Genomic DNA, 72,089 nt, shown 5'->3' with positions numbered 1-72,089 from the left:
ACTAATTGCAGGCACTATACAATGAGCAAAAGGAAACAAGACACCTCAAACACGGTGGTTAAGAAAGGCCAACAATTATGCTTTCAAGGTCACATAGTCAGCAAATGTTAATAGCTGCATGATGCCTCTATACATATTATTAAGGAGAGTCTGATTCCCCCTTGGACATAGGTTTCCTTACTCTACCAGACTAGCAGAGCAAGCTTTGTTTGAAATAACATTTAACACCTGAATGGGTTAAGGGTCTATTTGCCCATCTATGAGCAAATTACCATGTCAAGAATTTGCAGATCACCTGAGATGCAGTATCAAGCCACTTGTGCTCATCAAATACAGATTTATGCATCTTAACCACGGAAGGCTGACATAGCGCTATGCTGTACCCCATTTGCTAAGAAAATGCACAAATCCTGAAGTGGGTATTCAGACGTCAAGAGGTAACTTGTAAAGAAAAAATAATAGAACCCATGTTTAAATCTTAAGAAAATCTTGTAGGGAAGGTACAGTAGAAGCAGCGATATGAACAGTCTGGTGAAAAAGGATTGTGAAGATATTCTGTTTATAAGGGAGAAGGCTCCTAGATCGAAGGAAATTGGTGTTATTGATGGAGTAGTGATTGCACATAGTAAAAGCTAAGGTGCTTAGGAGACCTGGACATGCTGAATATAATAATGATAACTACTCACTTAGGACAGGGAGAGGTAATAAAAGAATTCAAAGAACTTAGTACTGGTCTCCATGGACTTCTTACGGAGTTTTGAAGTTATCAAGAGCTACACAAAACCAATAGAAATTATTGTCCAAAGAATCATAGTAGTATGTTTTATACATTTTTATACTAATATCAATTACCTCCCAGGAATAGTAATGAGGAATCAGGCTTAGTGTTTATAAAAAGTTTGAGATCTTCAGATGAAAAGCACTGCAAAAGCCACACATTTTATAGTAAAAATAAGGTGAGTCTCAGGTTTTTTCCTTCTCTCCAGAGTTAATACCAGTAGGATAAAATTAGAGGCAAAATGCTAGTCTGTGCCTTTGATTTTTAAGTGCAACCTAACCCTGCTATCTCTTTTCAGCTGGAATTCACATATGAGCTCAAGAATAATAATTTTGTTTGGCATGTGTGATATTGCCCAGCTATTTTTACAAGAATGCTGAACACAGCTGTATGTTTCAGTCTCATAATAAACTTCTTGCTTGGTTACATGATACAGTTATTTCATACCCAGTGCTGTTAAAAGCAACTAGGGTCACTAGCTTCCCATCTAACATTTCTGGCTCATGGAATTTTTCAAATTGACAAATAGGTTCAGTGTGGGTTCAACACAGTTTTCAAACCTTACTTTTTGCTGATACATCTTAAAATTCCAGCTCCTTCTCCCCAGGCATTGAAGATTAGACATAAATTGGCACCATTCTCATTCATGTCACTCATGGTTATGATTGCCTTATGTCTCCTGGACTGCTGGGAAAGTATACATTTTCCATAAACTTTTGCCTTCAGTATTTACCTGTCTGTCAATTTAGCATTCATTTTTCTGATGCCAAGATACATTGTATATAATTTCATTCAGATTCTAGCTTGCATTTTTCTTCCAGTGGTTCAGAAAATGTAAGTAAAAGGAAACTTAACAGAACAGAAACATGTATTTTTTTTTTCCTTTTTATGATCTTCAATTTTATTTCTCTACTTTTCTCCTCACTATTAATATATGTCACCATGTGAAACCTTCATCAGGTGCAAACGAGTACAACCCTGTTTAGCTGAATAAAAGATGCTAATTTACAACAGCTGAGAGTATGATCCCAAGGTTAGGACATAATATTGCTTTAGCATGCATTTTTCTCTATTGCAGTTCTGACTGCTTCGTTACTATGTAAGTTTTTACTGCAAAGGATAATATATGCCTTTGCTTTACTACAGGACAGGATGAATCATATGATTACATACTTTTTATCTTTGTTTACTATAGCATGCCTGAGTGGGTAAAGAGCAACCCCATGGTAACAACCCCTGGCCTGACAAGTAACAGGTGTATTGTGCAGATAGCTGAAATTCTTTAATCAAAATTAATAATTTAGCAAAACTGATTTCCCAACTTGCAGTCATGTTAGAATGAGGTTTTTCAGGGAGAAATATTTTCTACTAATTTCTAGTGGCTACAAAAAATTTGACACCATCCTCCTTTATCTTGCATTTCCTTTACAAGAGTAATAACACAGATCACCTTTGTCTGACCTTTGTCATGCACAACATTCATTATTTCAGTGTGATGTTCTGCCTTCTTTTGGATTTAGTCTCTTTGAGTTGTGTTACTGAAGATATTCTCCCAGATCTAATGGCAAAGTCAGATCAGTCACATCAGTCTTAAGACTTATCTTGATTATTTTTATGGAGATGTTGCACATGTAATCATTTAATCTTGCATATCTAAATGGTTCTGCTAAAATGTGCAAGCTGAATTTATTCCACTAAAGAGAATGCATTGTGCTCACATTTGGCTTTTATTTAAGATGTAACAGTACCTATTAATTGTGCAGGTAGTTAATACTATCCAAAACTTTCCAGTATGAGGTGTGGTTTTATGATTCTTAAAGCTCTGAAAAATACTCATTATGTGGTAGAAACTTTGTAGTCAGACTGAAAATTTTTATCATTCCCACCTAAATCACCTCTACTCTTTCTGAAAATTCATTATCTTTCCCACCTAAAGATAACCTTACTGCTGGTTATCTGTGAAGTTCTACCACCTTAATGAGTGATTACACAGGGACTTGGAATCTGTCTGGTGGGGAGGAAGGACATAACCAACCTAATTTCAGAAATTTTCCTTCTGCCGTGTCTTGAAAATTACTTAGATAAGACCAACTGGTCAGACTTTTAAAAATTGCCGTTCACATACTTTCAGGAGTGAAGGCCTAAAACTTGCTAACTTATTTCCTTGAGGATATCATTGCCTCCAAAGGTGGGCACAGCATTTTGAAAGAGAAGAGAGACTAGGGAAGACAGAGATGAGTGTTAGAAGAGTGACGATATGGCGGAAGGGGTATAGTCAAGGGAATGGATGAAAAGCAGAGAGAAACAGAGCGAATAAGCTTACCTCTATTGGAATAAATGCCTTCCACAGCCCAGGATGGTACTTCACATTCTTTTTTGTCTAGCAAGTATCTGTAATATGTATAGGAAATGGAGCGTTATTTCCCCTATGGAGACTGGGGCACATACAAAAAACAGGTGTCTACGTGATTTTTTTCCTCCACAGGCCTTGTGCTCTAATCTCCACAGAGCAGATACCTACTGCAAGGTATTTTTTATCCTCATCACTGAGTTCTTAATTAACATAATTAACACTAATAATGTTAGGATTCAGAGAAGTGATGATGATTTCTTTCCCTATTACACTGCAATATCCAAAAACTTTCAATGCTGTGGAAAAAGAAAACAATTCCTTCCCTTCCCATCACCTGCCCCTCCAGCCTGAAATTCAGGCTCACTCCAGAATAGTCCAGAGATTATAATTTAGGGCAATCACCCAGGGGGTGAGACATCATATTGTAAATTTCTTCTTGAAACCAAGATGAACAGGACTTGAACCTTTGCCTTCCATATTATTGCCTGGGCTTCAGAGTGTTACAAACAAAATTCCTCACTAACTGACCAGTACAAGTTTCACTGAAATCAGTATGTTTCTGTGGAGGTGTTTCAATGGCACTGAACACAAAAAAAGCCATTAAACTGCGAAACTGTTGCTGAGATCTGCTTTGGAAAGCCACTAGAAATGACAGTGGAGGGAAGCAGAGAGTGTAAGTCACCTTTTAAATAGTTTGGAGGGTGATGGAACTTGGAAAAGGTGATGAAAAATGTGATGCTTTTATCACTTTTCAGAAAGCAGTACAGGAGAGGATTTCAATTAAAGCTGTTTCTCATATTAATATTATCTTATTTATTACTTTTTGTTTTTATCTTAGAACTACACAGAAGCCTCGTTGTACAAGCACTGTATAAACAATAACCTAAAAAAAGTGCTTTCTAAGTTCAGACAAGACAAAATTAAATATAGGTTGTGATCAAGGGATCAAAGCTGTAATTGTAGGGTAGTGCTGTCGTATCACATGGGGAAGAAAATGTGGTTGCCTATGTGAGTAATCAGCTCAGTTAATGGCCTTCAAACCAATTAATGACATCAGGTTCCTTTATGGACTTCTGCGCCTAGGCTTTGCAGAACTTGCTATGTAAAACCCAAATAGATTCAATATAAAGAACAACAGGTGAATTTCCTCCCATGATACTGCTAATGCTAGGTATCTTATTACATATTCACTCTGCAGAATAGGGAAATGCCTTTTTTTCCTTTTTTTGATTTTGCTTTATTAATTTTAACTGGAAAATGTTAAAGATAAAATTAACAAGAAAATGTTAAAGAGTTATTTAAGAACTGGAAATGTTCAAGTTATGAAGCATAGACTTTACAAGACAAATGATCTATATTTTTTCTTGTGAAAGCAAAAAAATATGGAGAAATGAGCAGTAAGATGGATAGAAAATAGTTGTGGTGGGTTGACCCTGGCTGGACACCAGGTGCCCACCAAAGCCGCCCTGTCCCTCCCCTCCTCAGCTGGACAGGGGAGAGAAAACACAACGAAAGGCTGGTGGGTCGAGATCAGGGCAGGGAGAGATCAGTCACCAGTTACCATCACGGGCAAAACGGACTCGACTTGGGGAAATTAGTTTAATTTATTGCCAATCACATCAGAGTAGGGTAATGAGAACCAAAACCAAATCTTAAAACACCTTCCCCCCACCTCTTCCTTCTTCCCGGGCTCAACTTCGCTCCCGATTTCTCTCCCTCCTCCCCCCGAGTGGCGCAGGGGGACGGGGAATGGGGGTTGTGGTCAGTTCATCACACCTGGTCTCTGCTGCTCCTTCCTCCTCGGGGGGAGGACTCCTTACCCTCTGCCCTGCTCCAGCCTGGGGTCCCTCCCACGGGAGACAGTCCTCCATGGACTTCTCCAGCATGAGTCCTTCCCACGGGCTGCAGTTCTTCACCAACGGCTCCAGCCTGGGTCCCCCCACGGGTGCTGTCCTTCAGGGACAGACGGCTCCAGCCTGGGCCCCTCCATGGGGTCACAAGTGCTGCCAGCAACCCTGCTCCAGCCGGGGCTCCTCTCTCTCCCCACGGGGCCACAGGCCCTGCCAGCAGCCGGCCCCAGCGTGGGCTGCCCACGGGGTCACGGCCTCCTTCGGGCATCCCCCTGCTCCGGCGTGGGGCCCTCCCCGGCTGCGGGTGCAGATCTGCTCCCCCGGGGAGCTCCATGGCCGCAGGGGCACAGCCGGCCTCCCCGGGAGCTTCCCCAGGGGCTGCCGGGGACCCTCTGCCCCGGCGCCTGGAGCCCCTCCTGCCCCTCCTGCTGCTCTGGGCTGGGGGCTGCAGGGCTGTTCTCCCCCATGGTCTCACTCCTCTCTCCGGCTGCAGTTGCTGTTGCTGGTTTTCCCCCTTCTTAACTCCGTTCCCCAGAGGTGCTGCCACTGTGGCTGATGGGCTCAGCCTTGGCCGGCGGCGGGTCCCTCTTGGAGCTGCTGGCGTTGGCTCCGTCGGACATGGGGGAAGCTTCTGGCAGCTTCTCTCAGAAGCCGCCCCTGCAGCCCCCGCTACCAAAACCTTGCCACGCAAACCCAGTACAATAGTGTATTCCTTAAAGGAAAAAAAGATCTAGAAATGTAAGGGGTTTTTTCTGTTCATTTAAAGTAAGTAGGGTTGCAGTATTTTTTATGACATTTTATTGATTTTTCAATTATGAACTGGATCACCAGCTACTGTTAAGTATAGAATCATAGAATCACACAATAGTTTGGGTTAGAAGGGACTTTCAAAGGTCATCTAGTCCAACTGCCCTGCAACAAGCAGGGACATCTTCAACTAGATCAGGTTGCTCAGAGGCCCGTCCAACCTGACCTGGAATGTCTTCAGGGATGGGACATCTACCACCTCTCTGGGCAACCTGGGCCGGTGTTTCACCACTCTCATGGTGAAAATTTTCTTCCTTAGATGTCATCTAAATCTGCTGTCTTTTAGTTTAAAACCATTACCCTCTGGCTGATAGCTACAGGCCCTACTAAAAAGTCCGTCCCCATCTTCTAAGCCCCCTTGAAGTACTGGAAGGCTGCAATAAGGCCTCTCCAGAGCCTCCTCTTCTCCAGGCTGAACAACCCCAACTGTCTCAGCCTGTCCTCACAGCAGAGCTGTTCCAGCCCTCCGATCATTGTTGTGGCCTCCTCTGGACCCACTCCAAAGGAGAGCCACAAAAATGATCATACTTATCTAAATGATGCAGATTTACATGACATAAAAGTATAGTTTATTAATCTTATGTTTCCTCAGAAGTAAAATTCATGGCAACTGATTTAAGTTTAGGATTCTTGGATCTCCGGTCCGTCAAAAGTAATGGAAATATGCTTCTCAGCCTAGGACTTTTACACTGGTTTACAGGGCACAGACTTTCTATACAAGCCATGCAAATGTATTGAGGAAAAAACAGCCTACTTTATACTATGCCATTAACTTGACATAAATTTGGTGTATTTTCTTCATGGAAGAATGGTAGACTAGATTTTACCGCCTGTTTATAGCTGTGGAAATGAGGAAGCTAGCTCAGAAGGTACTCTAGGAATCTTTCAGATGCTCATGAAGTATAGATGGCTTGTGCATTTCCATAATTCACTGGAAAAAGATGATTTTCTTTTTTTTTATGTAGTTGCCAGGGAACAAAATGATGAAATAAAATTAAACACCTGATATCCCTTCATGTCATAAAACATATTTCCTACAATATACCATATGGTCTACCTGCCACCAATGCGAATATATAATAAACAACAGAGGTGTATCTGCAGTAAAACTGGGTTAGAATGAGCAGAACTTATTTTCTGCATTTCCAGTGAAAAGGATGGGAGTTATTTCATACACACAGCAGCATTTCCCTGCTCTCCTGAGTTTTCAAGTTACTCTGAGTTACTCAGACAGATATGTTTCTGATCTTAAAACACAGTCACATCTACTTTGCAGCAAAGAATAAATCATTAATACATTTGTCTTTCTAAAAAATAGAATTCTTACTGAATCCTCTGGATTTATGACAGGATAGTGAACAATTTTATCCAAAATCAACTAGGCATTTGTTTTATAAATTGCCTTCCAATGATGACAGTTATCTACAAATAGAAGTTAATTCATGTGAAGGTACAGTGTCATCTTAAGTGTCATTGCCCTTCTTACTGTAAAAGAACAGATGAAACTGAATGGAGTAAAAGGCTCTTACCCTATGTAAAAAGTTGTAGAGTTATTAAAGAAGAGCTGTTACAGAACAACTATCCTTGTTATCCATGACAACATGGGTAGATAAATTCTTCTCTTTTCATATATTACCAGCTACCACTGAAAAGTTCATAAGAACCATGATTCTTTCATACTGCAAATATGGAAAAAAACACCCCACATTATATCTCAGATACCACTGAATGAATATTTGACAATGACTAGCCACTTGAAGATGACACCCAAGAGTGATCTCAGAATGATGTTTGTAACGATCTTGGATTTTTCTTCTATTGTAGTAATTATTATAAAATAAAATTGACTTTTTGTGGAATGCACAATAGACAACAAATCAAATTTACATACAGTTGTAGGTATTTCTGAGTATTTATTATGAAAACACCTTTCATTTCATAGTTTTCTTCCAACATGGGGATGTAACTTCCCTTTGAATTACCATCAGGCTTTCCAAATTGTAGCTTGTAGGAGAAAGAAAACAGGAAAACTTCCTGTAACCATTTTTCATCTGTGACCTTATGCTGCTCGAGACCTAAAACGTTACTGTTGGTTATACAGTGGCAAATGTTTTTGCCATTATTTTATTAAATTTCATAGCAAAGGAAAGGAATAGTGCATCAATTCTTTATATTTTCTTTAAGGAAAAAGTTGACCTGGGTCACAGACGGCCAATGGGAATATATACTATAGGCATCATATTTATTCTGCCTGCAAATGCCAAGCCATTGAACATCTGCGAATCCATATTTAAAGATAAATTTTCCCAGACCATTTGATAGCTTTTACATCTGTAGCAATGTACTGTGGATCACATTAATAATTCTCCCTAAGTTGGACAATAAACATTTCTGTTAGGATTTCTTTCCACAGTTAATCTCTAAGAGAAGAATATTCTGAATTTCTGAAATAATAATTATAATCCAAAGCTTAAGATCACTCTTATTTTTATGCTTCTAGAAAAGTCCAGATTTATGCACAAAATATTGTTTCAAGGTATTGGCTAGTTCAGAGGACATTTGAAAACAAGTTAGAAAACCACAACATCTTTGTTCAACCTCATTTTTGTAGAACACATTTCTCAATTACTTAATATCTATGCAACACTGTCACAAAAGGCAGTAATATGGTAGATTTTTTGAGTGGAATCTTCAGTATTGCAAGTGAAAGTTAAATCTTGATAAACTTTTACTCCTTTTGAGGACAGCTACTGAACATTATGTGGCTATGTTCCACATTTTGCATTTCCTTGCTGCATCCTCTGTGTGCTGTGATTTGAGACAGACTCCAGTGGGAGTTCAGAATGCACTGGGTGCTTTTGTAAGATACAGAAAAGGTTAGCAAACTTTTTCCAGCATTAGACAGTAATGCTTCTGTTGAAGTCATCACAGAAGTTCTTGTTTAACTTGACTAATTAAATTGTTTTGCTTAATGCATATAGTTGCTTTCTAAAATAGAGGAGCCTATTCACCTTTCACTTGGAAGAAGTTTCTATTGTAAATATATTGTAGCAACTCTATTGTTTTTTGTCTTATATAAAAGCATGATTCTTTCTCACTTCTGATTTTCTAACTAATTACGCAAAAAAAGATGGGAATACAAATGTAAAGAATGGATTCCTTCTGGGTGGTTCCATCCTGTATAGCTGGAGATGGGAAGGGGGAATCCTAAAGAAATGATTACATCTACAAGGCATTGCCAGCGTGAATGACTACTTGAGCCACACAAGGCACTGACTATGACTGGGTAGAACAGGAAAGCTCTTTTGCTTTGTTTTTAAACTCTGCTCTGCACATCTGCTTATCCTTGACACACAGGACAGCTTGTGCAGTGTCTGGACTACTTATTTTTCAGGTCATAAAGCTTTATGCAGAGATTTCATCATCAAACTCAATGATCTGTGAAGGAGCTTGAACTTACCGATTCATCCAGGCTTGATTTCAGGACTGATGCAACTGCTGCTGCCTTTTCTTATCTTTTTCCTTCATTTTCGATTCATACTTTTCAATAAGAAAATCCTTAATGATAATTACAATTTATTTTTAAAAAAAAATGCGTTAACTCCAGTTAAAGAAATAAGAGTGTCTTGACTTGATAAATTGGCAAGGATTTTTTTCTTGGAGACAAAAGACCAGATGAATATAGCAGAGTGTATTCTCCTCATGATGCTCTCTTTCAGATGCCTGCTGGAACCTCTATTTTTGCCAAAGACAAAGTATGTTCTTCAAATTCAACCTGAAAGTATAGAATAATACAATCCAAACACCCCTTTCCTCTAGAAAGTATATTTCTTTATTGGAAGTGAAATGTGATTAGGCTAAAATACATGATGTTCTAGCTGACTACTTGAATAGTTTTTACTTATTTTTCTCTATGTTATTGGCAAGGAAGTTAATTTTATATTGGATTTAATATCCAGAATTTTTCAGGTGTAACTCATTCTTGCCCCCCTTTGCTAGCAACACAGAAATGCTCCTAAGACATAAGATGCCCCCAAGGTACGTTCCTGTTTCCATTGATCATAGTCCCTGTAAGTTTCGGTCAGCTTGCTTCTACCTTACCAACTTTGATTAAATGTTTTGATACAAGTAGGAAGAACTCTTGCCATAATGACAGAAAAATGCCATTCCAGATGAGATTATTTTGTTCCATCTGGATAAAAAATAATTGTGTTGACTGACTTCCTTGAAGGCGTACTGCATTTTCCATGTATTAGTAGATACAAAGGCCTCTTTCCCTGAATTTTATGAAAGTAGAATGCATCTGTTTTCTTCTACTGCTTTGATGTAGAACTTGAGAAGAAAGTTAAGAGTGATGTAACTGTGAATTGAAACAAGCAATTATAGTAAAACCCCTTGAATAAAAAATGATATTTAAATAGAATTAATTTATAATTCAGTTATTAGAAATGTCTCTTTGAGGGATTAACTTTTCATACATTACCAAAAGAGAATGCAAAGGACTAGTTGGTCTAAACTAAGCATTAGTCAATTGATATTGTCCAGTAAGTGGTACTATACTCTTGAACACACACACAAAAAAAGCCAAGGTTTTTCTACTTAGCAAACAATATTAGCAATAGCACTGCTTTTTCTTTCATATATAGTTTCTACTGTGTTAATCATAGAATCACGGAATCACTAAGGTTGGAAAGGACCTTCAAGATCATCAAGTCCAACCATTAATCCAGCGCCACCATGTCCCCTAAACCATGTCCTGAAGCGCCACATCCACATGTTTTTTGAACAATTGATATTTACTGTAATATAGCTAAGAATAAGATGCTGTGTTAGGTAAGGCCAATAAAATGCACTTTCAATATTATCTGAGGATCAAACAGAGGTTGCATTCCACTGTTTTGAAAATGATACTTTCTTAACTTATGGCAAAATGCATGCATTTGTTTTTCTTTTTTAAAATCAAATTATTACATATAACAAATACTTGCCCTTCTTTATTAATTTTATGTATCTAAGTAAATTGATCAAAAATCTCTCACGTATACATTAGGGTCACTGAGAACAAAACTTGTTTGGCTTTATTTGTAATGTTTAATGGAAAAGAGCTTTCTTCATGTAATGAAACAACCATAATAAATTAACATGAATTGGCAGGCTTCTTTCAGGCAATGCTAGACCAGTAAAGCAAAGTAATAAGCATATATTTTACATTTATTGCAGGCTCCAGGAAATAACGGAAATTGTGTTAGCTAACTTACAAAACAATGTGCCCTCTGGAGGTTGCCTGAAACAATTTAATGAACTTTTGAGGCTTCTAAGTATTGTTCTGCCAGTGGGCCAGGTGTTTTACATGTCCATCCCAAAGCATAATATGTCACCGTCGTCCTCATCAGTGACACTGCATGCCTTGTGTGGCACCTGCAGTATTTATAAATAATGATCAAGTCAAGCTTCTTCTAAAAATTTATGACTTATATAGACTATTCACTTAGGAAAACCATAAAAAGAGAATGGAAATAACCCGTATTGTGCAGGAGGCTGTCTATATGGTGGATGCTGCTATCTTTTGGTTGAAACTGGACTTACTGACTTCACTAAATATTTACTATAGGGCAAGTGTTCCTTTGTCAAAACTGCTCTTGCATCTCCCAGACATCTCCCATAATTAGAAAACAGCTACCAGTACAACCTACCTCACTCAGAACTAGGAGACTCAGAGCCTCCATAAAGTTATTATTGTTAGTTTACTTACTTGTATGGCTGTTACCTCCATGATAGGTAGGGTCACTGCACTCATCCTGCCTGGACTCTCAGTGGTTATCAGTGCCAACAGTCAGCATTACACAGAAGAATTGTGTTGCATTCAGACCGTTTAAATGTGTTTTCATCAAGCAATTTTTGCAGCTGTCCCCACTGCATATGATCTTCAGCACATGTCTGAAACAAGGCTGAAATTTATATCTCACAGTCTCTCTCAAGTAAGATTTAATTATCACACCATTCTAGGTACAACTACAAATACAATACAATGACCTTTACTGGAAATTAAATCAGGCCTTTCACAGCATTTTACCTGAAATCCTGGCCCACCAACTCCTATGTATTGAAATGATATCACATTTCATACAAATTACAATAATTACACTTTTCCCACAGGCCTCATGCCCAAGAAGACAAGTAGAACTGCTGTTCTACTTCATGGCTACAGCGAACTGTGATGGATTCTGGTCCTCATGATGCATTCCTCTGTTTTTTCTGCCTTTGCAAACTCCAGCCATGTTTTTGAGTCAAAGTAATAATTTCCAAGGAGTTTTGTGATACATTTAATGCCATCAGTGGACTTAAATATGAAACTGGGACAGACATGGTCAACTTTCTTGGGATAGTCACTGTTCTGAAAAGAACCAGAAGCAAGAGATCTTTCTGGTAAAAATTGAGATCCTTACTGTTTTTCAGATGACTAATAGGACAGATGTGTGTTTTAAGGGACAAATATGGAGATTTATACCCTAAATTTCCACTAGAGCTTTGATTTAGTTTTTTTAAAGCCTTCTATCAGCTTTTATTTATTGATTTACACCAAAATCAGCAGATCACATGAAACAATTTGGCCAGTGTCATTTACAACTAATCTCTGCTTGCTTTTACAGAAAGCTATTTCCAGTATTATTAGTCTGTATTACCAGTGATGGAATATTACTTGCAACTAATCATTCACTTCATTTTGGACTGTCAAATATAGCAAAGTATAGGAAAACTTGAAACAAAGGAAATGAACTAACAACATAAATTTATATTAAAGAACTCAAGATTTCCATCAGAAAATAGAAAATGAGGCCCTAGATTTTTGCTTGACTGATGCATATTAATGAGATCTATGCATATTGTGAATACTGATAAAAATCCAGGAGGACTGCATGAGGGGATTCTTTTCTGTCTTTGGCTTTTCTCATTTAGGTTTGGTGTGGGGTTCTACTTAAACAGCAGCAGATGTTCCCAGGAATGGGAACCAAATCTGGGTCAAGCTATTTAGAAAACTCCAAACTCTTTTTTCCATTCTTGTGTTAACTGCTTTTCATCCATAGAAGAGTGAATCAGTTTCATTTGTTCATTTGGTCTCACAGTTCTGCAACCTAAAAATTTCCCTCTGGTGCTGTGCAGAACAGAATGGCAAACTCTCTAATTTCTGTGATCTGTAACTATGTACAGTCTATGGTGTAATGTATCTCTACCATTTTTCAGGCTAAAGGACAGCTGAGAAAGAAAGAGAAATTTTAGAAGGAACATTACATTGAAACCACCCATTCTAGATGGAAGGGTAGATACGATACTATCCCATTTCCATGTTTGTTTGGTAGCTTGAAACAGGTTCACAGGTGCTCTACAGACCACACTGCAGGCCAGACACTGGGGAATTGAGATAATATGAATGGCCATTTCCCACAAATGATGTAAGAAACTGTCCTGGTTTCAGCCAGGGTAGAGTTAATTTTCTTCACAGAAGCTAGTGTGAGGCTGTGTTTCGGATTTGGGATGAGGAACTGTTGATAACGTGCTGATGTTTTGAGTTGTTGCTGAGCAGTCAAGGACAGTCCAGCTTCTTGTGCTGGGCTGCCAGCGAGCAGGCTGGGGGTGCCCGGGGAGCTGGGAGGGGACATGGCCGGGACAACTGACCCAGGCTGGCCAAAGGGATATTTCCTACCATACGACGTCATGCCCAGTATGTAAACTGGAGTTAGTCGTGGGGTGGGAATCGCTGCTCGGGGACGGGCTGCTGATTGCCAGTTGGTGAGCGATTGCTGTATTGGGCATCACTTGTTCTTGTACATTCCTTTGTCAGTATTATTATTGCTGTTATCATTGTTTCTTTCTCTCTTGCTGTCCTATTAAACTTTTTATCTCAACCCACGAGTTTTTCCCAATTCTCTCCCCCGACCCACTGGGGAAGGGGGGAGTGAGAGAGCGGCTGTGTGGAGCTTAGTTGCCGGCTGGGGCTAAACCACGACCCTGTGTTAAAACTGACACGTTTGGCTCTACCTCAGCTCATCGGGGACATGGCAGAGTCAGGCTTGACTTTAAACGCAGACTACACAGAACAGTCCTGCTCTGTGAGAGAGAGGGGTCTAAAATACTTTATCCTTATTATAAAATATGTTATTACTTACTCAGTGTGAAACAATGTCTTTACCTGCTTACTGACATTCCGTCAGGGAGTTTTAGTCTGACAAAAGAGGAATAGCACTGCCTTTTGCTTGATTAGTCTAGAAACTTTTTTTTGGTGCTTTTGTCATCCCTGGGCACTAGTATCTACTTCAAAAAAAGTTAGCTAAACTTTGTAACAGTATATAGAGAAAACGTGCCATATATTTATGAGCCTCCTATTGAAATAAGTTGGTAGAAGTTTAAGGGGGATTACTTCAAAGCTGACCTGTGACAAATAGAAATCTGGGGTAAAAATGGACCTTTAGTAAGGTAAGTTTTCTTTTGCCGGAAGACTTTATGAAAAGCAATTTATTTTCAACACTACTTACACAATGCTTAGGAGTGCTTTTTAAGTGAAAGGCTACTATTCAGAGTAATCGCACAACCACCTTTTGTAGGCCTGCTATGTTGACATCCTTGCTACCATGGATGAGCGAGAAGATTATACCTTTTTACTTCATTACCTGAGATCGTGCCTGAAAAACATGCAAGAACCAGGACATCAGAAATTTTGCTTTAGTGGCATAAGCTGGTATTACATTTTGTTTTGGGGTTGCTGTATAAGTAGGGTAAGATTAGATTATCTCCCAGTTTCCAAACAGACAAACACAGGGTTCATAATGCAAACAGTTAAGTACAGAGCCCTCCTGTCTGGTGAAAGCAGAGCATGTGCCATTTGATTTTATATTTCTGAGATTCTTCATAAAACCTCTTCTAAGATTACACAGAATGGCAAAGAGCAAAGCGGCAACAGGAATAAAAAACAGAGAAAGAGAAAAATGTCACAAGTCTGGAAATGGAAGCTTCTATCTCTAAAAGGTATTTACTGTTCTAGAAGACCAGGAGCATAGCATGCAATGTAATTGCCATTATTAGACACAGACTTTATTCTTTTGCCTCTGGAAAACATCTGGCTATGTTCTGATATTTTTTTCTCTGCAATGAATACAACCCTATTACTGAGCTGTGGGCCCTGGAAACCTTCCCCTGAAACCAGGTGTCTCAAATAACATTATCACTTTTCAAAACCGTGGTGAGATGAGTTTTGCTCTAGATGACTTAAAAGGTGCCCTGCAAGGAGAAGATTAAAAGGGAACATCAGAGTCAAATTGGAGATGGAAAATTGCTGTTACACAAGGAAGGGATAACAGCAACATCGTCTCATCTCAAATTTTATGTTGGTTTTTGCTGATCAAGAATGGGCCTGGTGATGTCCTGATATTGTACAGGTAAGTATACTTCTAAATGTGGATCTGTTCTAGTCAATGAAATGAAAAGGTTGCAATCCACATGTCAATGAGAAAAATTCAGTAAAATCAGATTCTTGATAATCCTTTATTATAGACAGTGTAAATTACTTTAAAATACAGCAGGGCACTGACATAACTATTTTATACCCTCTCAAGAAGCCCTGAATATTAGTTAACAACAATAATTTTCACATAACTAAAATATATTAATGTCTTGTGTTGTCTTTACGCTGCTTTTCAATAACACTTTCACATCATTTTTACAGGTAAAGCTTGTTGTTGACAAATTGATGTCTAGTAAAATTTTAAAAAAGAACAATATTGAGAAGGAATGAAATCCTAGGTCATCTGAAGTGACAGGCAACACTCTCATTGATATACAGAACCAGGAGTGTTCCAGAACTACCTAAACTAATCCTGAAAACCTGCACATGCCACAAAAACATCTTTGTTTTCATATCATACATGACAGTTTCAGCAATCACCATCTGTACATTTAAATGCAAGGTGTGATTCACATATACCTGTTTTTGCATATTTGGGGAAAAAACAATTTGGACAGAAGGGGCTTGTTTCCCTGAGATAATTTCATCATGTTTATCAGCAAGGATGGTCTAGCTTTTCAGACACATGGACATAATTCACTGAGGCCACCTGCTATTAGGTACCTGAGAGCTGAAGCACTGTTTATGGGTCAACTTTTGTGGGTCAACTTTTGTGGGTCATCTTCCAGGGCAAAGAAGTGGTTGAGTAATAAGGGGCACATTAACATTTCCCTTGCAGAGTGAGGACACTGCTTATGTAGCCAAGATTGCCAGAGCACTTTTACTTACATTTCTTTATCTAAAAGTTTAGTGCCAAGCCTTAGCTGCTTGCCTGGTTACCTCTACATTCAATGAGGGAGATACTTCCAGTTGGGTGAGTTAGCAACCGCAAGACATGAGTACAGTACTATCAGGGAACAAGATTCACCAGCGTGAATCTCACTATGGAGATGCCTGTTTCTATCCACTGACTAGTATGTAACCTGTATGCTTACATTTTAGATGGCTAACAGAGGAAGGGCCACTGGTGCTAATAAAAGGGCCAGTGAGGTAAGTTATTAGCAGAATTGTGATGGATATTGACATGGACATGATTGCCCAAGACAATGTTAAGCTCTCTCCTGCAAATTGATGGGAAACCTGTGTATCTGAGCATAGGACTACATAAAACGAAGCAGATGTGCAGGCAGCTTGCGGATCTAAAAATCCATTTTGGCACCTTGTCCAAATATTCCACAGAAACAGGGTGTTTATGGGAGGATGTTGGTCAAAGAGCTTTGTGAATATTGGTTCCTTTTGGTAGTTGAACTGACAAATAAAATAGAGCTGAGAGTAAGTCCAAAAGTTAATTTCAACTTAAAACAGCTTTTTTTTTTTTTAACAAATTATAAGTTTTGTTTTGCTTTCAAGGCTTAAACTGCTTTTAAATAGTTAGATTTACAAGGCCAGGGTTTGCAAGATCAAAGAGCAGATGATGTTTCCCTTACACTGTAAAGTAATTCACCCAGGAGGAAAAGAACCCCTTGGAGTCCTGTTTATCCGCTTTCTAATTCATTCACTGGGCTTCAGCCTGGATCTCAGGCTTTGGCAATAAGTTCTCTAATTCATTTACCTTAGTGATTCTTCAAAACTAAGGCTGTCAGTCTTCTATTTGATGCTTTCTGTTTGGCATAAATATTTATTTATAAACAAATCTTAGGGTAATATTTGTATCTCCTTCTCCAAATGATGACATAACCACCGATCTGTAAACCTTTTCTATTCTGATTAATACTGAATTACTTAAGGAGGGCATTTATCTGAAAAGGAGATGGCAGCTCCAAATTCAAATCTGTGATCAAAATTAGAAGGCAGCCTTGTTCAATGAATGGATTCAATTCTTTCACATTATTAAGTGTCCTGCACCACGTAACTGCCTCAACTTGTTTTTCTTAGCTTTTCAGGCAGTCAGGAGGGAAAAAAAAAGTACTTTCAAGAACATTGTAAAGAATTTTCTGACCTTTCAGATATTTGTGTTGCTTCTGTGTGTTTTTGTGACAGTATGACCAGCACCTTTCACCAAACTCAAACTAGTTTTGCCAATATGTTTACCTACTTCAAATCACCTTTCCTTTCTGCAGAGAAAATGTGCACAGCTTTTGTTGGTGAGTCTCAATGGTTAGCACTTCCCAAAAAGAGGGTGATGCCCACACAATAACAAGCTGCTGGCATCCATCAGGAGGCGTGGTATTTTACCTATGTGTTAATAACTATGTATAAATATTTGCCTGAGGCTAAATATTAGGAGATTCCATTCACAGGCACAAAAAGGGGGCAGAAGTGCAAGTAGGCATACAACTGTAGCAAGATCAAAAAAGCAGATGAACTACATTGAGCCTGCTTGTGGAAAATATTTCCCTGGTGAAAAACCAATGATGGGTTCTCTTCATTTAAAAAGAAATACTTTTCTATTGCTTGGTAGAAGGGCAATATACACCTAAACTTATAGCTATTAAACACCAATTAAAGAAAGTGTTTTGACAAAATAACAGATATAGATTCTTCATATCAATCAAGCAACCAAAATACTAGTATTATAGTCCATAGTACAGTATATATAGTACACAATAAAAAAGAAACCATCTACATTTCAGAGGTCAATCCTTCCATAAGCTCCATTCCAGTGTGCTCATATAACCTGTCATGTGATGAACCAGACCTAAATGACATAGATATCCTTCCACAGTGAACTGTTTCCACGATGAGCATCAATGTAAGAGCAGATGTCACTCTTTTCTCTCCTGACTTTAAATCCAGACCACTTTTTGTGACTTTGAACAAATGAAAATTAAAGGACTTGCATACAGGATTTTACTGCTCTACTGTTCATAAACATCACATTGCCTTATAATTTCATGCTGACAGCTTTAGCAAAATCTTCGTTGGTTAATTTGAATATAACCCTTTCAGGTAGTGGACATCCAATCAGCATTTCTGAAGGTTATTAGTGAATCAAATAAAATGCTAATGGAAACAGGTAATTACTTGAGAGTCCATGGGTAATCGTGGGAGGCAATTATTTCAATATCTGCTTGCTTTTACTCAAATTGCAGATGGATTGCCACAGCCTTGCTCTAGGAAAGCCTGCAGTGTCACTACTTCATTTTTAAAAGGATGAGAGAGAATCCTTGCTTAAGCAAGGGTGCATTTCACAGCATAAAAGGAAGCACAGTCACATAAACACTTTAATTTGATAAGACAGTCTGTAATTTTGACAGGCAAAAGTAGTGCAGTGTAAGGAAAATGCAACACTTCTTAAAAGCAGATATTTACTCTGTACAAAGTTGATTAGAAAAATAAGATTCATTAAAACATGGATGGAAAACATCTGGTTATATGGCAGATGGTAATTCAGCTATCAACACATCCAACTGTTAAATGAATGGACTGATTTAATACAAAAAGTATGGCTTTCCCTCCTCTATGGCTCATTCATTTGCAGATTGTTGAAAAAATTTTTTTTTCATATTAAACTGAGTTCTTCAACAATTCAAAATGATTCAAGTCCTCCTTCTCCCCCTTGCTTCTGGCATATACCTTCTCTATTCTTTGTTTTAACATTGCTGCTAAAACAAAGCAAAAATGATTCATCCTTAATGTGGAAAAGTGGAAAATTTGTATGTTCTTTCCAGGCATTATAACACACTGGGCCAAATTTTTGGCAGCTGTAACATTGATTTCTAGGGAGTTGAACTGATTTTATCTGGTTTCTCCTATACAGTGGAGAACGAGGTCCTGATTTACTTCCTGAATTCCTAGAATAATTTCATAATCAGAAGTATTGCAGTAAAGATCTCTTTAGATACTGTTGTCAGAAACAGTTTCCTAAAATGATTGCAGTGAATCCCACTCTCAAAAGCAGCATAATAAAACAATTATGAGGCTCTCCACACAGTGTCTTTGATGATCTTGGAGGCTAGCAAAAACTGTCATTATACATGGTCCAGAAGGCGTTTCTTGGCTCTTGACTATCTGTTGCAGAAGGCTACGTTCTGCCTTGCATTATGCTTGTGCAACACCATTGCAGTCAAAAGGGTTGCGAAACTGAGACCTGCAGATAGAATTTCAGATGTTTGCCCTGCATTTATATTGCTCAATTGCTGTGCACTGATTGCCCTGCTTTGTGAAGTTCCTAAATGCCTGTATGTGCTGCAAAGAAGGTCCTTTTAATCTCTTAGAATTGGACACTTTCGATTCTATAATCAGTGTAGCAGTTTTATGTTTGATCCTGCATTTATTAGTAAATAAAACTTCCAGTCTTAGAGTAGCAGGGAGAACTTCAGAGGGATATTGACACCGAGTGAGTGTGTGGCAAGTGGTTTGGGCTTGGCCCAAAATCCAAGTAAGCTGTAGGACATGTTAACTTAACTATAGATTCCTTTAGCAGGGAGACAGTATCAAGATCTTAAGAAAGGGCTCCTTTGTGACATCTACTAGACATCAGCTAACACACCTAGATTTACTTCAAATAGAATAGTAGCGTCAGCTACTGTTTATTACTATTGAATTTATGAGACGTACAATATAATCAGTTCATCGACTGTGATGTTAATCTGGATGAATAAACATCATAAACATACTAGGAACTAAGAGTCTAATAGAATAGAAACAGGAACTGATTAGCAACAAATCTATATCATGGAGTTAAAAAAGTAATGGAAAGAGTGAGAAATGATAGAAGTCAACCTTTCTTATACCTCCCAAAAGAAATTAAAACATGTAATAAAGTAGAAGTATAGAAATAGAAATAAAAATAGAGTATAAGTATTATAAAAACATATGTTAAAAAAGTATAATGAAGTGGTTTCTTGGTCATATTGACAAAATGAGAAGAAACAAGAGAAGGTAAAGCTACTGTGAAGGTAAGATCAAAATGAAATATCATAAAGTATGGGATATAAAAAAGTATTTTCTTCTGCTTTCAGTGAGCGATTTTCAGTGCAGTTGACATTCTTGGTTAGGACACAGACTGTCCTTTGACACACATAAGCAAGATCTGCTGTGGCTTTGGTGAGTACAGGAAGCTTCCCACCTCAGGAATTAACCCTTGGTCTTCTCCTTTGAATGCCTGACATTTATACTTAGCACTTTGACTAAATACAGAACATCCCCAACTTTTTACTTCCTGATGGCTTGAAAATGCATGTTAAATTGTGAAGTTCCATATCCAAATGTGTAACCACAATAAACCATAGCAGAGAAATGACAATATCTTTTATTAAAGTTACATGGCTCATGTAGCATAAAAGTCCAGTAGAATGAATGTACTGGAATATGGGTTGTTTATGCTGTGTTAGCATAAAATCATCATTACACCCAACAAGGAAGGAAGTCTTCAAAGTTTTAAAAATCTCTCCTCTGGAAGTGGGCACCAAAAGGCCCTACGAAAATCATATCTATTAATCTATTGATCAGATTTCTCCACAAGAAGTGTTTCGTTATTTGTTCTTTGAAGTCTGTGCCGAACAAGCTTGTCAATGAAAAATGCCCCTGTCTCCTTTAGGGAAAAAAGGTCTGGCATGCAAACTATTCTCAAGCAATGTCAGGAATTTAGCATGTAAAAGACTTTGACCACATTTCTGGAAGTACCTGTTATAAGACTGTGTAGAATTCATGTACATATAGACATCCAGAAACAGCATCCACTTCTGCTTACATCAGGTTGGGTCTGAAACTTGTTGAATGATGAATTTCTACTATCCAAGATCCCAGTTCAGGAACGGTCTCCTATTAATGAATGGACTTGAGCATGGTCATTTCTTTTAGTACATGTTCCTCTCCAAGCAAAAAGCAAGGCATAAATTTGCCAGCAATAATAACACTGGACAGGCTGTCATAGTTCATCCCCAAAGAAGTTCAGAAACTGTTTTTCAGAACAGGTTTAGGTAGGTGGAACTTAGGAACAACTTACACGGCTGGTATAACTGTGCATAAGTCAATGAACCTTTCAGGTAGAAAACTTTCATTCCTCTTCTGAAGTCTGTTCACATTCAGGGTACACTTCTTTGGAACATAGTGTCTAAAAATAATTTCCCTTGAAGTGAATAAGTGACTCATCAAAACAAAGGTTTTGACCAGGAATTTGTATTTACTGGCATGTTTCAGAGCTGGACGAACGAGTGGGCACAACTTGACAAGCTAATCAACCTTTAGATAGTGAAGAGCCTGAAAAAATTGCTGTTGTGTTGCTGTAATTGTAGAACAGTGTGTGTCTGCTTCCAGTTACAGTAAGAAGGGGGACAGACCGTTCAGCAGATCATTATGAAATCAATTTTGGTTTTTTTTTCTATATTTTTATATGCTTTCATCCTTTCATACAGATAATATTTAATAGTTTTCTATTACTTTAGAAGATAATCCCTTATTTTAATCTTCTGCAATTTGGCACTTTTTGTGTAAATATTTAAAAAAGTTAATTCATAGCAGTAAAACAAAATGTATTCTAGAGTGTCTTTTCTGCTAACTGTTCTTGAAAGTTTTTCTAAGAATTTGTGTTACAAATGCAGCTAGACTTCAATAATAATAGAAGGAAACTATAAAAGGACATTTTGAGGCACAAGCTAAGTCATAAGTGAAGAATGCAAAATAAGAGAGATCTGTAACAAATGCTAAAATTTAAAAGGGCACACTACTCTAAAGGGTCATAATGCTACTTTTTGAATTGAAGTGGCAATGAAATGGTAGGGTTCAACTCACTCAACTTCACGTATACAGAGTACAGGCATCTGAGCTGGCGATCCAGATCTTCTGCATACGATGAACAGAAAGAGAAATTTTTTGGCATGTAGCTGATCCCACCTGTAACATACCTTTACTGTAAGAGAGATGAGATGCACTTTTCAACTTCCAGGTCTCCCCATTGGTCATACAGGCAGTCCATGCACTTAGCTCAGATGCAAATATCTTCACTGTATACACTTTGTCAAATTAAGTATATTGCAGGTTTTTTTTCAACACAAGTAAATGAAGGAAATACTGTTGACAAGGATCTCTGCTTGGTGGAAAAGCACAGACTATTCCATGTTAGTGTTTCATGGAAAAACTTGAGGTTAATATTTGATCTTTCTTCCATCTTTGTGGCTCCCCTGTGACTTCAGAAAACTTTGTTGAATAGATCTTGACTTATTATTAGACAGATAAGATTACAGTATAGCTCAAAGCATGAGGAAAATACCATGCTCATTCAAGTTTGGAAGGTCATTATGTTCATTAGATCTGGACCTAATTTAAGTGATTTTTTTTTTTTTTACTGGCTGTTTAAAGTGATGCAAAAGTAATTTGTTCAATCTGGAGTGAATAAGTAAATTGGCTATTTTCTTTTTCAAATCGTGGTTTTTCATTTGAAATACCCCCACTTCATTGTTGTATTGTAATATGGTTTTAAAATCACCCACTTTGAAACCCTCACCCAGGATCCAATTAATCTCACCTGAATAAATCTGATTACAACACAAAGACTGTTGAAATCAGTAGAAAAATTCCACTGAGTTGAATCGACACACTTGCAGGGAGCATAAGTCTTTTCATAATCAGTGTTAGAAATTTTCAAAAGCTTATAACATTAAATCAAAATCAATCTTGTGCGCTCAGGAAAAAACACATACCTCTACATATTCTGCTCAGCTTCACATTTTAAATCTATTCTACTCCATTTTAAAATGGTCATGAAATATGGTTATAACTGAGAAAATTGGGGGGTTTATTTTATTTTATTCAAATTAGCTATTTTCCCAAGCTTTAAAAATCATAATTTCCTAGAAATTGCACAGAGGAAATTAATCCTCTGAGGGGGGTTATCCAAAGATATAAGTAATCAAAAAACCAATTCATATGTACTAATGGCATAATAATTGAATTACAAAACCAGACATTATGCACTGAAAATGTTGTATAATATTAGAATGAATATACAGTACAGAAAAAGCTGTGAAATACTGGCAGATCATTGGGCAGATGAAATGAAACTAGCAACTACCCATCCAGACATAGTCGACTGCAATTTGCCACTTTCTGGCAAAGCGATGAAAGGAAACATAGTTTTTACCTCCACAGCTTCATGGCCTAAAGTCCACGAAGAGAAGCCTTGCAGGAACAGCCAGTATGTGGTGGAATAAATTAAGAAAAAAAGATAGCAATCCAAAAGAAATTAACACAACAACTTCTGTCAGGAACATTTTATTGGAGCTGCTATTCCATTTTTCTGGAAGACAGAGGTAGAAGGTAGTGTAATTAATTTTTCAGATTGGTAAAAAATATCTCACATCTCAGAATACGTGCTGTGGAAAAAAAACCCAACGAAAAACCATGCATGAACTTTCATTTGGTGTTTAGTATTAAGTGGTGTGGCACCAATCTCTACAGCTTATTTCTGTAGGCAAAGTGTAGAAGGGGAAGAGTGAAACATAACAGTGCTTTGTCCCATGGGGAGATTTGTCTCACCAGAGCTGAACTGTAGTCCAGCACAAGATCTATTTCTTCTGTCATGCATTTGCCCATGGGGAATAGAAAGGAAGCCAAGAGATAGTTCTGAGTGAGCAGGTAGATGAATCATTCCATGGTTAGCAAAACAACAAGAAAAAAAAGAGAGAAAGAGGGAAAAGAAAGAACCTTCTTCTTTTTATAAAAAAGGCTTTATATATCAACTATATATAGACCAGATTTACTGATTTACAAAAAAACCAATGATTTTTAAAGGTAAAATTAACCTGACTATACATTCTTGTCAACAAACTTTATTTTACAGGACATTTTAAACAATGCAAGAAACCAAAATAATTGAATCCTCCAGATGAAAACCAGCCAGCAAGACTCTCCTGATTCTGCTAGATATTGATTTCTCTTGGCTAATGTACCAAAAAATGGCCATCCCAGTAACAGCTGGAGGTAAGAATGGCAGATGGCCTGAAAAGAACCAAACTGGAAGGCACATTCATTGCTCAAGAGAGTGAAAAGGTGCTGCCCTGAAGCTGCCCAGCATGGCCCTAGGAACAGGCAGCCTGGCAAACAAAAAATCATGGGCTGAGACAGTGGGGAAAGTTCTAGAGCAGGCCAAGGTTGCCCAGAAGGTCAAGGCAAGAGCTTACGTTGCTCTCAGGTTGCTGCCTTTGGTAAGAGGAGGAAAAGCTGATACGAGTCTTCCAAGGGGTGATGAAGAAAGCAAAAATAATTCCTGATTTTGTGAGGAGAATGAAAAAGAGTAGCTGAGTGAGAGCCTAGTGGTCAACGGATGCTTGTTTGGTGAAGTTAAAGTAGTTTATCCAGTTTAAAACAAAGCAGGAGAACAAGTTGAAAGGTTGTGACCAGGAACCCGTCAACCAAGAATCTGTGCTGGGAGTATTATCTGCACAGTTGTCTCAGAACTGAAAAGTCACACATCAACCATCTCATACTATTTTGTAGCCCTGATAATTGCCCTTTGGATAGTTAAAGATACATTTACAGAAAAATATTTTCTGTTACTCAGATGATGATCTTAAAAGGAACAGAGAAGAGAATCCAGTACACGATACATCTGTTTAAATGTAAGATCCTAAATGTGTCAGTCTTCCTCTTGTAAGGGTCTACTTCCTCCGTCTTACCAGGCAGGTGTTGTTTAACACCCTCAGAGGGAGCCTGTCCACCTGCAGTTCTGCCCCATAGAATTTGCAGGGCACATTTTCTGCCACAGCAGCCATAGTCACTGTGCTCAGTAACTACCACATGCAGAGCTGTGACTGCTGGGTTTGATATTCACGGCAAACTCAACCTCGTCAGGCCTGAGGTAGTGAACGGGACTACTGAGAGAGAAAACAGTTAGGTCTGCTGGAGCTAAAACACACTTGAATCATATTGTTTCTCCTGCTGTAAATGTTATTTGTAAGTGTTGATTCATTTCGCTAGTAACCACGCAGCAAATCGAAGGCTTTAAAAACTTCTGCTTGGGTGGGAAGTTTGATATGTAATGGTCTGTGCCGTGGCTGTAAATGGGCCTGGTTTGTTATATCAGCGTAATTAAGTTAAAATGTTGTGAACATGAAATATTCTGGAAAATCTAGAAATATTTCCTTACATGGTGTGAACAGCATATTAGAAACAGGTTTCTATAGAGAATAGCATGCATATAGAATCATAGAATCACAGAATAGTTTGGGTTGGAAGGGACCAGCCTCTCTGAGAAGACTGCCTACAAGTAGAGGCTTGGGACTAACTGTCATAAAAATTAGGCATAAAAATTAGGCATAAAAATTAGGAAAGGAACCGTCGTCTACTGCAAGGCTGCTAAACTACACTGAGTAAGGATGCATTACTCTGTCTTGTATATTGTGACAAGTTAACAAAAACGTGTAGTGCAACTCAGTCAAGTTGGATTACAGATACACACGTAAGCTACCTGATTCCAAATATCTCCTGGCACTCAATCTGGCTCCAAATATTGCAAGGATGTATATGACAAACGCATCACTCGAGACTGATTTGTGTGTATCAGATATCTGAATGTCCTGCATTCCAATAGACAAGCTTGAAATGCAACTTGCACATACTCTTTATATAAAAGACAAGTGTAAATAGGATGTGTTGGATTTTAGCTGTTGGACAGAGAGGTCCTATTACTATTGTGCAGCCAGTGACATATTACTGTCGGGCTCTTTTGCTGTTTGCTGGACTTCCTGAACACAGAAATTGATCCAGAATCGAATCCAGTTCATGGCCAGAGATGGCAACAGCTACTGATGTTCAAAGTAGCAGGCTGCAGAGGAAAACACAACACAAGGGTAGTCCTTGTTTATGTATTTCTAGGTCTTACAGCAAATACAACAGTAAAAATGTTTCCCTTCTTGATTAAAGACATAACTAAACCCAGGTTATTAACCAGAATCATAGGTGTACAGCTATTGTCAGAAATCTTTTCAAACTATTTCTTTTTTTGGCACAAATTAGAATGCTTTAAATGGGTTTCTTTGTGGTAGAAAAGGATCTTAAAAAAAAGCAGCATTTGAAACGAGTGTATCCTCAAGGCTTTTTTCCTTCCTACTCTTTTTATCCACTTGTTATTTTCTTCAACACTTATTTTATTTTGACAGTGTCTGCATCTAGCCCTTCCATCTAACTTTCCACTGCTGTGAAGAGTGTTTTGGAAAAAGAGGTGTTTTTTTTATTTTCTGACATAAGGACTAGGGAAAAAAATTGCCTGATGGAGCTATTACCTTCAAGTACTTTGCCAATCTGATGATAATGAAAGTTATTTCCTCCTGTAGTTAAAAATACACTTTTCAAAGTAATCATTTCACTCCTCCAGCCACTTCTGATGACTCATCGCCCCAAGGCAGGGATCCACAGCATTGTTTGTGAAGTTCACAATCAAAAGAATATTAAAAATATACCATTTTGTAAATCAATGTTTCCCTGAGTGTGAAAAACAATTAAATTCAGATGGAGGTGTAAATCTGAACCTGAGACAAACTATATGCAAAGACCAATATACTGAATAACAGCTTTAGCCAGTTGATTATTGAATTTTGAAGACATTGGAAACCACATGACATGGCAAATAAAGCAAAATAAGGGCAAACCAGTGTTTTGAGAAATGCCTGTGTCGTGGTTTAGCCCCAGCCAGCAACTACACACCACGCAGCCGCTCGCTCACTCCCCCACGGTGGCACGGGAGAGAGAATTGGAAGAGTAAAAGTGAGGAAACTCATGGTTTGAGATAAAGACAGTTTAATAAGTAAAGCAAAAGCCGTGCATGCAAGCAAAGCAAAACAACGAATTTGTTCACCACTCCCCATGGGCAGGCAGGTGTTCAGCCATCTCCAGGGAAGTAGGGCTCTGTCATGCGTAATGGTTTCTTGGGAAGACAGACGCCATAACTCCGAACGTCCCTCCACCCCTTCCTTCTTCTTTGTCCCAGCTTTGTATACCGAGCATGACGTTATATGGTAGGGAATATCACTTTGGCCAGCCTGGGTCAGCTGTCCCAGCTGTGTCCCCTCCCAGCTTCCCGTGCACCCCCAGCCTGCTCACTGCAGGCCAGCATGAGAAGCTGGACTGTCCTTGAGTACTTAGCAACAACTCAAAACATCAGCACCTTATCAACATTTTTTCATCCCAGATCCAAAACATAGCCTCACGCTAGCTTCTATGAAGAAAATTAACTCTACCCTGGCTGAAACCAGGACATTATCCACCCCTTATTCCATACCATTTACGTCATGCTCAGGTACCACACTATCCAATATAACCTCATTAACCACCACCCCCCTTCCCATCCTTTAATATAATACACAGATTATCATCCCCTTAGTCCATAGACTTCCTTCCAAAATGTCCATGAAAAGTCTGCTGAGTTCATTTAGTCCATGACTTTGGGCTCCATCCCTTATGGTGGTCACTCAGGACAGGTGAGGTGGGGTGTTGCATGGAGTTATTGGGCACCAAAGCCAGCTCAGGTCAGGTCACTGCTGCACTGGCACTGCTTCTTGTAAGGCTTGTCCTCCATTCGTTCAGGTGGTTCCTGCTATAGTAGTTCCTATAACATGCAACTCAAATCATGGGTTACAACAGTTTAAAGGTACTTCCATTACAATCTCCACCCCTGGGCCCTTTGTACTGGACCATAGGGTTTAACATTGCAATGAACTCCTCCCCTTGCCCCTGCTCCAGCTTGGACTTATCCACAGACTGCAGTCCCTTCCGTGAGCCACAGTCTCTCCAGGGGTATATCTGCTGTGGCATAGACTTATCCACAGTTGCAGTCACTTCGAGGTGCACCTGCTCCAAAACGGCCATCTCCACGGGCCACACTACCTCCAGAGATAAATATGCTCCAACGTGGCCTTACCCATAGTTCCAGCTCCTCCAGCAATATACCTGCACTGTTGAGGGCTTCTCCATGGCCACACACTTTGAGGTGCTCCAAGCATGACCTCATGCACAACCAATAATGCTTCAAGGTGCACCTGCTGCAACATAGACTTATCCACAACCACAGACACTTCGAGATGTACCTTCTCCAACGTGGACTTATCCTTGTGCCACAATCCCATCAGAGGTGTACCTGCTGCGGCACAGACATAACCATGGCCACAGATGCTTCGAGATATACCTGCTCCTGGCATGGGCTTACGCACGGTCACAGATGCTTCGGGGTGTCCTGCTCCCACATGGACTCACCCACAGGTCACAGTCCCTTCGACTCAAGTTCACAGTGGAGTTCCAGCCTATTCAGTACAGCAGCACAGGAAAAAAAAAACCAGCAATACCCCGGCCATCTGCCAGCCCAGGCCCAAGGCCATTGCTGTTATCAGAATCTTCCCAGGCACAGCAGAGTCAGACGATCAGCAGTACAGCAGCAGCGAAAGCAAAAGGCAGCCACTAACGAGCACTGGACTCATATATGCAGGGAAGGCAAACCCATGGCAAGCACAGGGGCCTGGCAATTAATGGCTAAACAGCAATAACAGCTATAAATTTTATCATCTAGCACATTCCAATCAAACTTGCCATTATCTCAAACCCTTCGAGCCCCACGTTGGGCGCCAAAAAGGACTGTCGTGGTTTAGCCCCAGCCAGCAACTACGCACCACGCAGCCGCTCGCTCACTCCCCCATGGTGGGACGGGGGAGAGAATTGGAAGAGTAAAAGTGAGGAAACTCATGATTTGAGATAAAGACAGTTTAATAAGTAAAGCAAAAGCCGTGCACGCAAGCAAAGCAAAACAAGGAATTTGTTCACCACTCCCCATGGGCAGGCAGGTGTTCAGCCATCTCCAGGGAAGTAGGGCTCTGTCACGCGTAATGGTTTCTTGGGAAGACAGATGCCATAACTCCGAACGTCCCTCCACCCCTTCCTTCTTCTTCGTCCCAGCTTTATATACCGAGCATGACGTTATATGGTAGGGAATATCTCTTTGGCCAGCCTGGGTCAGCTGTCCCAGCTGTGTCCCCTCCCAGCTTCCCGTGCACCCCCAGCCTGCTCACTGCAGGCCAGCATGAGAAGCTGGACTGTCCTTGAGTACTTAGCAACAACTCAAAACATCAGCACCTTATCAACATTTTTTCATCCCAGATCCAAAACATAGCCTCACGCTAGCTTCTATGAAGAAAATTAACTCTACCCTGGCTGAAACCAGGACAGCCTGGATGCCTCATTCAGGCTGATAGCATCTTTGCAACTCCTACTTAGCCTATTCTACATCTCTAGGTTCTTACTACATCCATACATTTCAGGTGTTAGGATATTTCCACTATGTTTCACAGACTTTAGATCTTCTTGGGGAGCCTGCCCTTTTGGTTAATCATGCCAAGTTATTTTAAAGTGTTTAGTGGGTGTCAGGATAGTTATAGTTACTAATGAATTAAGCCTGTTGCCCCGTAAAGACACATGTTCAATAGGGTTTTTCTGAAAGACCAGGCCATCCCACTGCTGCAGAAATAAATTTAGTGCTTTCCCAGAAATAAACAGCCCTAACATTGCAGCAAAGGCACTCCAGGGTGACAGAAATCTAGAAGGCTGACTGCTATACTCACATGGGTGGAAAGCTATGGGAAGCTGGTCAGAAGCAGGACGTGTGGATGTTTAAAAAATATATATAAATTAAATAAAACCTTCATGCAGCGGTGCAATCTCCAAGGGCTGAAACTTCCAGCAAAATCACTCAACATAACTTCAGTATTACTTGACTATATAGCAAACTCCTGAAGCCGCCTCTCTGGTGGCAGCACACCATGCGTTGTGTGGGAGGAGGTGCAACTTTTATTGTAACGGTGGTGTATTGACATTCCGATAAGGAAGTCCCTGAAGAAGTGACGTACTGCAGGGAAGAAACTCCGCTCACTGCTGTTCTTTCACACTTCTAATCACCGAAACAGGCTGCTGTGATTGTGGAGGTGGCATGTTGGGTCTGCGCAAAGCAGAGCAGCCGGCACGCACGTGTGGGCAGCTGCCTGATTGTAGCTTAGAGAGGTTTGTCAGCGAGCTGGAAGGATGGGTGGTGGGAAGAGCGGCAGAAGCGGCTTGATGCCGCGTGGGAGCAGAGCCCGTGGCCCTGTGCAGGCTCTGCCGGCGGATGGGAGAACCGACGCTCTGCTGGAAAGGAGTTCAAATGCTGAGAAATTCCAGTAAAACATAAAAGCTAAAAATAGCAGGCTGGCTCTCCGGCTGGAGTAAATCAGCAGGGGTGTGTTGAATCCCTGGACTTACCTCAGCTGAGAATCTCGTCCTGTGCATCTCTCCCTCTTGTGCTGCTCTGCCAGCATTTTGGGAGATAATTGCATCATCTTGATTTGACCACACTCCAGTGCAGGGGTGGGAAGTAGGAGAAGTTGGTATCGTAAGAATTTTTAATATCAACTCTTATGCGTTTAGTACAATTCATATTTATATTTAATTTTGAATGAATTTGTTGCTATAAAATGGAAGTTTCATGTATGATAAAACTTTGCTCTTTTTTAAACTGTAGTAGAATGGTTTAAAAAACCAGCAACTCAGTTGAAATCAAGAGACACATTTTAACATAAAACTGTTACAGTGAGAAAACAGTTGGTGTGATCTGGTCTCAGAAACATGGAGCCTCTAAAGCAATCAGTTACCTGAATTTGCAAAGCTATGATCTACAATTTACATGTATTTTCACAAAACGTGCAAGTTTTCATGAAGGAATTTTTTTTGTCCCTTCTGCTGAAATCAGTCCTCTAACTAACTTAAGAAAAATTAGCAGCATTTTACCTGGAAGCACAGCATGTTCCTGCTTTGAAGTTAATTTAAATAAATGAGAGGCCATCCACTGCTGCAATTAATTAATTGTCAAGGCTTTCTTGTATCAGAGTTCATTTCTGAAGAGAGAGTGAGAGAAGCGTAACTTGCTTTGGAAACTTTAAAGGAAAAACATGCTTCAAACACTAAAAAAACTTCTCTATAACCCAGTTGCACATATTTCACACACATTTATCTGGAAATCAATAAGATTTACTTTGACTGACTTTAAACACCCAGAATCTAATAAACCCACTCCTATGTTTACAGTCGAAAAGCAGCATGTCATTCTCTGCAGCATCAGGGCTTCTGTGTGTGGAAAGGACAAGAAACGGGTTTTGTGAGATGGCTCTTTGGCTCTTTTCAATGTCCCAGCTGTTCTGTGTGAATCTCTTGTCATCATCTTGGTGCATTTCCTTCAGAAGTAGAAAATTTCTGATAATCAGCCCAAGTTTAATAAGATATCACTATTTGTAAGAAGGAAGAACAGCTCTCTATACTTACCAAGTCTTACCATAATGCTTAAAAAAAGCATACCAACCCGGTATTTCTTAATCTGAGCTTGTTCCAGCCCATCTCCTCTGTTTCTTATTGCCATTCATACCCTTGTTTAAAATAGCAGAGTCTCCATCAATTTTTATTTCCCTGTCATCAATTATTCCTCTCAGCCTTGAGCCATATTAAACCAAAGCTTTCATACTTTCCATCCATTGTCATCTGTCTCATGCTCAGCTTTTACTTGTGCTTAAAACCCTCTTAGCAAAAAAAAAAAAAAATCCACACAGTGTGATCAAAGTGTGGTTAGGATCCTATCCTTTATACTGATACTTTAAGACTAAAATATAAGTATTAGAGGTAGATGAATAATTTGTAATGAAAAGTAAATAAAAGAAAATTGTCTGTGACTATTGTGGTTTATCTGCAAAACTTTGCAAATTTATTCTATTCAGGACATACCATAAAGTAATACAATATGAGCTGTTACGAATTACAGAATGCATGTGTATTAAATAAAGTCAAAATATAATGTAATATTAGGTCATCAAATTGTCAGTGTACTTTATACCCCTGAGCTGTTTATAAATAGGTAGCAGCATTGAAAGATTCATCATTTCAGGAGATTTATAAATAGGTATGTAATGCTTTTCCCTACATGAATAACACATTTTCAGTGTTTCATATTACAGCTTGGCAATCATGTCATACTCATTACTGTACATTAAGCCACACGACTTTGGCTCTTCTCTGAGTTAATTAGTGAGGCGGAAAAAAAACCAAACCCTACATTAGAGCCGGTAAAAAGGAAGAGGCAAGGAAAGACACAAAAAGAAAACTCATTTTCAGTCATGATTAATGTATGCATTTGTCGTGGTTTAGCCCCAGCCAGCAACTACGCACCACGCAGCCGCTCGCTCACTCCCCCATGGTGGGACGGGGGAGAGAATGGGAAGAGTAAAAGTGAGGAAACTCATGATTTGAGATAAAGACAGTTTAATAAATAAAGCAAAAGCTGCGCACGCAAGCAAAGCAAAACAAGGAATCCATTCACCACTCCCCATGGGCAGGCAGGTGTTCAGCCATCTCCAGGGAAGCAGGGCTCCGTCACGCGTAATGGTTTCTTGGGAAGACAGACGCCATAACTCCGAACGTCCCTCCACCCCTTCCTTCTTCTTTGTCCCAGCTTTATATACTGAGCATGACGTTATATGGTATGGAATATCTCTTTGGCCAGCCTGGGTCAGCTGTCCCAGCTATGTCCCCTCCCAGCTTCCCGTGCACCCGCAGCCTGCTCGCTGCAGGCCAGCACGAGAAGCTGGACTGTCCTTGACTACTTAGCAACAACTCAAAACATCAGCACCTTATCAACATTTTCTCATCCCAAATCCAAAACATAGCCTCACGTTAGCTTCTATGAAGAAAATTAACTCTACCCTGGCTGAAACCAGGACATTATCCACCCCTTATTCCATACCATTTATGTTATGCTCAGGTACCACACTATCCAATATAACCTCATCAACCACCACCCCCCTTCCCATCCTTTAATATAATACACAGATTATCATCCCCTTAGTCCATAGACTTCCCTCCAAAATGTCCGTGAAATGTCTGCTGAGTTCATTTAGTCCATGACTTTGGGCTCCATCCCTTATGGTGGTCACTCAGGACAGGCGAGGTGGGGTGTTGCGTGGAGTTACTGGGTACCAAAGCCAGCTCAGGTCAGGTCACTGCTGCACTGGCACTGCTTCTTGTAAGGCTTGTCCTCCATTCATTCAGGTGGTTCCTGCTATAGTAGTTCCTATAACATGCAACTCAAATCATGGGTTACAGCAGTTTAAAGGTACTTCCATTACAATCTCCACCCCTGGGCCCTTTGTACTGGACCATAGGGTTTAACATTGCAATGAACTCCTCCCCTTGCCCCTGCTCCAGCTTGGACTTATCCACAGACTGCAGTCCCTTCCGTGAGCCACAGTCTCTCCAGGGGTATATCTGCTGTGGCATAGACTTATCCACAGTTGCAGTCACTTCGAGGTGCACCTGCTCCAAAACGGCCGTCTCCACGGGCCACACTACCTCCAGAGATAAATCTGCTCCAACGTGGCCTTACCCATAGTTCCAGTTCCTCCAGCAATATACCTGCACTGTTGAGGGCTTCTCCATGGCCACACACTTTGAGGTGCTCCAAGCATGACCTCATGCACAACCAATAATGCTTCGAGGTGCACCTGCTGCAACATAGACTTATCCACAGCCACAGACACTTCGAGATGTACCTTCTCCAACGTGGACTTATCCTTGTGCCACAATCCCATCAGAGGTGTACCTGCTGCGGCACAGACATAACCATGGCCACAGATGCTTCGAGATATACCTGCTCCTGGCATGGGCTTACGCACGGTCACAGACGCTTCGGGGTGTCCTGCTCCCACATGGACTCACCCACAGGTCACAGTCCCTTCGACTCAAGTTCACAGTGGAGTTCCAGCCTATTCAGTACAGCAGCACAGGAAAAAAAAAACAGCAATACCCCGGCCATCTGCCAGCCCAGGCCCAAGGCCATTGCTGTTATCAGAATCTTCCCAGGCACAGCAGAGTCAGACGATCAGCAGTACAGCAGCATCGAAAGCAAAAAGCAGCCACTAACGAGCACTGGACGCTAATACATGCAGGGAAGGCAAACCCATGGCAAGCACAGGGGCCTGGCAATTAATGGCTAAACAGCAATAACAACTATAAATATTATCATCTAGCACATTCCAATCAAACTTGTCATTATCTCAAACCCTTCGAGCCCCACGTTGGGCGCCAAAAAGGACTGTCGTGGTTTAGCCCCAGCCAGCAACTACGCACCACGCAGCCGCTCGCTCACTCCCCCATGGTGGGACGGGGGAGAGAATTGGAAGAGTAAAAGTGAGGAAACTCATGATTTGAGATAAAGACAGTTTAATAAATAAAGCAAAAGCTGCGCACGCAAGCAAAGCAAAACAAGGAATCCATTCACCACTCCCCATGGGCAGGCAGGTGTTCAGCCATCTCCAGGGAAGCAGGGCTCCGTCACGCGTAATGGTTTCTTGGGAAGACAGACGCCATAACTCCGAACGTCCCTCCACCCCTTCCTTCTTCTTTGTCCCAGCTTTATATACTGAGCATGACGTTATATGGTATGGAATATCTCTTTGGCCAGCCTGGGTCAGCTGTCCCAGCTATGTCCCCTCCCAGCTTCCCGTGCACCCCCAGCCTGCTCGCTGCAGACCAGCACGAGAAGCTGGACTGTCCTTGACTACTTAGCAACAACTCAAAACATCAGCACCTTATCAACATTTTCTCATCCCAGATCCAAAACATAGCCTCACGTTAGCTTCTATGAAGAAAATTAACTCTACCCTGGCTGAAACCAGGACAGCATTGAGTTCCATATAGTAAGCACATGCACAAATATATTCATACAGTTTATAATGTTAGCTTGATTGTGATAGAAAACATGTTTTTGGTGGCCAAAATCTATTTAGAAATAATGCAGCTAAATATGTTAATTTTCCAAAATAATTTTTAGGCAGTGTCTTTTAATTCATCTGTGGCTTAGAAACATTCAGAATTTACACAAAGTCCTGTCTCATACTGTAGGGAGTGTGGTCCCTTCAGAAGACTTGCTTTCTTTTGCTTCCCAAGGGAAGATAACCCACCCTTGATCCCGACAGACCCCCGCACCTCTTGCACAGATGCAGGGTTCTGGCACGTCTCTGGACATCCTTTTATGACACCTGAATGCACTCAGGGAATGAAAAGTGGATTTAGACCCTACTATTCCTGCCGTATGATAACGCTGATGAAAGTGAGTAGCACGGCATAAAGGGGCTGGAAGATCACAAAAAATCATAGCTTGATACTCTGTCATTAAAACAAATGAAAAACATCACTAAGAGACATTTAGCTGCAAATACAAGACAGGAGATTACAGGAGCCTGGGTGGAGGAAGAGAACAGAGAGAAATGGCACTTTCTTTCTAACAGCCTGTAAGATTTCATTAAACTAACATCCTCAGATTTCTGAAAAGTTCAACATTTTGGGGACCACACTTGCTCCTATGGAAGCAAATGCAAAGCGACCCTGAAGTAAGTCTCAACTGTTTTAGACCTTGGTTTGCTGGAGTTTTCTCTATGGATATCACAGCTCCATGGTACTGCTTGCAGGTTCTGGTTTTGCTTTGAAAATAGAGTACATCTCATCTGAGAATCCAAATGTGACTTTCTTCTTGCTTAAGCGGGGACCTGCGATGATCACAGTGAGTCAGGTTACGGTTTTACAAGGGAGTTTTCCCACTGAGGCTGATTTGCTCTAATGGCTATTGATTCCACAAACTGTAACTGGGAAGAAAGGAGGAGCTGTGAATGGAGCTGGGCTGGAGGAATTAAATTACCCTAAGGTAACTTCTAATGGACTACCAGCAGTGTCCACCCCTTCCAGAAGGCCCTGAAAACAGCTCTGTCCCTATTTTTGGCCATTATCACAGGCAGTTGCATTACTAATGCTGTGTATTGATAAAAGGATAAATGCTATTTTTGCTTTCAGTGTCAGGAGGGCTGGGTATCACATTAGAGGCATAGATTGCCGAAGTTCTGTCCTTGAAATAGTCATGGCTTTCAATTTCTTTCTCAGCATGTGTTTAAATATTCCCAAGAGCCCCAAACTGCCTCCAGTTGCTTCCTGTTTAAATAAAAGATGATTCCTCTTTTTATTCTGTGGAATCTATTCAAAGGAAAAGGTCATGCCCAAAGGGAGAAAGCAATTTCCTTATTCTTCATTTCAGAGCTCTAGGGATTTGTAATTTAAGTTTCCCAGAACAGTCTCCATTTTTTTTTAATTGATATTCTTTGTTAAAAATTTTTTTTTGAAGGGGGGGTCATGTTTGTCTAGTCCTAAAGCAAAATCTTTACAACATTTAGAGTTATTAAACCCCTGGCAACTCAGAAATACAACATGTCTGATATATCCTCAGATTAGACAGAACTAAAAGAACTTATTTCTTTTAACATTCTTTGTTTCAGTTGTTGCTTGACACTAGTGATTCTAAATGCACCTTTCTTTTCCACTTATCAAGGGGAGAACATGAAATATTTCAAAGACATGGATTAATGTTTAATAATAAGATTTTCATGATTAGTGACTGCAAGATTTTGCTTTTTCAGAAGGTTTTACAATATTTTTGTTTGAACATTGAGGTGGCCTGACCATTAGACTGATGGGGGAAAATTACTCCAGCAGTCTCCAGTGATGCAATGATATTTGAAAAGAAATTTGTTTTCCTCATGATGTAATAAAGTATACTGATTTTTAAAGTTGCTTTTTTTGTTTGTTTGTTTGTTTGTTATGTCTTATGTTTATGAAACTAGATTAATAAATAATAGAAAAAGGATAAAATCTCCAAAAGTAAGCTCCTATGTGCATAGTAAGCACCAGCATAAATGGATCTAAACCCATTGATTTCTGTAGAAGTTCAAGCTAAGAAATCAAAACATATCAAAATTATTAGATTCAATTACTAGAAATATTTTTATTTTTTGAAGAATGGATGATAGGTGGATCTCTCACATGATGTGGACAGTTGCTAGAATAAATTATGTAAATATTTATTTTAAATGTTATTCTACTATACAGTAGTGTTTGACTGTGTTAAAAAAATCATAGTCAGGAAACGAGTATCTTTGTCTGGAATCTGAATTATCTTAGTTTATTTGCATTTTCTCTGCTTGTTAGAAAGGAGAAGATACTTTCTGACTTAATCAACTCTGCCAAACGAACACATATGCAGAATGTCTTTTATACTTATGATTTTAGGCTTCTTTTGCTTTCTTTACAGCTTCTTTTCCCCACTTCTCCATTCTTACACAAACTCTGTTTAGTTAGACCTCTGGAAATACCCTGCTCATTAGGATGAGAAATGCTGTCGGGGCTCACTGCCACCTACGTGACTGCCTCTACTTGGCTGTGGGTTTTGTCACCAACCCTCCCTTCCCTCACGTCCCTCTGATCTTCTTCCTCCACCCAAGCATGCTCCAGGCTGTGCAATAATTCTCCCCCTGCACCTACCCTGCCCAAAGGCTGCCCAGAGCAGTGTGACACCCAAGGTCATATTCAGTCCAGGGCACTTGGGTACCACTCATCATGACATGCCTTGCAGTGGCCCACGGCACAGTTTGCGGTCTGGAGACTCTCTGAAGTGATGAACATTTTGTGACTGCCTGGTGTTGCCAAGGTTTAACTTTGTTAGGCACGGACAATTGCGAGCGCAGCAGCCGCTCTCATGTGACGATGGGAGGGACTGCAAAATAAACTGATCAAACTGTTTCAAAACAACAGTCATTAAAAGCTGGGATTTCAAGCTTATGTAAGTGAGCAAGTTTAATCAATATTTACAAATAAAAAAATGGTTTAGAACCATCTAGATAAGCTCATGTATAATTCAATAATCAAAGATGAGCCCAAAGACCTGCAATCTCTTTTCCTTAATGTAACATTAAGGGTATACATTTTTATAAGTCGTCCATCACCTGTTCCTGTCCCGTACAAGTCCAGACTGATTACCTCCGACATGTGCATTTATTATTCATAAGTATCTACTGAAAACTATGGCTTAACCTTTTTAAGAGCATGGTTCATTTGTGAACTTTCTGCCTAGCTTTCCACATTTGTTTTTTGTGATGGATAACACTGGGAGTGAATGACCGAATCATTTTAATAGTAGAGGTAATAATGGAACATGAGACTATGATATAAACTTTCGCTATAAATATTCATACAGGTTAAAAAAAAAATCATTGATGCTAAAAACCCTACAGTTTTTGGCATACAGATCACATTATGTACTTGAGAGGAATCTTTGTGGGCAGTGAATAATGCGAGCACACAACCATAGCAGACCAAACTCGTAGTCTCTCTTCATGGAGACATTGTGGATCAGGCTTCCTTGACTGTGTGTCTGACACTGAATGAAGCCACATATGAGGAATTGTTCTATTAAGCTGAATGAAATTTCACAGGTGTGCCATCGTGGTTATATAATATTCTTAATCTGACTATGATTATCACTGCTTGGTTTGAATGGATGAGGTCTGGGGGGTATGTGTGTGTGAGAAAGATAACAATGATAAAAGTGACAAAAGTTGCTGAAGAGAAAAAAGGGACTGTTGCTTTTCCATCCAAGGCACTGGAAGCGCTCTCTCCAGCAAATGAAAGAAGCCAAATATTCAACTACTCTTTCTTAAATTTGCATTTAATGCATACACAATTGTGTGCAATTACAAACCCATTTGTACACCTAGATGAGTATTCAAATGCATGTGAAAAAATCTGCATATGAACATTTACAGTCTGGTTTACAAACCTGAATAAAATATCACTACGTGGAGGGACCTCTCTCCAGCATTGACTCAACAAATGTATTCGGAAATAAAAATATATGTCTCACCCATAAACCTCTGTACTCTTTCAATACTCAGGTACCACCTAGGAGCAACCTAATAGTAAATTCCCAACCTGAGGAATAAACCAAACCAAATCAAATAGGACTCCTAGAAAACTCTCTCAAGGATGCACTGCCCTTTCCCTGCTTCTACCTTCTCTAATGAACAAATCGTTCAAAGATTTAAACCAAGCTGTTGTAAAACTTCAGACTAAAGAATGTGCAGCAGGTGGCAACATATGTGTCCAGTTAGTTCTAGCCAAAACAGCCTAATTTGCAGAAAAGGGTACAGAATTTCACTGTGACTCAGATGAGGGGGTGTTACAAAGAGAAAAGAGGCTCTAGCTCAAGTGCTAGACCAGCCGAAGATAGTAATTTTTAATTTAATGGCATTTATAGACTATCCTGACCTATTGGGTATACAATAATTCATTTTATACTCTGAATTTCGTCTGTTTGCTTGGGGGTCAGAGTTTCCTTTGGGATTTGGGCTTCTTCTGTTGCTCCATTTCCAGAAACGTTAAATTAAGAGTATTTATGTAGGTTAAAGCTTGGGAAAGAATAAATGAATTAGGCCAAAACAAATAATGGAATCTCTCACCTTTCAGCCATTCTAATAAACAAATTAAATATTTTATTATTTTTTAATATATGCAGTCTCCCTCTAGTGGTGATTTAGTAACTGCTTGAACCAGTCAACACCTTTCTCACTGCAATCTGATTATGTCACAGAATCACAGAACCACAGTCTTGTCCGAATTAGTAATTTTGATGACAATATATAAAAAACCAATTGTTCTGACCAGCAACTAGCGGCATTTGCATGTTGAATAAAGAAAATAAGAATGAAAGAAGCGGCAGCCTCATGAAGGCAACAGTCAAAATAATGAACAACGTTATTAGAAGAGCGACTGAAAGCTATTACTACCTGCTGGGTATGTGGCCAGATTTTGGTGGTTTCTCTTGAATTATGTCTTCAGGGTTACAAGCACTATCATAGTTATGAAAGTAATTTTTTTGGTTTACACCAAAACTAGCACACTGAGGCCTAAACCTCTAAAGCTCATGTGGGCTGATAGGCCTGATTACTGAAACCGCATAATTCAAGCATGTGATTAAATTTCATCAGATGGAATATAACTGAATGTTAAGCATATACTTTATGCTGAAAAAAGATATTTTCCTACATCAGATCATCAACAACTATTGGAATGATTCAGGAAATTTTATTTTCTTCTGACAAAAATGTCCTACTGAGTGAAGGAGAGAGGAAAGATGACGGGTGGCTACTGTTGAAAGAAGTTTGAATTTTAGGGTTTCTTTCTTTTGGGGAGGAAACATTTTTGGGAAACCTTTTTGGGCAAATCGAACACTGATGGTCAGTTTTCACCGAAAAGAAACCATAGTGTACCTCCTGTCTGAAACCAAGCCAAGCTAAACCAAGCCAAATTAGAAAGCAAACCACAGTTTCATAAATTAGAGATATTTCTTGGGAAGGTCTCAATTATCACAAAACCATATTTTTCACAAAATTCACATTTTGACAGGCAATTCCAGTAGGCATGTGTGTTGAAAGAGCTTTTCTTTCTGAGCACTTGACATCTCAGGAATGTTGGCTGGCTGTAGTAATAATGGATAACCATTATATAAGCACTTTTAATCGCTATCTGCCAAAGAGCTTCATGAAAATGATCTGATTTTTTTTTTTCATCTGCCAATAAACAAAGAGAACAAATTTGTCTCCTATCTGATTCGTAATAAAATTCAGGAATTTTATGGGACTAAACTTCTTCATGTTTTTCTTCTGTTAAAAACACGTTCAAGTAAACTAAACTGATGAATAAAAACACAGGCATCTTGAAACCATTCTGTTTTGCTAATTCTAACATTATATTTAAAATTATATTAAAATGCCCTTAGGAGAACTAAGTCTCCTTCACTGAAAATGTCAGCTAGAAGAAAACCCTTCTTTGTTTGATTTTAAATATGTCAAGAAAACATTGGTAACAAAAAATGTATCTTTTCGAACAGTTGAAAATAAATTTTCCTTTCTTATTTTTCAGAAATCTGAAATTCTGCCAGTACACTGAGCCCAAAAGTTATTTGCAAAGCTGTACATGCATGTGAAACCAAATCATCCTGTGAGGTAGGTAATATGGCCAGGTGTACCAGCATTTCTACTTATAAAGTGAGCTTTGTCTGGGGTTTGGGTTTCTTTGGCCAGATTAAAGGAAGAGCCAATTAATATTTATTTATGTATTTATATATTTATTTATTTATTTTTAAGAAAGGTAAGCTTTAAGATGCACAGGTTCCACTTTAATCTAATATAGTCTCTTTTTTAATGTTTCTCAAGAAAGAAGATGGGGTGCAGAGATTTAAGACTTTTCATTTCCCTCCAGTGAGCACACATTAGCCCGAAAGATTGTGGTATTGAGATTGGATATTTAAGAAATTTTTTTTAAAAAAAAAGTAGCATGTTTCAGATGGTTTCTGAAACATCATTAACAGCTCAATAAATTAAAATTCAGTGTTAAAAGAAAAAAAAAGTAACATTATTACCTAAATAATTTGAAACTATTCATTAAAAATATGAGACAGTCAAAGTAACTAGAAAAAGCTTTAAACAGTGTATCCCAGCTTTTGCTAGCTTTTGTCACCTTCTTCATTTACACACTCAACCAATTTCTTTCTTTTTTTTGAGATAGTTCAAAATAGTGGCCTTCATGGTGGCAGCAAGATGCTCCATGTACCTATCAGCAGCACAAAAGAAGCAAGTAGATATCAGATACTTCACGTCCTGCTGTCATTCTGCATATTAAGAAAGAGCAACTACTGCACTTCTCGAGACTCCCTTCCCAGGAGATGGTTAAGCTGGCATTACCATCCTTTTTGTACATTGAAAATAGTACAAACAGACTAGTATAAACAAACAAATAAAGTCTAAGAAGGGACATATAAAATATGTCCTCCTTGACTGTCCTTTCATCTTGTCCTAATCATGTTTTTCACTTTGCCTCCTTACTTCTTTGCACTGAACACTGATAAGCGAGAAATCAGCCCAAAGCTAATATGTCATTTTTAAGATAATGACTTTGAGTACCAAATGGTTGGCCTGCACTTTTGGAATAGCAGACATATTAGATCACTCATTTTGTGGTGCCCTTGTTTATTGGAAAGCAACTTGTACTTTATCTTCTTAGCCACAATCACGTATAATGTTTTGGTTAGCAGAATCTAGTTTTGATCATTAAATTATACGTTTAGAGCTGCATTCTTATTGAATTTCCAGATTAACTTTTTTGTTGTGACTGCCTATTTTAGTTATGACTGCAGTAGGTAACTGAATGTCTCTGTCCTGACATAATGTCATGCATAAATAGGGAAATTTAGAAAAAATCCTTTTGCACTAAATAGCAATCCTACCCTAGCATACTATATTTTGGAAAGTCTATGATGTTAGCAAAGCAGAATTTGAAGCTCAGCTGGCAATGCATCATTCATACTTGCCCTAGACATTCTTCCTGAGAAAATCCTGCCATCAGTCCTTTTACATAATGGGACATCAAAAATAAAGCAACGTATTGCAACTCAATGGTCAAACCTTTGCAGACTCCCTGACAAGTTACATTATCGGGCATCTGAAAATCTGCACTGGGGGATGCTGAAAAAGCATAAATTGGAATGTGGAGAAGAAGTATGGAGACATAACATTAAGAAACACTTCAGAATAATAGTGTATAAATTCTGTATGACTCAACAGCTGTACAGGTGGAGAAAGCCCAGCATGACATCGGCTGATTTAAGAAAACGTGAAGGCAGAATTAATCATTGATGTGGCTATTTCTGGACATGAAAGAGATTTTGAAAGGGAGGAAAATGTGAAAACCATACAGATTGAGTGGCTGTACCATAAAATAAGATTTCTCTTGGTAATTTAGCAGTAAAAATAAAAGCTCTAGGATCTAACAAGAATGTGTTGGACACAGAAATTGTCTGGATTTACATATGATGTTTGCCAAGTCTACCATTCTTGGAAATCCCTCCTGCATTCCTGTTTCTCTAAAGGGAATTCATGGTTCATTTGTTTGCTTCCAAAAATGAATATGAACAAAATTCATATCCTTATGGGAGGATGCACACTGTAGCCCAAAGTTCTCTATGCTAGCAACGAAAGCAACTTGTGGTACCTTTCCTCACAAAACCAGAGTAGAGACTGTAATCAGCAAACACGGTAGAGAACATCATCTGCGTTCAAACCGTTGACAACTGGATCTTCAACATGCCAGGTAGTGACTGCATTAGGATAAAACCTGAAATAAATTAAGAAGACAAATGAATAGTAGAATAAGGCAAAACAACTAATAGAAAAGAATCAGAGAAGGGAAAATCGTCTGGAGGCATGACAATCTGAACAGGAGCTACCCAGGAGCACGACATGCAGGGTGCAGCGGTGAGGGGATCCTCCCACCAAAGAGCCTGGGAAATATTTTGAAATATGAGACTCAGTCAAATGCAGTATTTTATCTGAAAGATCAGCAAGAAAGAGGCTTGCCCACACCTGCAATTTTGATTATATGTGAAGCAGACTTGGCAGGGGTGTTAAGAGACAGAACCTGGACTGAGTTTCCAGGGTCTTTGATGTAGATTTAACAGATACCCATTTGAAAAGATCTTCTTTAAGGACCTGAAGTAGCACAGAACTACCAACTCCTAATAACTTGAATAGATCCTAAAAAATACCACCAGCACCCGGATCTCATCTCAGAGTCTCCAAATTATACAGCCAGAGGTTTCTGCTGCCTTTGCAAATGTTATGGACCTCAGCAAGCAAGTTTCTTTTCAGCTCTCCTCTCTCAAGCTAAGCTGCTAATCCTGCTTGGTGGTAACATCATGTATTATGAAAGGCTTCATTTCATGAAATATGTGGGGAAACAGGTTTTAAATTCATGGAAAGCTGAGTGCCTAACCTGTTAGCTTTTCCTCTTTGTCTGGGCTTACAAGTTAAGCAGGTTTAGCATTCATCAGAGGTATCTAGGGTGATAACTGGCTGCAGTAAAAACTACCCAAACAAACCAACCCAAAAGAACCCCAAACCATCAGACAACCCTCCTCCTGCCCCAGCTATTCAGCAGGTTGCCGTGTTTGTCCTGAACCAATGCCCCCACATATTAAGAACAGGCTGCTGCTGGAGCCATCACGTCCAGGGTGTGAAATGGAGTGGCATTAAATTCTGGCTGCTGTGACTCATATTTGTTTGTCCTCATACAGCTCAGATTTCCTGCTGGCATCCTAGACTGCAAGAACATACGCATGGCGCATACACGGAGCAAAGCCTGTTTCCTCAGGCAAAGAACTGAACGCTGTGTGACAGCAGGCCCACCCCTCTGGAGATCGGAGAGTGCAAATCTGTTCTGATGATGAAATCCACGGATGATTTCATGGGAGAGAACGATGAAAGGAAACATTTCAGCAATCGCACAGTAAAGTACCGTAGCACTCTTTCTAGAAGAGAAGCTATGAATGAAAAATGAATATGTGTGTAAATAATTTCTGACACTGTAGATTCAGGGCAGGACTGCAGCTGCTGACTTTTTTGTAATGTTTCACATTAGCCATATATTTTGATCTTCAAGTTCTTGTTAATGAAAAGTTATGGAAAAATTGCTACACGGGAATATTTTCAAAAAAGCTTTTGGAAGACTTCCTTTGTGAGAAAAATCTGTCTTGACCTATTGCTCTGAAGGTGTTGACACTTGAAGTTTGTTTTCTTCACCAAATTGTTATCTCAGGAAAGCTGTACGACTTCCCACACCATGCAGGGCCCTGTGCTTCCTTTCCTGTGCTGCCCCCTCATCACCCCGACCCCTGTGAATTGCTCTCACGCAGCATAAACTGCATTTTCTGGGCATGCATTTGAGAAATCTGCTACTTCTACATCATTTACACAGGGACGAGAAACAATGCAAATTTGGATCAGCTAAAGCCAAAAATGTCACCCAGAAGTGTATCTTGGTCTCTGCCATTTAAACTCTGGCTGTCACATGGGCAGGAGTGGATGAAGCAACTGAGCAGACCGCAGAACTGTGCACCACTGATTAGTGGTGTGCAACACCCAGAGCAGGTAAGGGTCTTGCTTTCTGCTGGGTTCAGGATAGCAGAAACGCTGGTTTCTGTTGGCTCAAAATACTGGAAGTGTTTAATAAGGGAGGAGGAATGGAGGAGTTAATTCCTTTTATGATACTGAATTTACACAGGTCAAGGAACTGTTTCCTTGCACAAGGCTTAAACAGACTCTTCTTTCTGTCTGCAGCAGCGGCTTTCCAGTCCCAACCCCTGCTAACCTGAATCTCAGCGGGAACTGGAAGCCACTGTCTCCAACAGGAGGACTGATAAGCTAAAGCAGCTTTTTGATTGCTATGTGAGGCACATGTCTTCTCTTGCTACAAAGGTTGGCGTCCAGAGATCCAAGGTCCCTGTTTTATTTACAGGTAAGATGCTGTCTTGCCCCTGTGCAAGGAAATAACACCCACAATAGCAGGAATTGAACGGTAGTGTAGCTATTGCCTAAAAATCAGTGGTACTGTGTTGTTCGAATTAAAAAATGATTGATTGGCATACTGTTATAGACTGTGCCTATCTGAGCATTGGGGGTTGTTACATTTCTAAAGACTTAAAAAAATAGGAAAATTTACCAGCATAGTTTTGCTGATACACACTATCTTGCAAATCACTATGTGGACAGTTTTTTTTCTGAACAAGTTTAGAGCTAAAACTCCCAAACAGCACTTCTGCTCTGGAAAGTTTTAGGAATTTATTTATATTTGAATCTTTTATCACTCTCTCAAATGCAGTTGAAATTGGCTAGTGGGTTCAGAATGGTTTTTTTGGAAAAAATGAGGATTGCGAGCAGACAGCAGACAGCTCAATAGGCAGACAGCATGATCACATAAGCACTGTTTTCTTAGGAAACAAAACTATATTGGAGCACCAAAAGGCTGGTTGTCTGAGATCTCACATCCATAACTATGGGGTAAAAGTAATGTTGGCTTACTGGTTTTTAAACTTGTAGTCCTAACAAACCTTTGCTTAATAACCTCCCTGATCATTAATGGAAGAGAGAATCTTCAAAAATCTTCTGACACAAGCTAGTGTGTTCTGAAAAATGCATTTCTGAATGTTGTTATTAACAACATTACTTGTTCCATTTCACCAGTAGGCCTGTAATACTGTCACCAAAATATGGTTGTCTCTTGTCCAAATTTTTCTTTCTTGACTGTGAAGCAGTGGCTTTTTGGCTTCTAATAATCTCTTCAAGTTCTCTCACTTTTTGTTTGGATTTCCCTCCTACTCAAAATTAGTCATACTTGCCCTCAGCTTTGGGGAATTAGTTGTTTAGAAGAACTCTGTATGCAGCTGATCTTGATTACCTACTAGTAGGTCCAGGAAACAATTAATATTTGTCCATCTTAAAAGCAAATAAAATAAGCTCTTGAGTACCAGACCTTTTATATAAGAAATCATAGAATCATAGAATAGTTTGGGTTGGAAGGGACCTTTAAAGGACAGCTAGTCCAACCTCCCTGCAGTGAGCAGGGACATCTTCAACTAGATCAGGTTGCTCACAGCCCTGTCCAAGCTGACCTGGAATGTTTCCAGGGATGGGGCATCTACCACCTCTCTGGGCAACCTGGGCCAGTGTTTTACCACCCTCATGGTGAAAAATTTCTTCCTTATACCTAGTCTAAATCTACCCTCTTTTAGTTTGAAACCATTACCCCTTGGCCTATGGTAACAGGCCCTGCTAAAACGTCTGTCCCCATCTTTCTTAGAAGCCCCCTTTAAGTGCTGGAAGTCTGCAAGAAGGTCTCCCCAGAGCCTTCTCTTCTCCAGGCTGAACAACCCCAACTGTCTCAGCCTGTCCTCACAGCAGAGCTGTTCCATCCCTCTGATCATTGTTGTGGCCTCCTCTGGCCCAGCTCCAACAGGTCCATGTCTTTCCTGTGCTGAGGGCTCCAGAGCTGGATGCAGGACTCCAGGTGGGGTCTCACCAGAGTGGAGTAGAGGGGCAGAATCCCCTCCCTCAACCTGCTGGCCACGTTGCTTGGATGCAGCCCAGGATACGGTTGGCCTTGTGGTCTGCAAGCACACATTGCCGGCTCATGTCCAGCTTTTCATCCACCAGTACCCCCAAGTCCTTCTTGGCAGGGCTGCTCTCAATTCCTTCATTCTCCAGGCCTGTACTCACACTGGGGCCAGGTGCAGGACCCTGTACTTGGCCTTGTTGAACCTCATGAGGTTTACACGAGCACATTCCTCAGGCTTGTCCAGGTCCCTCTGGATGGCATCCTGTCCCTCAGGTGTGTCAACCGTACCACTCAGCCTGGTGTCATCTACAAACTTGTTGAGGGTGCACTTGATCCCACTGTCTATGTCACTGATGAAGATATTAAAGAGTCCTGGTCCCATTACAGACCCGTGAGAGACACTACTCATCATGGACCTCCATCTGGACACTGAGCCATTGACCACCACTCTCTGGGTGCAGCCATCCAACCAATTCCTCATCCACTGTACAGACACCCATCAAATCCATATCTCTGGAATTTAGATAGAAGGATGTTGTGGGGGACTATGTCAAAAGCCTTACAGAAGTCCAGATAGATGACATCGTTAACTTTTCCCTGGTCTACTGATATGCTCACTCCGTCATGGAAGGCCACTAGGTTGGTCAGGCAGGACTTGTCCTTTGTGAAGCCATGATGGCTGTCTTGAATCACCTCTCTGTCCTCCATGTGTCTTAGCATAGCTTCTGTTCCATGATCTTCCCAGGCACAGAGGTAAGGCTGACAGGTCGGTAATTCCCAGGGCCCTCCTTTCTACCCTTTTTAAAAATGGGTGCAGTGTTTCCCTTTTTCCAGTCTTCAGGGACTTCACCTGACTGCCAGGACTTTTCAAATATCGTGGAGAGTGGCTTAGCAACTACACCAGGCAATTGCCTCAGGACTCTGGGATGCATCTCATCAGGTCCCATAGACTTGTGTGTGTTCAGGTTCCTCAGGTGGTCACAAACCTGATCTTCTCTTACAATGGGATTGACTTTGTTCCTCCAGTCCCCATCATGGAGTCCATCCACTTGAGATGTGTGGGAAGAGAGGTTGCCAGTGAAGACTGAGGCAAAGAAGTTGTTGAGTACCTCAGCCTTCTCCTTGTCTATTGTTACCAGTTTGCCAGTCAAATTTCAGTCAAGAATCATGTTCTATATCTTTTAGAAATTGTGATGCCTGTGCCCCACAGACTACACTTCCCAAAAAAATCATAATTAGTTTTCTATACATGACAATAAGTTGTGGTGGACATTTTTCTGCTGTAATTCTTTGACTTGCTATAGACTTCCTGTGATCACCATCTCTTGAACTAAATTACCTATTTCCTAATAACCACAAATGTTTGGCCACATCTCCATGCTTTCTCACACTGTGTCCTTACATCTTGTAGCCAAATATTCTAAAATTGCAATCACTTGAAACATGCTTACTATAACCTACTTTGCCAAATACAACATGCTTCTGCTTTCCAAGAATTTTATGTTGTTTTTAGACTAAATATGTGAACAAAAAAAGTAATGTCTTCTTATATCTCCCCTAGTTGAAGAAATTTGAAAAAAAAGTTTGCAATGCATTGGTTTTATCATCTCTATTGATAAAACTATTATTATTGTCATCAGTATTAACCAGGACTTCCAGACTACTTCAATTTTCCATTGACCAGGGAGACTAGTCTGTACTCCTTATTTATAAGCCTCTGCTTATATAAATTATTGTGGAAAATTCTCCAAATCCCAAATCTTCCCTTTCATATAATTTGTATACTCAACAGTCCACTGCTCTCTCACTTGTGAAGTGAACGCATCTCCAGGGAAGTCAGCTGAATCCTGTTTAACAACTTGAAGACTATAATTTACATAATTCCTTGGGGTATCTCTTTATGGAAGAATGACGCAATTGCTGTAAGAGCTTCCCAAACTTATTGTTACAGATTTATTTTTACTCCAGTGAAATGCTGTGGCCTCTTACTGTTCGTGTGATTTCTGCTAATTTCTGTCCTAAGAGCCTGAGGTAACAGAGTTTTCAACAGTTACCAGGCTATGTATGTTCACTATTAACACCAAAACTAATCAAACTTCACTGGAAAATAAAAAAGACTTATCTCCTCTCACTACTTCTGTTGAGGAACTATTCCAGAATATGACTCCTCAGACAATTGCCATCTAATTTTCCACTGTATTCTTGAATTTACAGCATGTGTTATTCTCCATTCTTCCCAGTATGCAGTGATGAACAACAACGTCTCTCTCTCTCAAGGAGGCTGGAACACCTATCTCGGATGCTGCTTGCTTCAACCCATCAGGATTATTACCATGTACAGACTTTGTGGCTTTCAGCTCCTTCAGGGACTTGTTTGGTATCTGACTCACTGAGTAGCTGGTAGTGCTGCTGCACTTTAACCAAAGTTGAAGTTTTCTCAATTTTCATTCTCTTTTCATCACCAGGACACTTAATCAGTTTCCTAGCACATTCCAGTCTGCTGTTTGTGCCCCCAAACCTCTGTCTACATGGGTGTGAAATGGAGTTAAATAGCTGCTTCTAGACGATATGTTTTTCTCCTATGATATGTTGGCCAGATTGCATTCGATGCAGTGAAATGAAGAATCCATGAAATGGTGTATCTCTATACTTACACAGAAGGAATTAAGGCCCTCTCTTGGGGTCTTAAACCAGGTATTTGCTGGAGTTTGCCTAGTTATAGACTCGCAAAAATGTCAGTTTAAAGCTATTTTCTTGACTACAGTGAAGGATTTACCACAAAGGGTGAAATTCATATTTCCTGTTTTTAGCCATCTAAACCTTTGGCATTTTTTTCTTGTTAGTGACGTATATCCCTTATATAAGATGGAATTGGAAAGAGAACATGCCACCTATCATAATTACTTATTTTAGGATATTTTCTGGAAGTGCCTTTCCCTCAATTTACTACACAAAGAGCCTATACAACCAGCTTTAACTAAATGCCTAAATTTTAGATGCTTCTTAGTTAATTCTCTCCTTAGAATACTCTAGGCACTATAATAAATTTTGACTCCTTAATTTCCATAGATGACATTTTACACTGGTATTTTCTGGGGACAAAACACCACTCCCACAGAAAATACAAAAGTCCCGTGTGGCCTGGGAACTGGTTTTGCACTAAAGGGTTTTGCAAGGAGGAGGAGCCAGACTGCCAACATAAAATGAGCTGAAACCGAGAGACAGAGATCGTAAGTGAGAGAAGAAAGCTGCTTCTCATCAACAGGACTTATTAATTAGTATCCTACCTATGACTTCTAGACCTGGAATTGCTGTTGCTTCTGTTTTAATGCTGTTGCATTCTTTACATTTAAGGATACAGACTGTGATACTTACAATTTATCAGATGCCAGTGATTTCCTTGGAGGTACTTGTGCCAGCAGGGATATTCTAGAAATCATTGTGAATCTTCTAAATTCCCTTAATTCTGTGTAACTAATTTATACTTATCAAATAGCTGGCAGACCACAGCCTGGCAATCTGCTTTCCTTCAGCAAAGAGACAGTGACATATATCTAAGAGTTTCTGCAAGTGACACATTGAAAAATCCAGTTTATTCAAAGAAAAGACACTTTCTTAAACTTAACAAAATGTTAGCAATAGCTTTTGTGACCTTTTAAAAACCCTTTCTGTGTATGACCTTAAAAAAACAAGTCATTGATGTCTCTAATGCTTCCGATACTCCATTTATAAATGGGGGATAATAATATTTCCTTTGAAACATGCTTTGAGCCATACAGACAAAAAACATTAGATAAGTTGCAGCTATTATCTTCATTGTTATTAAAACCTTGCTGACAGGACACAGCTAATGCTGCAATTCCTACAAGACCTCAAGATACAGCTTCGTGCCTTTTGCAGACATGATTCTGTACTTGATGTCCTAAGTCACTTAACATAAAAAATAAACAAGATAGTCATTATTGTCTGCTTTACCTGGTCTGACTTTTAATAACAAGATGACTGCTGTGGTCAACAGCTTGCTATATTCTAATAAAAATTTGGAGCAGCTGCATGTTCTCCATTCCAATCTCTCCTCCAAAACCACCTTCGAGCAAACCCCACTTGTTTACTTCAGTGCAAGTTTTTCCACTAGGCATGTAAATTCATCCAACCTATTTCTCCCTAGTGTTTATATATAAAAATACCTAATCCATCTCTGCCAGAAAATTTAAGGAAGAGAATAAGTGTAGGCTATCCAAGGCTAAGCAAACAAAAAAGTCATCAAGGTTTTGGAAAAGCTTGTTAGTTAATTTTCTTCAGAAGCACAAGGAAGAACAAACAAAGCAGTGCGCAAAACCTGGTTTCCTAAGTCTATGTCCCTTGGTCTCTAAGCATACATCTGGCTCTGGCTAAACCTGTCACTGTTGCAACAACTTCTTCCCTTAAATCTGAATGAGAAAAAGGCTGTCAGGGCTGTGACTATCCTGGATCCATGGTAAGAAAAGATTTGGGCTTCAGGGGAGTGGTGAACTGACAGTCAAAATGGTAGCTGAATATTTTTGTTTCCTGAGAAAATCAAGCTGAAAACAGCCACAGACTCTCACTAAACCACGTTCAGTACAGTCCTGAAGGCCAAGCTCTTCAAGTGTGCAAAGATTTACCTTCATCATCTACGTGTTCTATTGGAGGACCTATGTTTAATCCCCTGCACTGCTTTGAAATCTGCAATGCAAAGACAAGCCTCATTCTTGATTTTGCCATCTGGAGCCTATGATCCCTGTTGATCACACATCTTTTGTAGGTACATGCAATCTTCAACGAAAGGATTAAATTTCCTTTTTTTTCTCTTTTTCTCTGCTTCCAGAATAAACATTACTAAAACTTGATCTGTTTACTAATACTCTACTGCTAAAATCTTACTGGTCAGAAGTACTATGTATTAATAGTGTAATGACTAGTAGGATGCTGTTATGGAAAAATTATATGGATGTAAAATATTTTTCTTTCCATGGAAAAGAATAAACTGTATGGATATATATAAAAAAAAGAATTATCCTTTTGTCACTACTAAGTAGGCTGTAAACTTTTAACAGACTAATACAAATTGGTTCAGCTTCTGTGCTAGATGTTAACATGTTAGATGGAAATGCACCTGCTTTTACAGCTAGTCAGCCTGACTGCTGCTTCCCCGAAGGGAGAAAAGTGACATGGGATCCCCAGAGTATCGCTGAAATATTAGTCAAAGGCTGACAAGTATCTGAACAATTCGCTGATGCATGTAGAGATGGCCTCCTCTCAGGGGAGTAGCTGTGACCTTGGCCCTTGCGTTGTATCTGCATTAGTACAAATCCGGCAATATTCAAGAGAATTAAAAACCTTCAGGCTTCCCGAGTGTAATGAGCAACTAACTTCAGCCTAGTCAAGGAAAAGGCCTCAAAATAATCATTTTATGCTTAGCCTCCCGTGGTAGGCACAGTAGAAAACTACTTAGATCAGAGTTACTACTAATTATTGAAGCCTACTGCCAATATCACATCCCTCACAGATTTTAAATCAGACCTTTTAACCATGTTCAGACTTCAGGGTATGTCTGTCACATGCAGTACCCTTGGCTATGACACAGCAATGTTTGCCTCAGGGTTGTGACAAAGATCTGTGGGAAAAAAAATTAAACAAAACCAACTGCATTGCTCCAGTTCTTTCTTTCAAGATGTTTCTGGAGTGTGGTGACAAGCAATGACTTTTTTGCACTTTCCAGAGCATTGTTTGCATATATTAACAAATGAGAGGTCACAACCAGTAAGAGAAACAAGACCTTGAACTGTACATAATAACTGGAGATCCTGAACTGAATGTTTTCAGTTGTGGTCGCATGGTCATGCCTCAGTATTTGATAATATGGACTTTGGTTTAGGTTCGCCCCCACAACATACATACATGGCTGAAGATATGAAAATTAGCAAACTGTTCTGATCAGGTACACCCTGAGCCTAAGAGTGGTTAGAAACTAAAGATTTCTGTCTCTTGAATTGGTGATGATGTCCAACAAAGATGTGATTAGGTCACCCCTAGTTCATGGCTTCTCACATGTGTGGCATTCTGATACTGAGTTCTGCCGTACTCAGCTCTGTTATTCTAATAGCTGGGAAGGAATGCTTCACAGGCCTGAAGAGACTTTGTGGGTGATGACACTCAAGCCCTGATATCACAAGAACCCATGTAATACAATAAAATCTTAAAGGTAGCAGCCTACAACTTCAAGCTAGGAGTTAAGTAGCATTCCTTCAGTATCTGACTTCTTTGATGGTTAGGAAGTTATTCTAATTTTCTAATGCTTTTGGGGCTCAACATGAGCCTTTTGGATTCAATAGGAAAATTAAGTTGGATGGTTAATAATATTTCTCTTTATCATGTTTTTGTCTTGTGGTATAGTCTGAAAGCCTTCACTGGAAACAGATGCTTAGGAAGGATCTTCTGGTTATATTCTTATTCTTGGAGCTGTCTGCAGTATTTGGTACCACTGACTTCTGGATAGCTGTCTGTGCCAGGACATGGAGTCAGCTCCTCTGCTTTTGTAGGCACCATGTCTTATTATACCATGCATTAAAACCCCAAATTTATGGAAAAGCAGCTAAGATTTCTGCCTCTATTTTGATTGGAAGGCTGTTTTAAAACATCATTGTTCTGACTGTTTTAACTTCCAGAGCAATTCATTCATGCACAACTTATACTAGGCTTTTGTAATGCCAGCATTCTTCTTTAGCTTTAAATAGCTCTTTTGAGTATCTTCTTGCCCCCATACAACAAACACAACTCCTTTCAACTTTTGTTTTCTTAGTCTAAACTCCTGCCAGACAGACCCTTTACTGCCTTATTATCCTGGCAGTCCTTCTCTAACTCTGCTCCAGACCAAGTTCATCTTTCTTGAACATAGATGGTCAGAATCATCTCCTCAATCTCTTGCACAACAGTATTAACACTTCCTAGTCTCTTTTGATGTTTTATTTCTCAATACATCTTAGGAACATATTATTTTTTTATAACTACATCACACTGACTCAAAACTATCCTCTTTCAAAACTCAAGAACTCTTAAGACTTAGAGGTTGAGGGTTTTTTTTTGTTTGGTTGGGTTTATTGTTTTTTTTTTTAAACTTTGAATTTGAATTGAACACCTATCTACTACAATTCAGAATCTGGCTGATGTTTTTGGGGATGTTTCTTTAAAATGGCATAATTTGGTAGAAAGTAAAGAGAATTCAAAATATAAAGGTAGTGTTCCTGAGTGTCTAAGGGAGTGTCTTACTTGTCTTCGTCATTTCTCTTCGTAAGTCTTTTGCAGTCTAAGAGTTAGGCATCTAAGATAACTGTCTAGGTTCTTTTTTATCATCAATGGAGAGAGACAAGTACCTCTAGACTGTGATTCAGCTCATCCTAAAATAGATCTCTAAAACAAGAGGGAGGCATTTCTGTTTGGAGATTGCCTGCCTCTCCCTGTAGATGATAAAGGGAGCCTAGACAACTGTCTCAGATCTTTTGCCTAACTTATGTGTAGTTAAAGTAAGAAGAGGTGAATCTTCCCTAAGTAATCCAGGACAATGAAAAACTGGTTCAAAAGAAATTTAGATTTGCTGGTGTCTATATTGTCCTGAAAGGCACTAAAATTTATGTTTCTAGCTCATTGGGAAACATTGAACATATTTATCTATTAACTGTAACAGATTATATACATACAGGACAGTTCTAGTAATTTAAATAGGCCTCTCTTCAAAAAGACACCTGAATATGCCAAAGGTTTTTATGCTTGCTGAGTTGCACTGACAAAGCTGGAGATCCACAGAAACACCAGACAGCTATGAATTCTGACCTAGATCCTACAACTATAATTATGATTATTTATCTGAAAAGGACTGCTCACTCATGAAAAGTTGCTGGTGAATGCAAGTGCTCACAGGATTTGGGTAATAATTCATGACAATATTACAAATACATTATGCAGCACTGCAATAATACCCTTCCTATTGAGTACATAATATGCTGGATTACACCTGTGTATATTTGGTTGATATATGCATTCATATTATCACTTCCAAAAGGAGTGAGATGAAGTCAAAGGGTTTACCAAAAACATTTATAGTTTGATATCATTTTCTGTAGACATCTTTCGGTAAGAGGAACACTGTCATTTTAAAAGTGCCCTGCTACATTTATTTTTAGTAGGTAATGAAGAAATGTACTTAACATTTTGTTCCTTTAATGTGAAGAGGTACTTAAAAGTGTCACCCCTTTTTGTTGTGCTGAGACACACTTTCCGTTCACCCACCTAAATATGAAAAAAAAATGAAGCCCAATGAACCATTCTGTTGTTAAACCTGAGACCACTTTTTATCTTTCACTTAAAGGCATCCCAATCCTTCCACAAATAAGTGTAAAAATAAAATTGAGAGAGTTACTTCCACCTTTCTGTCACAGGAAATCTTGCTGAGACTAATCTGCCTTTTAGAAGGTTTACTTTTAAATAGGATTTCCTTTCACTGCATGTACACACACTGAGTCAGGAAGCTCCAGTCTGAGTCAATGCTAAATGCATTTAGTTTTCAACTTGAGTCGGCTTGCAAATGATGGAACCAATGATTCATATTTTCCATCCTGACCTTGTTTGCTTTATATTCACACTGTGGCAGGTGAACTGTCATGTTCAAGATCATCAAGTTATTTAAGGGGAAACTGATGCCGCCCATTATCCTGCCATGTGAAAGACATATTTGTATGTATGAGAACAAGTTGTAGGAAGGTGATATGCCACTCAGATATTTCAAAGAGTTCATATTTTTGTAAGTCTAGCATAATTTACATATTCTAGTAATGCTGCACAAGTTAATTGTCATCTATGCTTGTTACAGGCCTATTATTTCTCAGTCATTAACTTCTAATATCTAATTAAATACGCTGATTTTTTTTCAAGGTAAGTCTGTCTGATACTGGATCCACTATGTGGTATGTTATACACACGACATAGGAAGTCTAGTTTTAAACATGTGTATGTAGAGCTGCATTGCAGCCTGTTTTGCTAGCATACAAAATTTCTGAATGGCATTTACATGTCTATTTAACTTTTCCCCTAATGTCCAACAGAAAAAACAAAACAAGATTAAGCATCAGGTGTTTCATTATGTTGTAGGACAAACCCTCTGAAGTACTGATTTCCTGACATTACCATCTTTCCCTAAGAACTTACCAGAACAGATTTCTCCATTCATTTTTATTTATCATTCCAGTTTTATACACTATGAGGTGGTGTAAGAACACCAGTCAAAGATAATTGCAAATCATCCATTTTGAGCAGAAAGCACAGTTTGAAGAGTCTTTGTTGCATGTGTCATGTTTCATGTAATTTGTTCTTGAAACATAAGACCTACGAGCCAAATTCAGACCATGTCTCAGTGAGTGATTTTGATCACTTACCAAACCTTAACAAATCAACCAATATATCCTTTTTTAGGTGACAACATTTCTAAGATCCATTGTCCTAAAAGGAAAGTCTGTGGAGAAGACTGGGACTGCAAAACTGTCTAACCTTCCTCTTGAAATGTATCATTTTCCAGCCAGGAGAGACAGCAAATGGGCAAGAGGGTGCATGGCTCTATCATTTACTGATGAGGACACTTGCTATTTGTGAGTGACAGTTAAGGGACTATGACGCTAGATCTGTGTGTTTAAACTTGCTCACATTGAAAAAGCCTAGAACTTAGTGTTCTCATATCCTTTCGTGAGACTACTATGCAAAGGGGTGCCTTTTCTTCCAAAGAAGGCTTAGCAAAGTCGATCTGGGCAGCATCATCTAGATTTTCACACTGGCTGGCTCAGGGCATCTCCTTACTTCGTGTGCACTGAGCCAGTCTACAGAAGCATTTAAGGTCCATGATTAATGGGGGCAGGAAAACTCACTTAGTCTTATGAATCATTCTTCAGACGTGCTGAGTTTTCAGACTATGCCTATATATACATCTACATATAGGATGACTAGCTTCCCCATTCCTATCTTAGGCTGCCTGACTCACTATGCTGAGGGCAGGTGCTTACTTTTTAGGCAATGGCCTATAAAATAGATAGTCTGGATGTAACCAACACCAGTGTGATTCATTGTACTCAACTTTACACATCTATCAAGCAACTACCTAAGCCTAAACTTTGACTTCCTCTCAGATCAACGGACAGAAACAAACACTTCTTGAAGGTAATTTTTCCCAATAATTTATGGACACACACTTTAGGATGAGTTGCATTACCATCTGGTGCTGTTTCTCAACAGCTAGTTAAAATACAAGTATCTTACCATTAGAAGTCTTAAGTTAAGTGGGGTGGATCCACCTTAGGTATTTTAGGTCTCACTAAGACTGATTTCACTGAGCCTTGGTCAGACACATTTACTCTAGTCAGTACCAGTGACAGCAAATGGCTGGAGGGTCACAGTACTTCTTTCTGGGAAATGTTAAGAAAATTGTGAAAAGGAAGCCACAATAAGAGACAGAAATGCCTGAAAGAAGTCCTGTGTAAGGACGGTTAATGGTAACGGTATTGTTTAGAAAGTATCTAGGCATTTGCTGTTTGGTGAATGGTTCTTTTTCCGCGATGTGTGCCCCAGATTCTGGCCATGCTTGACAGTCCCCAGCATGAACACAGCACTTTCCACCAGGCATGCTCTCCCACTCGATGTGTGAGAAGGAAATGTGACTCACCAGTTCTTATTTAGCAGGGGGGTTTTCACTCGTGGCTGTCACAGACTGTGGGCATAATAAAACAAGAAAAAAAAAAATCAGTAACCCAGATCTCTAGATAAGCAGTTAAGAAACTTCCCTTTACCTTCCTGAGTCCAGCATGGCCACGTCAGAAAAGAGCTTTGCAAGAAAGGCCTGGATCTTGGTCAAGTGAAGGCCAAAGGACATCCCATTACCAGAGCTTCGTGATCTTAGCAAGGTCATATTAGCTCCGGTGCGGCAGAAGAATTATGAACAAACTGTTGTGAGCTGTAGTGCTAGAAGAAGGACTTGGCTGCACGTTTCACTACACAGACCAGCTCTGAGTTATGCCTCTAAAGAATGAAGTGTAAATCTAGGTAGCTGTTTTATAAAAGAAGCACTAAAATTTGCAATCTACACTTCGCACAACTCTGTTATTACAGGCAGAGGAGGAGAGCGGTCTCTATGCACAGAATCCCTGTAAAGATAAGAGGTTATGTTCCTTATTATTTTATTTGGAAAATGAAGTCTAATACTGCAGTAGTAATAGTAGGACTGATTATAGAGCTATTAAGGAATAAACATAATGGTGAACTTTGGGAAACTAGTAAAGGTAAAAAAGTCCAAACCCCAGACAATAGAGAAATGACAGCAAAAAGTTTATTTTGAGAAAGTATGACACCCTTAAAGAGCAAAAAGAAACACTGTCTCATAACTCCATCTTTAAAAGTCTTTGTTATTTTCTATAAGCTTCATATACTGAATTTCATTTTCTGTTTCCACTCCAGTCACATTAAATTAGTCACCTATAACACATTATAATTGAAAAGGAAATATCCGAGTTACAGCTTCCCATGAGAGAGTTTTTTCTTTGGCTTAGATTCCTCATTTACAGGATCTTATAAAATTCTTGAGACATACTTGGGCCATATCCCACCTGCTTTCAGATAAACAACAGCAGGAGGAGTATATCTGGGTCTTGAGTTACTGCATAATCATTTTCTTGCTGAAGGTATTATAGTACCAGGAATGTGTTTATTCAGCTGTTAGAAGAAAACAAGCAGCTGGAAATTAGTTCCCTTGCCGACTGCAGGAGAACTACTGGGAACTTGTTTATTTACTACTAAAATGTATGCATTTGGCAGGGCATCTGGTCACATTTTATTTTGTCAAGAGTGGGTAGGGTAGCCTGAATATCTGAGGACTGTTTAAGGTACATAAGAAATGTGGATTAATGTCTGAATATTTTCAGATCTTGTAACAATTTTTGTTTGAATGTTTTATCATAATGTAACCTTCTTCGCAAGAAGTTTTTGAAGCACAACAAGCTACCAAAACCAGATAGTTTGCAAGAATTTTCTTTGAACTGATTTATCTCTAGAGCATTAATATACTTTAAAAATAAGCTAAGCTCAAGGTTTCTATCCAAGTGACGAACCCACATCGTTCACAAAGCTGTGCTAACAGTACTTATGAAATAAACAGATATAAGTAGTCAATATAACCTAAAATCTTGTTACCTTTTTGGTGTAAAATAAATGCAGTTTTTACAAACAAAGTCTTCAAACCTTTTGTGCTCTGAAAATGGAATTGACCCCGTTTTTCCATAACTAAATAAACACAGGAATGTAATTGCTTTATCTGAGTGCCTATTAACAAAATTCTAAAAATACTTTGGATGCACGTCATGGGCACAGCACGTGTGTGCATCTAATGCTTGGTGCAACTGCCTGCTGAGAATCCGGGGGGGTGGAAGGGGACTTGCAGTTGCTCTTACTGGCACTGAGGAGCAGGGAACAAAGAAGAGAGAAATGCTCTCCTTCCTTTGATTTAATGAGAAACCTGTGGAGGAAGAGGCAGTATTTGGGAAACAGAAAAAGGCAATGAAAATAGGGGATGATTTTAAATCTCAAAGTAGCTGCAAATCTGTAGATGAGACAATAGTTTATCATGAAAAGGATTTTAAATCTGTAAAAGCAAGACAAACTAGATTTTTTAAACAATATTTTTGGTGTTTGGGGTATGGTGGAGAATGAGAGTTATTTCCCAGCCTAGACTCATTCAGATCTGAGAGCCCCCATGCTGGACAGGCAGTGCTACCAGGCTTTTGGTTCTCTGTCAGCCGCATGGATGGTGAACAGCAAGGAAGGTGAGCAGAAAATGAGGCAGATTTTAAAACTTCCTGATTTCGGTTGGTCTTTCATTGATGAACAGAGAAAGACTTCCAAGTTCTTCTGGAAAATGCCTGACCAGCTTTATCTACTGACCTTCCTTCCTCACTTCTGCAGAGGATCCTCCTGCAGTCATGGGAACACCACCAGTGAAAGAAAGAAATAGAAGAAATAGAAAGAAGTAGAAACCTTTTTCTCTTGCACAAGGAAGTAGAAGTGTGATGGCAGCTGCTTCATGAACTAAGTAGCTTCAGAATGTCCCTTGCTCTCTGCAGGGAATTCTAATCTGTGGGACAAAGAAAGAAAAGAAAAGAGACGTGAGGAGTGAAGACACGTACGATCAAACCATGAAGGAAATTACTCAGTGTGAGAGCGATGAAAGGCTGGAAAGTCCAGTGACAAGCACAAGCAGAGATCCATCTCAAAGCTACTGTGAGGGGAATCATCACCTCCAGAGAGAAAGGAGTGGGTGCCGTGGGTAAAAATGCTTTTCTGAGTGAACAGGTATGGATGCCTAAGTGTAGAACACATTTTGATTTTGGCTTAAACACCCATCCACATGCCGTTTTCCATATGCTTTACAACAGACTTTTCCATACCATGAGGCTCGGCATAAAGTCAGAGCTGGTCTAAAGTGCTCTCCCTCCTTTATTTCCCTCTTCTTTTTCACCCACCATTTACTACTCTGAAGAAGGGAGCATGATCACAACCCTTAAGTCCTTGTCCCGCAGGAGAGCAGCTCTTCTCTAAGGCCATTGACTGTTAGGTCAGAGGAAGAGGAACTTTCTCAACATTTGACAAGTCAGAGGCAACACACTTTTTCTAAAGAAGCAGACGACTTTGAATATGGATTTTTACTCATAAGGCCGTAAATAGTTATGGTGACATACTATCTTTCTTATGTGTCAGTATGTGGTGTAACAGGTCACTCTGCATTCCATATACATGAAAGCTGTAATAAGCAGAAGTCCTTGTTTCATTATCACACAGGGGCAGGGAGAAGCTTTCACTCACACACCTCCCGCACCACCTGAGAGGAAGGTGGTTTTGACCTCTTTGGTAACTGGCTTCGAGCAGTACAGCTATGGTTTGACTGAGACAACGCTGTCAAGAGTGATCTGTGACTGTGTATTCCAACCTGAGTCACCTGAAAGGAGATCCATTTTCTAAGGCTGGGTAACATCACTTTTTAAAATCAAGTGCTTCTAAAATATCTCAGGAATCCTTTTAAAAATTCTGATTTTACAGCCTTTCTCAGGCTGAAACTGGTAGCACCACGGCAAATGAACACACCTCAGAAAACCTTTCAACTTGAGAAGTCATAGGTAACATAACACAGTTATTTTTTAAAGACCATATGACATCAGTAATGACTGCGTAATAAAGGACATTTCATCATAACAATATTTTGCATAGCAATGCACCCTGCAGGGTTTGTGCCATAAGGCAGAAAACTTGGAGTCAGAGATCACAAAGCAATGCTTCATCTGTTTTACGTCGCACAGCAATTGTTCCGACGCTGCAGAAAGCCAGGAAACAACTGAGAAGCCACTTTCTTAGGTTACAAGATGACATTTCTGGATTATTCACAGTAACACACATTAATATTTTACTCTCTTTGGCACCATTTACGCATGGAAAGCTTTACAGCTATTAAGGCTGGATTCTGTAGCTGACGCACAGAACCTGCACTGTGTGCCCTTGTTTGCTCTATGGCTTTGGAAGGGTGTTAGGAGAGGGTCTGAACAGTTTCCACCACATCTACAGACCTTGGCAGAGGGTTACAAAATTTCATGTCCATTCTCACTCTCTTCCATTAGGCCAACCAGGAAGAGTTGAATGCAAGCTGCTCCTCTTGTGTTTAAACAGGACAGGGGAGAGGAGAGGAAAAGCAGACACTTATTTAGACTGCCTGCAGTGTATAAATGCAGGGGTGTGTGCTGTGGTGTAGGGATTAGGCACACATTTGCTTCACAAATGGCTGCAGCAGTTTAGGGAATTTTTCCTACAGACTCCTGCCTCTGGCTGTAGGTTGAACACATTGCTGCTTCAGTGTAAATACCAGTAGCATAAACCAGTAGCATAAGGTAATAGGACCTTAGCTTAAGCTAAGTTCTGGGCTTCATACTAAAACAGATGAGGAAGGTTCATACTTCTTTCCTCCTGCCAGAGCTGATGAAGTGTTATTCTCTGGTTGATGCGAAGTAAAATATCAAACTGTTCCAGCTGCCTACTTCAGTGAACGTGCATCTAAGCCATAATTGAACAAGACCTGAAATACCCATATGAGACTGGAAAAATAATTTTGTGGTCAAGAGAAAAGATGACCTTGTGGTTAATTCAGGAAACCAGGGCGAGTTGCTTAGAGCCTAGGATGAGAAATTCAACCCTATGCAAGGAGTAAGTTGTGTACAACTTAACAGTTAAAATGGTTTTAAAATATCTGTGCTTAATGCAAACCTCTTGTGAACAGTAAATGGTTAAGCTGAATGTGTTTCCTTATAGAGACACAGATAAATTCTCAGCAGTTTGAGACTATCTCAATCTAAGATCAAAAGACTCCTATTTACTACCTTCACAATGTCTCTTATTCATAATCATAGAATCATAGAATAGTTTGGGTTGGAAGGGACCTTTAAAAGTCACCTAGTCCAAGCCTCCCTGCAATAAGCAGGGACATCTTCATTGAGATCAGGTTGCTCACAGCCCCATCGAACCTGACCTAGAATGTTTTCAGGGGTGGGACATCTACTACCTCTCTGGGAAACTTCTTCCACTGTTTTACCACACACACGGTGAAAAATTTCCTCCTTATACCTAGTCTAAATCTACTCTCTTTTAGTTTAAAACCATTACTCCTTGGCCTATTGCAACAGGCCCTGTTTAAAGGCCTGTCCCCATCTTTCTTCTAAGCCCCCTTCAAGCACTGGAAGGCTCCAATAAGGTCTCCCCAAAGCCTTCTCTTCTCCAGGCTGAACAACCCCAACTCTCTCAGCCTGTCCTCACAGCAGAGCTGTTCCATCCCTCTGATCATTGCTGTGGCCTCCTCTGGCCCCGCTCCAACAGGTCCATGTCTTTCCTGTGCTGAGGGCTCCAGAGCTGGATGCAGGACTCCAGGTGGGGTCTCACCAGAGCAGAGCAGAGGGGCGGGTTCACCTCCCTTGACTTGCTGGCCACGCTGCTTTGGATGCAGCCCAGGACATAGTTGGTCGTGTGAGCTGTGAGCGCACATTGCCAGTTTATGTCCAGCTTTTCACCCACCAGTACCCCCAAGTCATTCTCATAATGTGCCCACAACTTCTCAGGATGACATTTATCAAACTTTCAGAGGAATTCCTGTTTATATTTTAGATTAGAACCAATAATACACATCCCCATAACATACCTTCATTGGTTTGGGGATATCTGCTCCACTTTGCCCTTTCTAGGAAAATAACTTTCCCCACATTTGCTAATCTTTCTGTTTATGCGTCAAGATGGCCTTTTGCATTACATATCACAGTACAGCATGGTCCCATGGGCACATTCAACACTGTCCTGCAGCTTTTTCTATTCCTTTTCTTCCCTTGGCAGATAGAACATCCACAGGCTAAACTGGAAAATCCTTGCTCCAGGACCTGTGAGTATCATCTAGCCATCTGTTGAGAACAACAGGCATTTCAGAGAATATTTTCAAAATTAACTTTTCTCATGTGGTTACAGGAGGTGTTGGTTATTTGTATATTCTTATAAATGCAAGTTTTGCTGCAAATGCCTTCTTTGGCCTAAGAATAGTGTATTTACTTTGAAAATAAGTTTTTTATACAGGTCAGTAGAGTCCCTAGCCCAATGGTGCTGATTATGGGAGGTTTCTGAAGTTTCCAATTGCTTAAAACTTCCTTTTAACATGAATAAGGGCACAGCAAGATTATGGCCTTACTATATTTAAGGTATATCTTTTGATAAAACATTTATAGTTGGCAAATTACTATGAATGAAAATACAAACTATCAATATGTATTAGATTCAAAACTTCTTTTTTCCCTCTATGGTCAAACAAAGGGAGGGAGAGGAGGAGGAAAGAAGGGAGAGGAAGTGTGGGAAAGAGATCATACCAGAACAGAAGCCAGAAAAATGGTCAGGGCATTTGTTTAGGAGACGGATATCCAGTTCTTAATCTGCTGGACAACCCATTAACGATACATTATTAACTACTTTTTAATGTTTCTTCCATCTTCTCTACCACTATAGATCTTTATTCTGAATCCTCCGGTAGAAAAACATTTCTAGCTCTAATTCTTTTTTTTTAATAGGTAATTAAATCCATTTTGTCTTAAATCAAAACTCCCACTGATTGTAATGGGAAGTATACTCACATATGTAGGGGACATTATATATTTTATCGTAGTTACAGTTGCCTTGATAGAGCTGACTTTGTAGCTTCACTATAAATATTAATACTTGATAGTCTGAAGTTGCAGCTGACTTCTTCATCTCATTTAAAGGAAAAAAAAATTTAAAATCCTCTTTCATGGTAAAGGATATTGAAATAACATAACTCCATGAGATATTTTTCTTCCACATTCTTCAAAGATAGAGGTGAATTTCACAGAATATGTTCTTTTCTCTAGTGGAGTGAGAACAAACCTCTATTCCAAAACCCCTGGAGCCCAGGAATTATAAGATGAAGTATTTCTAAGCAACCCAAAGTATTTCTGATTCAAAAGCTTTAGGAAATCACATTTGCATGACTACTACCATAGTCCAATTACCATGATGACGCAGGAAGCAAAGTCTATTCTAAGCTTTAGTGGCTATTCATTAGTCCATGTCAAGAAAAGCATACTCACAAGAGCCCACTCAGCCAGGCTCAAGTGGCTCTGCTCCTACGGGGGGACTTGTCCAGTGAAAATACTTCAGAAGATGGCAAGTTTTCATCAAAGTTCAAACAAGTTCAGAGTTTATGAATGACACCTCCAGTAAAGGCAGACAGAGCTAGGGGAAAAAGACGCCAGTAGGTAGAAAAAAGTCTCAGCACCACACTGGTTATTTTGTGTTTTCCTTTTGCCTTTCCTAATTTCTTTGCCTTTATTTTTCACAATTCAAAAATGAGCTGTCTGGAAAATTTTCTAAGCCAAGGGAACAGAAACATCTAGGAAGGATCAAGGTAAGGAGGTCCTTGTGTTCTTTCAATATAAAGCAAAGTAAAATTGGGCCCAGCTTGAAATGACTCTAAAGTCTGCAATCACAGCAAATTGCAGCTGCTGCCAGAAATCATACCAATAGTTCTGCCGTTTTAATACTGCTCTTGCTCATCATCTAAACCAAGAAATAGCAACTTTTATTTCCTGTAGAAAACCATTGCCACCATGTATTGCAGAATATTGCAGATGCCATCATGGCTATATATACTTTTTACTATACTAAAAACAATTTAAATAAAGGAATTAAGAAAAAAAAAGTGTAAGACTTTTAAAATGTATTTTAGGGTGCAACGTAACTCCCTTTTGAAAGCCATGAGTCATCTCCCACACACACCAGAGATAAATGAATAGAGCTATATAAGAGCAATTCATCTGAATGATCATTACAAAATTAAGGAAATTATTATTTAGCTTAGGAAACAGAAAATTGTTCATGACTGCGTTTTGAGAGACCAGGGCATGAAATTTAAAGTTATTTTGTAATAGGTAATTCTTAGGAGTCTAAGACAACCTAGTGGACCAGTCTCTATTATAATGATTATATTTAATAATTACAGACAATGATTTAACTAGTTTAATGGATTTTGCAGAAATCAGATCTGTCTCAGCACAATATCTCAAAACCTGAACTTAATATATTTGTTTTAATAAACACTGAATTAAAGTTTACCAGAAGGTATTACTAAAATTATTGATGTCAATGAAAACAAGTCAATGACAGGAAATGAGTTATATTTCATTTTGAACACTAAATGAAGGCCAGCTCTAACACTGAGTCTTGGACTACTCTACCATATTGCAGAACTGTTGACTTGTCACTGTGCATATCTCATACCCTTCATACTAGGCTGTGAGAGTGGTTGAAACTAAGGAAGGATATTTTGTTATCCTATGTCATTCTGTAGTCAGTTACACAAAAAATGGGATTATGTACATAACTGCTGACAGCCAGTATCTTTATGTCTCTCTAACTATGTTTTAGTGGTAGGTGGTATGTAAATATTTAAATGAAAAGAAAGGGAAATACTAGAAGATGGAATAAAATTTTGTGTTATACACATCTTACTTTCAAAAATAAATTGGAAACTTAGGGATCAATATTCAAATGTATTTGTGTGCCTGGCAATGCAGGCATGATGCTACTTTCAAGAGGATCTCAGAAAGTTATGTGTTGATTCACCTTTACGTAAGCGTCTGAATATCACAAGGGGAATCTAACACTATGATGGATTGAAATATCTCTGAAAATCTGGTTGTTACACTCATTTAAATATAAATGGTATAAGTCTATGCTCCAAATAACTTACAAGCACCTAAAACAAGATTTGAAATTTACCTGATCAAGCACAGACAGATTATAGAAATCTATGTATAAACTAGTAATCTAAATTCCCTTTATGGTTATTGGGTGCAATTAATTAATCCTAAAGTATGCATCTAAAATAGGCCGGATGAATCACACTCTAAAATATTCCTGTTTCTGGGATAATTATTTCTCTCCATTGTTTATGAAAGGGAGTGTGTAGGATGTGGTCAAGAAGAAGGGGTTAACACATACGGATAGCTTAGGGTTACAATCCTTAGTAATTTAGCTCATCTGAACTCTCTTCCTAGAGCCAACCAAATGGAAGTTAGGTGCTGTGTTGTTGGTCTGTCAGCCTACATGATGTGGGACTTTTAGTAGTCTTTCCATTTGAGATAAGTCACCAGAACTCTATTGAGAACAGCACAGATATGCTAAATTACACAAACTGTCCTCCAAATGAACTGTCCCCCAAAACAGATATGAGTCATATTCGCAACCCCCAAATCTAAATATCCCTGGTCCTGGAAGAGTTCTTATATCAGATCTGAATCTCGAAGCTTGAACTCAAAGGGTTTATTTAGCTAATTTTTCATTTCTTGTTAATAAAAGTTTTGAATCCTTTCTCAATACAATGAAAATTATAACAGGGAGAAGAGAATCAGACCCCAGAGAGGTATTAAAGTGAAAGACGACAAGTGTAATGACAATAAAAAGTCATTAAGAAGTCTACATCTTTTGGAAGATGTTACTTACATCCGATTCAAAACACTGGGTAGCACCTGATGTTAAAAAAATTGGTATTATAGATGATATTATAGGTGACAATAAAAACAAAAATTCTACCAGTAAAAGTCAGTCCAATCAATTTAAATCTATTGAATTAATGTCTAATTAGTACATATCAAAAAAATATCACTTGCATGTGTATCTGAGGAGTTTTTAAATCTTTTTGATTATTACAGATAAGCCATTTGTTCTGTTTCCAGTTAAAGGTTAGCCAGTACTTCTATTAATACCTTACTTTCAAGGTTTATAAGTCGTTTGTAAAGATTCATTTTGAGTGGAGAAATTAGGCAACATTTTTTAGGCAAGGAGAAAGGATTCTTTCTTATAAGTAAAGCAAATTTAAAATAGATCTCATTTTTAAAATACCAAACGTCTTGTAGAACTCCCCATTCACTCGATTCAATTACAATTTTTGTGCTATACCTGTTTGACATTAGCAGGGGAAAAAAGAGAGAACTAGTTAGGAAGGAAGGATCTCTTTCTATTCGGGAAATTGACAGATTTTTGTGGGGTGGAAGAGTGATTCCTACTAAGAAATCCATGTATTATTTTATATAACAACACTGGAAAGTGGTGAACGGTCTTTGGAAATATATCCCACTATCTTTACCTGTCAGAAAGATCAAAAGTTGCTCCAGTAGAAAATTCCTTCTTCATCAAGTGAGGGTCTCCTTGGACACATGTGTACATCTCATTAGTCCCAATAAGGATCTTGCCAGACAACCTTGATGTTCACTTCAAGGGCATCTGGAGTTTAGTCCAGATTTGACCACTGGCCTAGTGACCTTTGACAAATGCACCTCACTCTCCCCTGTTTTCAGACATACCAAGTCAAAGCAGATTTTCAGCAAATTTGTTGACGTTAACAAATTGTGGGGAGTGGTTGATGTGCTGGAGGGCTGGGTGGCCATTCAGAGACACCTAGCCAGTTTGGAGAAATGGGCAGACAGGAATCCCATGAAATTCAGCATAGGCAAATGCCAAGCCCTGCTCCTGGGAAGGAATAAATCCAGGCCCCAGTACAAGCTGGGGGCAGACTGACTGGAAAGTAGTTCTGACGAAAAAGGCCTAGACATCCTTCTCATCAACAAGCTGGGCATGGATAAGCAGTGAGCCCTTGCATCAAAGGTGGCCCATGATACCCTGTATTAACAGATCTGTAGTCTGCAGTTTCAGGGAAGTGATCCTTCCCCTTTATTTGACATCTGTGATACCACGTCTGGATACTGTGTCTTTCTGCAGCTCCACAGTAAAGGTGGATATTTCTATATTGATACTAGTCCAGCAAAGACCATCAAGCTGGTCGGGGGCTGGAGCACAGGATATATGAGGAGAGGCTGAGGGAACCGGGTTTGTTTAGTCCAATGAAGAGATGATGAAAAATTGGATGAAAAGCTGGACATGAACCAGCAATGTGCACTTGCAGCTCACAAGGCCAACCACATCCTGGGCTGCATCCAAAACAGCGTGGCCAGCAGGTCGAGGGAGGTGAACCCACCCCTCTGCTCTGCTCTGGTGAGACCCCACCTGGAGTCCTGTGTCCAGCTCTGGACGCCTCAGCACAGGAACAGCAAGGACCCGTTAGAGTGGGTCCAGAGGAGGGCCACCAAAATGATCAGAGAGATGGAACAGCTCTGCTGTGAGGACAGGCTGAGAGAGTTGGGGTTGTTCAACCTGGAGAAGAGAAGGCTCCAGGGAGACCTTCTTGCAGCCTTCCAGTGCTTGAAGGGGGCTTAGAAGAAAGATGGGGACAGACGTTTTAGCAGGACCTGTAGCGATAGGACATCAGGTAATGGTTTTAGACTAAAAAGGGTAGATTTACACTAGGTATAAGGAAGAAATTTTTCACCATGAGGGTGGTGAAACACTGGCCCAGGTTGCCCAGAGAGGTGGTAGATGCCCCATCCCTGGAAACATTCCAGGTCAGGTTGGACGGGGCTTTGAGCAACCTGATCTCATTGAAGATGTCCTGCTCACTGCAGGGGCGTTGGACTAGATGACCTTAAAAAGTCCCTTCCAAACCAAACTACTCTATGATTCTATGATTCTATGATTCTGTGATTCTATGATTCTGTGATTGATGGGGGATCTTGCTGCTCTCTACAGCCACCTATTGGGAGAGCAGAAGAAGGTGCACAGTAGAGAGATGAAAAGCAATGAGAAAAAGATGGAACATGGGAAATTCTCATTCAATATAAACAAGATTTTTTTGCATGAAGGTGGTCAAACACTAGAACAGCTTGCCTAGAGGGCTTGTCCAAACTCCATCCTTGGAGATACTTAATACTTGCCTGGGCAACCTCATCTTAATGGACCTGCTCAGAGCATAGGCTGGAGTAGGTGACCTCTGGAGAATCCTTCAAACCACATGAATCTGTGAGTCCACTCTTTTTACCTGTTTTTAAAAATTTACGTTTTACACCTCCGTGGAAATGGTCACTCACTTCCTCATAGAAGGGCCAAAACTTTTTCAGAAGCTGATGCCAGAGGTAGTTAAGTTTATTGTCTCCTGTGACTTAGTAGTAACATAATTAAATCAGTATTTGTAAGCGCTTAGGTGCACAAAAGGCCTCAGGGCAGGCAATTTTTTGTAATTCTAGGACAACTACAACAGCCAGGAGATGACACAGACCGCTAACACAGCAAGGCCTTACCCTTCCCTCTTAGCAGGCAGTTGCAGAACAGACTTTATTTTTGGTCATTGTCTCCAGTTGACTCATTTGTGGGCACCCATCTGGTTCAAGAGAAGTGAAAGTTCTGCTTCAAAAGTTAAGGATCGAGTGTCTTCTGCCCTGCACATAATATTTACACTGACGTGAAGGTTATTACGATTTCACACAGGTGTTAAAAGGCTGCAAGATGTCAGATTATAACAGCTGCCTCACACTGGTGTAAATCACCACGCAAAATACTTAGCAGTGGAAAATGAAGACTGAAATGAATTTGCTCGAAGGTAGTCTTTGTCAATCAATATTGTATTATTTTTGATGATTTTTAACTATGAAGTGATGCACAAACATTTCTTTAAGTTCTGTACAAGTGTATTTATTGATGCAGAGTTTTGATATTCTGCTGTTAAGAGCTTGTGTTATTTGTAGTGTGTGAATCACCATTTGCCAATACGAATATTAACTTCACTGTGCCAGCTCTGGTCCTTGTTTTTTTCTTCTGTACCGGGGCAAATTTTTAGAAACACTGCTCTGATGCAAATAAAAGTCTTTGGAGAGTATCAAAATGTTTGCATACATTAACTTATTTGGCTACATAGTGCTTTTGAAACCTAATAAACAATGGAACTGCAGATATTAAAATGTGCCCTTTCAACAGTATATATCACATTCTGCTTTCAATTCCCCTGGGGCAGCCCAACTGCATGTAGAAAGAAGGATATAGCTACATATAATTTAAGTTGCTCTTTTGAAAAATTACTCAGCTTTTTGATATATCAGGATATGCCAAAGTTACAAAACAAACAAACAAAGCAAAATATAAGCCAAGATTCAATACAAGTAATTTTTGAATTCTGGGACATTGCTAGCTTTCCATCTGTCTGGAGAACAATACGATGCACTCGTGACTATTCACCGAAACGAGTTTCAAAAATCATCAAGCCCTCTGCTCTCTCATTATGCAGGTGGTGTGCAATGCCAGATACAAAATAATTGATGTGGTTTCAGAGTTCCCTGGATCATGTCACAATTCATACATTTTAAAAGATGTAGTAACTCTCAGTCTATATGACAGTGTCTGCTAGAGTCTATTTTTTCATTTAGTTTGAAACTGTCTTGATAATCAAAAGCTGTTCTAAAATTCAAATGGTAGCTCACATTCTGTACAGTTATAAGTTCTGATTTGTGTGCATAACTACTGGAATCTTAAAGAAATAAGTGGAATACATTAAAAAATAATTTACAAAGTACTTGGAAGATAAAGCTTTTTAACACCAGAATTTCAAAGTCATAACAAACAGGATCCTAGTGTTAACATGAAAGCCTCAGCTTGTAAGAAATAGAGTTTGCTAGCAGTCTTTCAGAGGACATGTTCTTACTCTGTTAATCTGGTAATTACAGTCTGTTTATATCACATGAAAATTAAAATATTTCTCCAATTTGATTCAGTCATTTAAAGAGGATCTGGAGTGGTTAGGGCTATTAACAGATCCAACTGTTCGGGTCATATGAAAATGGGGGAGATACCTGCTGAGTTTGATTTACAGATGCCTACTGAGAAGAAATAAAGAACACAGCTATTCCCCAATTTATAGCTATCTGCCGCAGGAGGGAGAAGTGTTAGTAAACTAGCCAAGAGCTTACGGCATGATGCACCTCTATGCACTGCCTTGTAAGACTACATGTAAAACTGGGGCAGAGAGGGCATCATCTTTCAGAGCTGCTGTGCTCCATTTCTGGTCTCACCGTTTAAAGGAACTTCAATGGAATTGAAGAAAAACTGATGAACGGAGATGCTGTGTCTAAAGGTAGGCTGAGGGAGAGTGAAGGTAATGTGCCAAGTGTAAATGCACAAACCAGATTTGGGGGCAAGAACTTTCTGTTTGTGGACAACTCTTGTTGCCTTGTTCTGAGATGCTAACAAAGATGAAATAAACCAAAAAGCCATGAATATATCTTGATTTAAACAATTATTTTCCCAAGTAGTTTCAGATGCTTGTTGTTTTGGATCAATCTACCAGTTCAGCTTCAAAACAATAGTAATAGAAAAGACTCATTACAAGTAAGAAGTCACGGAAACTCGCTCAAAAAGTCTTATGTGGTAATCAGAAAATACAGGGGAAGAGGATGTTACAGATACAGACACCACTGG

The sequence above is a fragment of the Phaethon aethereus genome (genome assembly GCF_964289735.1).
Source record: "Phaethon aethereus genome assembly, chromosome: 3".
Classification (NCBI taxonomy): domain Eukaryota; kingdom Metazoa; phylum Chordata; class Aves; order Phaethontiformes; family Phaethontidae; genus Phaethon; species Phaethon aethereus.
The sequence above is the reverse complement of the archived record's forward strand: the minus strand, read 5'-3'. Positions refer to the sequence as shown.